This window comes from Pieris napi, chromosome 20, assembly GCF_905475465.1.
Source record: "Pieris napi chromosome 20, ilPieNapi1.2, whole genome shotgun sequence".
Lineage (NCBI taxonomy): Eukaryota > Metazoa > Arthropoda > Insecta > Lepidoptera > Pieridae > Pieris > Pieris napi.
Genome location: NC_062253.1, coordinates 1,204,088 through 1,276,176, shown reverse-complemented (window position 1 = coordinate 1,276,176; position 72,089 = coordinate 1,204,088). Strand labels below are relative to the sequence as shown.

At 33.8% G+C, this 72,089-nt stretch overlaps 5 protein-coding genes across 6 annotated transcripts; 2 read left to right on the top strand and 3 right to left on the bottom strand.

Moving 5' to 3' along the window:
* Positions 1–13,067: 13,067 nt before the first annotated feature.
* Positions 13,068–30,206, bottom strand: LOC125059671 (caspase-1-like). Of its 2 annotated transcripts, none has more exons than XM_047664196.1 (5): positions 29,396–30,206; positions 17,751–17,929; positions 16,935–17,086; positions 14,558–14,881; positions 13,068–13,581 (listed from the first exon to the last, which is right to left on the bottom strand). In XM_047664196.1, the coding sequence occupies exons 1-5, from the start codon at positions 30,162–30,164 to the stop codon at positions 13,401–13,403; spliced, it is 1,605 nt and encodes a 534-aa protein (XP_047520152.1). In that variant the 5' UTR covers positions 30,165–30,206; the 3' UTR covers positions 13,068–13,400. The 2 variants fall into 2 exon arrangements, with proteins under 2 accessions (XP_047520152.1, XP_047520151.1); XM_047664195.1 differs by lacking the exon at positions 29,396–30,206 and adding an exon at positions 19,147–20,195.
* A 991-nt stretch (positions 30,207–31,197) lies between these two features.
* On the bottom strand, positions 31,198–38,882 carry LOC125059727 (caspase-1-like). The gene is made up of 5 exons (XM_047664270.1): positions 38,353–38,882; positions 34,608–34,786; positions 33,800–33,957; positions 32,686–33,030; positions 31,198–31,897 (listed from the first exon to the last, which is right to left on the bottom strand). Exons 1-5 carry the CDS (start codon positions 38,750–38,752, stop codon positions 31,717–31,719), a joined length of 1,263 nt encoding a protein of 420 aa, XP_047520226.1. The 5' UTR covers positions 38,753–38,882; the 3' UTR covers positions 31,198–31,716.
* Positions 38,883–39,968: 1,086 nt separating this feature from the next.
* Positions 39,969–50,862, top strand: LOC125059729 (ethanolaminephosphotransferase 1-like). Its single transcript, XM_047664271.1, has 9 exons — positions 39,969–40,278; positions 40,690–40,758; positions 42,725–42,947; positions 43,799–43,952; positions 45,218–45,326; positions 45,994–46,151; positions 47,285–47,459; positions 48,594–48,770; positions 49,307–50,862. Exons 1-9 carry the CDS (start codon positions 40,222–40,224, stop codon positions 49,367–49,369), a joined length of 1,185 nt encoding a protein of 394 aa, XP_047520227.1. The 5' UTR covers positions 39,969–40,221; the 3' UTR covers positions 49,370–50,862.
* A 2,165-nt stretch (positions 50,863–53,027) lies between these two features.
* On the bottom strand, positions 53,028–53,788 carry LOC125059636 (coiled-coil-helix-coiled-coil-helix domain-containing protein 7). The gene is made up of 3 exons (XM_047664144.1): positions 53,606–53,788; positions 53,439–53,537; positions 53,028–53,336 (listed from the first exon to the last, which is right to left on the bottom strand). The coding sequence occupies exons 1-3, from the start codon at positions 53,654–53,656 to the stop codon at positions 53,223–53,225; spliced, it is 264 nt and encodes an 87-aa protein (XP_047520100.1). The 5' UTR covers positions 53,657–53,788; the 3' UTR covers positions 53,028–53,222.
* A 366-nt stretch (positions 53,789–54,154) lies between these two features.
* Positions 54,155–71,841, top strand: LOC125059635 (partitioning defective protein 6). Its single transcript, XM_047664142.1, has 7 exons — positions 54,155–54,371; positions 54,923–55,148; positions 64,893–65,020; positions 66,221–66,318; positions 67,394–67,562; positions 68,269–68,399; positions 68,707–71,841. Exons 1-7 carry the CDS (start codon positions 54,312–54,314, stop codon positions 68,819–68,821), a joined length of 927 nt encoding a protein of 308 aa, XP_047520098.1. The 5' UTR covers positions 54,155–54,311; the 3' UTR covers positions 68,822–71,841.
* Positions 71,842–72,089: the final 248 nt, after the last annotated feature.

The window sequence follows — 72,089 nt, the reverse complement described above, 5'->3', positions numbered from 1 at the left end:
CATCAAAATCGGTCCTGTCGTTTGAGAGAAGTTCAGTGACATACACACTCACAGAAGAATTATATATATAAAGATGTATATTAACATCTGTTCAAACATATACATTTTTTTAGAAACAAAACTGACGTTTTATTTAATTTTAATATTGAGAGTTGGTTAGTTTGTGGAAAAAGGCGCGAATTTTAGCTTGTCATTTGACTTTGTACAAGAAGAATTTTTCTGATTATAATTAGGAATTCATTAAAATTGTTGTGAAAAACTTTTATGAAATAAGAAACTAAATGTTGTTTATATCATTATTTTAGCAACACATTGGAATTTCATTAGTCATATATTTTTAAATAATTATTATTTATTTATTTAAGCAGACAATCAAGTGCATAATTAAAGCTGGTTACTCCATATTTTTCTGTACTTTCTGTTTTTTTTAGATCTAAATACTTGTTAATTTTATGTTTTGAGAGCAATGTTGGCCTAGTGGCTTTAGCGTGCGACTCTCATGCCTGAGGTCGTAGGTTCGATCCCCGACTGTGCACCAATGGAATTTCTTTCTATGTGCGCATTTAACATTTGCTCGAACGGTGAAGGAAACCATCGTGAGGAAACCGACATGTCTCAGACACAAAAAGTCGACGGCGTGTGTCAGACACTAGAGGCTGCTGGCTAATCACCTATTAGATTTAAAAATGACCATGAAACAGATTTAGAAATCTGAATCCAAGACCTAAAGAGGTTGTAGGCATTGATTGATTATTTTTTTTAAAACTTGTTATTTTAGCCACAGATGAAAACACTATTTATTTTTTAAGAGTAAGAATTATAACTGTTTCAATTGTTCGTTAAACTGTTCAAACTCAAACCGCTATCGACTGACGTTTATTTGACATAAGAAATTCAGTCCATAAATAAACCATACGTCAAACAATCAAGTCATAATCCAAATATGAAATATGATCGAATGGTTATGCGCCGACGTGGTAGCCCAAAATAAATTCCATTCAAAGGTAAGCCGTATAAATAGCTTTGGCCAATTGTAATAAGGAATGTAGAGAATTAATATCAGAAGCTCAAAGCACACATTGAAGTATCAATTTATTGCGTGTAATAATTGTAGTATATAGAGACTGATTAAAGATTTAAGTTGGTGCCTAGACAAGTCAAGGTCTTATGCTGTTCAAAACCGCCTGGCATTGTACATATTTACTCTGAGACGTTTACTTGAAAACATATAAAATTTTTAAGTATACAGGATAAAGTTTATTTTACCTCATCAACTGTACGTTTTCTAATTGATCTGTCATATACTTCTGCTTATTGTAATCGCCTGTCAATTTTTTTTTAAGATGTACAATAAATAAACTTTATCCTATTAAATTTTCAAATTTACAGAAACAAGTTTTGAGACTCAATTTACTTAACAGTCCAAAAAATAAAGGGGCTGATGACGTGCAGGGCTGACGCCTGCCAGGTCATGGTTGCTCTTAGCATGTCTTACAGGGAGACCGTTACTCCCAGGGTTCACTAGCTCTTGGACTACCAGAGCATTTTACCAAGAGGAATAAAAAAGCCTACGCTAACAGATAAAAAATAAAAGAGCATCGTATTTCCATAGATATATTTAATATCTCTGAGAAATATTGAAAGATTTTTTTTACATTTTCAATACAAAGGAGTCAGTCCGTTCAACGCGAACTACTGAAGTATTTCCGAACCAATTCTTCTTAGGGTCTTTCAAGAAAAGAGCGTACCAATTCTTAAAAGATCACGCACTCGCGAGCCCTCTGTCATTGTGTGTCCGTGGGCGGCGGTACTGAACATCAGGTGAGCCTCCGGTTTACCCCTGCCTTGCGAACTGTAACTCACTTTTCGAACTCTTACAGCGGCGGTCGCGCTCATATCAGTCGTAAAGCAGTCATTTGGCATTCTGAGAAGCAATAAACTACAATCCCTCCTTATCAGAATGCCAAATCGTAAAATTTTGCTTTACGACTGATTCGAGCGCGCCGCTACGAAAACCGCTGTGAGAGTTCGAAAAGTGAGTTACAGAATCGCAAGGCTGTTCTATAAAAAAATATATCTTATTTAAATCTATTACTTAATGTTTAATTTAACGTATAATACAATATTTTTGTCATTTGCTAACGGAAGCGACAAGACACTTGCTTCAACATTGGTATAACAAAATGAAATTTGAGATATTTCATTTGAACGGTGACATTTCAATTATGAATGAATTACGAGAGACATAACTTGTTGTATCATATTGCATTGAACGGATAACACAGATAACGATTTACGACAAAAGTCTCTTTTTAGAGCAAGAAATCATCAAGCAGAATCCTATCTTGGCTTGCAATGGAAAGACGTTGAATAAATACAGTACTAAACCAAAAAAAAAGACATATAATATTAGGGGCGGTGGTGACGTGATTGGTAAAGCAGTTGACGTTTGTGTCCCGCGCTGCGCAAACTTTCCCCCACTCCCTTGTTAAATGTTCAAGATGTTTGCCGGTATCTGTACAAATGTTGACAATCGTAACAAAACAACACAGTCGGCAATGCAATGCACCTTCTGACAAGATAAGTCTCCATGGGCGGCTTCATAACTTAACATCAGGTTCCTCCTAGTTTGCCGTCTGGTACATAAAACAAAACTAAACTTAATTTTTAGAACGTATGCGCTATAACTAACACAACATAAGAAATGTAAACTAAACGATCATTTCATGGACTACTAAAAGCTTTCAATAATTATAATAATAAATCTTTTTGGTACGTAAGGAAGCGAACCCTAGTATAAATGTTAAAAAAAGTGCGTGCGTACAAAGTACACATGTCAGAAGTGAAACTTCTTTGACAAACTGTTTTTTTAGACTTGTTCATATTTATACAAATCTAAAACTATAGATTTCCAGGACCTAGAAATTTCAATTTTAATTTTAAAAATAGAATTTCTATAAGGTAATTCGGTCTCAATCGCTCTCTCTCTTTTCTTCGACAAAAACGCTGCACATCTTCGTGACGTTAATATTATTATTATTGCGTTTCGTAAAAAACATCAAAAAATAAATTCTGTATGTACGATAGTATCGTAATTTACGATAGTGTTACCAAAGGTGTGATAAAGATCAATAAAAAATACAAAATCGCAGACAATAGAGCAAAGTTATGTACTACAGTTTTATAGAAGACATCAATAGTCCGCGACGTCATGCTTAAAAATATCTTCTTTTTGCATTTTAAAGTCCGTACAGAAGAAAGCTTTAGATAGAAAATCATGCTACGAGCGAATGTGCGTGAAGATAGCTCTCGTTATACATTTGAGAAGACTAAAATGAATTCACATACTGTACGTGTATTGTAAACACATAATCAATGTTTGAATGGAATTCTCGTGAATCATGACCTGAATCTCTGAAAATAAGACAATTACTCACCTCATCCTGAATTATCCTGACTCAGAAACCGCAATTACTAATGACTATGTAGCAAATAAAGGAAAAGTTCGGAAGCTGTGTAATACATATATATAAAACGAGGTCTCAGATTTCTGAATCTGTTTCATGATCAAAGTCAAAGTCAAATCATTTATTTCAATTAGACCATCTAAAATGGCACTTTTGAACGTCAAAAAAAATATATATAAAGAAGATTCTAGTTGCCCCTTCCAAAAGGTAGTTTCGTGTGGAGAAGAATGGGCAAGAAATTCCACACTTACTCTTTTAAAATAGGTTTACAATATTTTGTTACATTTGTTAAATAATTATATGTGAAGACAATGTACTCTTAGAATAAACTACTATACTAAAAAAGTTAGTATACATGTTCCTCACATATTTACAAATATCGAAACCGTAGAATATTAACATTAAAGAGTCATAAAAATATTAAAAAAAACACAACAAAACAGTGTGTGAGATACAAAAAAAAAAATTACATTTGTAGCATTATAAATTAAAAAAAAAATAACAAAAATATGTTAAAGCAAAAAATCAGCAACCAATTTGATTTTGTCCAGGCTCTATGATTGTCCTATGGAGCAGGACCAGCATGTTTCCAAGCATTCTTATCTTGAATATAATCATCTAATTTGTAATATGCTTGTTTACAAAGTGTACTTTTAATAAAACATTTAAATTTTCGTTCATTTAGTTTTAAAATGTCACAAGGTATTTTATTGTAACATTTCACACAGTACAATCATTTTTCAATCTAATAGGCAAGTATGTGAACAGACTCCTGTGCCATTCAGACTTTTTGGGTCTACGATATGTCGATTTCCTCACGATGTTTTCCTTCACCGTTCGAGCGAATGTTAAATGCGCAGATAGAAAGATAGTCCGTTGGTGCACAGCCAGGGATCGAACCTACGACCTCAGGGATGAGAGTCGCACGCTGAAGCCACTAGGCCAACACTGCTCAGTCTTCTATAGAACTGTAGGTAATACACCAATTCCTTTTCCGCAGTGTACGCGATTGTCTTTCTTACACTATTGTAATTTTATATAGAACTAGCTGGCCTGGCGATCATCGTACCGCCTAACAGTCGATTCTTTATTTTTTTTAATACTTATTCTGCTATTCGGGACACAAAGTTGATAATACAACAAATACATTATGTCAAAAAATAAAAATGTACCTTCCCGGAACCCCTCCACTAACTAACACTTGAACTTTATGATATGGTATCAAAGTTCAAATTGCCTTTAAATATTATTACGAATATTTTGTATGGGAATATAGAAAAGTTTTGTTTTTAGACTTTTTCACTCAATTTTTTTTAATTTTTCTCTCCGTAAGAACCATCCTCGTACTTCAAGGAGTAATATAAAAAAAGAATCAAACAAATCGGTCAAGCCGTTTTCATGTTATGTCGTGACAACGGAAAACGGGTTTCATTTTTATATATATAGATTAAAACTTTTGGGAAAAAATCATTCCTTCATCAGGGATATCGTAAGGTTCTAATGGTGAAATATTTTTTTAAATCGGTCAATTCAAACAATTCAATGCAAACAATCAAATCTTTCCTCCTTAATATTACTGGAAAGGACAAAGAATAAGGAGAAGAGGGCGCCCTAAAAAAGATGGATAGAAGAAATAGAAGCGTTAGCAGGAAGCGAATGGAGAAAGAAAGCCATGGATATTTGGAAAAATCTGGAGGCCTTTACCTATGAACGGGTTCCCAGCAATGGGGAAGGAAGCTTGGATATTAGGATAATAAGAAAAACAAATATATCTTTATATATATAATTCTTCTGTGAGTGTGTATGTCACTGAACTTCTCTCAAACGACTGGGCCGATTTTGATGAAATTTTTTGTGTGTGCTCAAGGGGATCTGGGAATGGTTTAGATTCACAAATCAGCCCGGCAGATGGCGCTGCAGTCGGTACTTTCATACTTTGTTTAATATCCTAATCGCTTGAAATATCATGCAGGACAACGTCTGTGGGGTTCACTAGTATAATATAAAATTTAAACTGTATATTCTAAATATGTAAAGATTGTAAATAAAAAACAATAAACTTTAAATTCCAAATAGACCCCTATAAGGTTAATGCCAAACATTGGAAATAAATGGGCTTAGTTATTATTATTCAAATAGATATTTGGCCATAAAAATAGAACTAATTGGTGAAAAGAATCTATTTGGTGATAGGGTTTGCCAATGTCATTTGTACTAAGGTGAGTGTGAGTCAGAAGAATTATTTGAGTTGATCCCTCCTGCCTTATTTCAACACCGTACGAGCTGTATCAATTCAAAATTCCGTCAGCATCACCTTGATAGAAGTCCACAGTCTGCTTCACAAGACACTTTCTTTTGCGAACTAGCCAACTGCGGAAAACGATGTGAGATGCGACCTCCAAAGTAATAGTGTACTCCTCCCTCACATGCGGCAACGCACCCACTAAATTGGGTGTCCATGGTCTGCGATGACTGCCCTTTTTGGGCATCCCACAAGCTCTATAAAAAATCATTTAGGTTTATTGTACAAAATTTGTTACAAGAGAACATTTGTAAAAAAAAAAAGGGTTCGTGTACTTATGTACACGCGTAAGAAGTTATACTTCTTTGGCATTATTAAAAATAGTTTGGCTTTGTTCCACCTCCAGTTTTTGATGTTTCACAGCGATAAGATGACACCTCTTTTTTTGTATTCAATTTAGTGCACTTACACTGATTCATCAATTGTTTTTTGTCTCTTGTCCTTATATTTGCTAGATTAAATCAGAAAAATTACATGTTTTGATTAAACAATGTGGTCATTTTTTTAATCAAAACATTACTCGATAATAATAATACATACGGATAGTTAACCTCAATTGTATTGAAGCACTTAGGAAGGTTGATGAGCACAGTTTTTTCACAAATATTAATTAGTATTGGTTTAAATATTCAATTTAAATCACTTCTGATTATAATTCAAAAAGCATTGCTAAAATCCTTTGAAAAAATAATTAAAACTCCTTTATTTGTTTTAAATGTAAATGACAAATGTCATTATGGTCATTCAAAATTCTTGGCATACGAACTTCACGCATATTCTATTTCTTTTTAATTGTAGATTGTCTTATTCCTATCTCGCTCGCGCACGCTATAATCACACTCCTAATTTTGTGTCACAGGTGCGCGCGCATTGTAAAATTTCACTCTCATAAATTTTTCATAACGCGCCTAAAGAAGTATAACTTCAAAAAAACAGAGACACAAGTATTTTATAAATTCATTTAATTATATTCAAGTGACATCTTACAATTAAAATCGAAGACATATGATAACAACTTGTATAATAAAATAAATTTAAAATTCGCGCTCTCACATCCCACAGCAAGAGTCCCTTAATTTATTTGTTTATAAAAACTTGCCAACGCTCAGCACACTGATACATCGTTACCAAGATGACAAGCTTATAGGCAAGCATATATGGGGGGGCCTCATAGCCTAGCGGTCTTATTAAGTGGCAGCTAGGTGAGGGGTACCGGGTTCGATTCCCGGTTCGAGGGCAAGTTTTAATTTAATTTAAATTTGTTTTCGGCCTTTGGGAGGGTTGTGCGGTACCGGGCGAGTGCTTAAACCGTACATGGAGGACACGGTCGAATTTCTAAAGACAAGCACGAATGATAAAAATCTCATACTTGACGTTGGCTAATGCACAAATCGTGCCAGAGCCATTAAAAAAAAGGCATACATGGGGCCGTTCAAGTATTACAAAAGCACTATGGGGGTGATTATGTCAACAGTAATTATTTAGTTTTTTACACATAAGTATTACCCACACATTGTCTATGCTTCTAAACGAAATGCATTTTCGAGGATTCCTGCAATAAAACAATACGTTTATGTATAGGTATGTTGACTAAAGCTGGCGGCTTCAACACATTTACACTTTGTGCTTGTGTAGTGTCTGTGAATAAGCGCGAGACGTGATGTCAAACTGAAATACAATCATAAATACATCATGAATAGACTGTCCGTCGTGTATGAGTGGATTAAAATGTATAGCATGGCAAAAAAATCATATTTTGAAACATACTGTATGTGAAATTGCATTAGTGTGAGTACTGCGAACCTGCCAGCTTTCGATAACCGACCTATACTAGTTTTGAGAGTTTTACTTGCTGTAGCTCTTGAGGGGGGGGGGATTAATTGCAGTAAATACTTGAATGTCTATACACGAAAAGATAAAAAAAATATAAAACTAAACTCGATTTCAAAGTGTGAGTTGTTGGATATGGATATAGTTTAGTTTTTATTCTTAATTCCGAATTCCGCGACACTTTCCCATTCACGTAACTTTTACTAAAACACTTTAACTAAAATTAAATAATATAATGATTAACAACTCATTTGGCAGTAACTAAGTGGACACTTAAAATACTATAAAAAGTTAAATTCACTATTAATACAGTTTTAACCAAGCCTATTCATAAAAACTAAATCAATCTAATTGAACAATGTTCAGTCTGTTTTGTCTAATGCAAACTGTGATAATTCTGCGATGAAAAGTGTCTGATATCAGACTAGTTAAAGAATTGTGAAATTAGCCTTAATTTGTAATAAATAAGAGAGTTAAGATATAATACTAAATTATCTTTAATTTCTATATACTGCGCCACATACTTTTCTTAGCGGCCGGCGCGGGCGGCTTAACTTGGTACTACCGTCGCCATTTTGGTGCGTACAATAAATAATTTTTTACCAACATCTAATATAAATCCAGAATTCCAGAATTAGGCTGAAAATGGTAAAGAACAAAAAATACTGGTATTATTGTATACATATATAATACCAGTATTTTTTGTTCATTACCATTTTCAGCCTAAATTAGGAATTATTTTTCACTTTTTAGTTTAATGTGCTTTAAAAGCGTGTTTTTTAGTTTTTTTAAACTATTATTTATTATTTCTTGCGTTATTAATTACAATAGCAAAGTTTTAATTATCGAACGGTTCTGATTGCTAGTTCAAAATATATTATATTAACAGTACAGGTAACATAATCTATCTAGAAACAAATCTAAGTTTGTGGCACATTAAAAGCCTAGTATTTTCTAGATACTAGTATATATTGTTTTATTAAGACATTTCAATAAATTATTTAGTTAGCCTACATGACTTCAAATTATTCCCCTTATAATGGTTAATTTTTATTTACTGGCAATACAAATATCCATGACAGCGACGCTCTTTCCGGCCAAGAAAAGTATGTGGCTCTGTAACGTATTATTGGTAAATTAGACAAATCACTGCTCCATCTTAAAACTGACAATATCATTTACATCATACATGTAATACTTATTACCAGTTTTAATTTTTTTAATGGGTCCAAAGCCATGCGCCTTCATAATATTACTTGGTGTACAATACAAGTCATACAGAACGATAGAAAAAAAAATGGAGCTGTTTGAAAGATTAACAATTACATTTATAGACTGGCACTTGGCAATCCAAAAGCCACAAATAATTGTGATTCACATTAAAGTAGGACAATGATTTCATTAAAATAATCGTGCACTTATTTTTAGCATCTATTTTTATTGTACGATCTTGAAATAGTGTTTTGTAAACTGCAACATTTTTGAGTCCTATGGTACTTATAGAGGTCATGAAACATAAGAAAACGAGCATGCTAATTAAAAGGAAACTTTTCAATACTTGTGTACTACCTACCTGTACTAACATTGATCTCAGACTTGGGCGCTCACTAAAACGCATTACGCAAAATACTAAGCTACTGATATGTCAAAATAGGAATGATGTACACTAGATGGTCACGAAACGTTTTACTATACTGGGGTACAGTAATGTAGATACTTGGGTACAGAAAAACGTTACGGCGCGTTACATGGGAGGAGGGGGTCAATAATCTCCAAAAATTGCGTGACGTAATACTTGAACGCTCCCGTAGCAGACACACACACACACAATAAATAAACTTAAGTGGAAAAGAGCAGGCCACACAGCAAGAGGAACAGAAAACTAGAGCAACAAAGTATTAAACTGGTGCCCAAAGTACAATAAATGGAAAAGCGGACGACAATTTAAAAGGGGTGGTAAGAAAACGGCAGCTACTACATGGCAGAGAGTGGCACAATGCCGACAAAAATGGCGAAGTTTGGAGGAGGCCTTTGCCAAAAAAGGACACAGATGGGAAGGAGATTAGAGAAATATAAATGTATTAAATGTAAAGTATCTAAAATAAAAGGCTTTTATTATTATTAACTATGGGTAAGAATCAGAAGCGATCTGACAGCGTGACAGCGCTGAGATGTCAAAAATGTATCCGATTTTCACATACGGGCGAAGACTTGCTTTTGAACATTACCCTATGATCCAAATTCGAGACTAAATTTATATTGAATAGGCTCCAAAACTTTTGAATTTTCAATTGAAGAATTTGAAAATTCTCACCATTGGAACCGTACGTTATCTCTGATAGAATATTTAAAAAAAAGTCCTGCATGAACTTCCGATAGTGCTATGGCGAAACTCTTGACAATAGAGTAAACTCAAACTCAAACTCAAAATATCTTTATTCAAGTGGGTAACCAAGTACACTTTTGAATCGTCAAGTTAAATTAATCGTAAATTTACATTTACTACCAGTTCGCAAGTCAAGGGCGTAGAGCGGGTAAGAAGAACTGGCAAGAAACTTTCCGCCACTCTTTTAATCGCCAAGTATTGTCATACAAATTGTTTGAACTGGAGCGATTCAATCTCAAGGATTAGGATTATTTAAGTAGTCCTCAAATTTATAAAAAGCTTTGTTGATTAATTTTCGTTTAACGAGGGCTTTGAATTTATTTAGTGATAATTCTCTAATTTCGCTTGGGAGTTTGTTGTAAAATCGAATACAATTTCCATATAAGGAGTGGTTTATCTTTTGGAGCCTGGTTGGTCGTACACTCAAATTAGTTCTATATCTCGTATTATACTGGTGAAAGTCACCATTTGTTTTAAAATCGTTTATATTTTTTTGGACATACAACAAGGCTTCAAGAATATATTGACCAGATAGTGTCATAATATTTAATTCCTTAAACTTATTCCGTACCGACTCCCTCGGAGAAACACAACAAATACCCCGAACAGCCCGCTTCTGCAGCACAAATATGGATTGAACCTCTGCAGCAGCACCCCACAGTAAAATACCGTACGACATAACGCTATGAAAGTAGCTATGATACACCATTTTAGCCGTGTCCTCATCAGTAAACTGTCGGATTTTCTTTACTGCATATGCTGCAGAGCTCAGCCTATTCGAAAGAGTCTCTATGTGTGGGCCCCATTGGAGTTTACTATCTATTGTTATGCCTAGAAAAACAGTTTTTTCAACAAAGTTTAGTTCACTGTCCTTAATTTTCAGGTTACCAATATCTCGCTTTACGCTAGTAGTTGTAAATCTAATACATTTTGTTTTATTCTCATTAAGCAGTAAGTTATTTACATTAAACCAGTTAACTATACGAGAGATAGAATTGTTTACATCGTCCAATAATACGTTATTCCTATTCACTTTAAATAGAAGTGAAGTGTCATCAGCAAACAATACCATCTCACGAACTTCGTTGACAAAGAATGGGAGGTCATTTATGTAAATCAGAAATAAGAAAGGCCCGAGAATCGATCCTTGGGGGATGCCCATTGATACCTGCTAACCCGGAGAGGTGACTCCATTGACATGAACTCTTTGGATCCTTCCCTTTAAATATGAATTCATCAGGCTGGAAGCTTTGCCATCAACGCCATAGTGTTGAAGCTTTCCAACGAGTATATCAGGATGAACACAGTCAAAGGCCTTTGACAGGTCACAAAAGACGCCGACTCCATCATGTGATTCTTCCCAGGCGTTAAATATGTCCGAAATCAACTTCACACCGGCATCGAGTAAAGGGATGTACTACTGTTTTATAGAAGACAAGATCTACAAAAAAGTCCGCTATATTATGTCTACTTTAGCATTATATTTTCATTTAAAAGCCTATTTACCGAGAAAAGCTTTATGCTATAGAACATCGTGCTATGGCTGAATTAATGTGGTAATTAAGTAAATCTAAGAATCTTTTTGAGCCAGTCTGTTATAATTTTTTGGACTCAGATTTCTGTATATTCTTTTCTTGATCACTTTCTCTTCTTCTATTAGCGGGGAAGTTTATATAAGGTAAACGATTATTATAACTATAACTAAGCGATTACTTTCATTTCAATCTTCTTTTTTAATAGCATGCTGTGTTAGTTATTACTTATTATGAGAAATAATTTTAGTTATAACTCCTGCTAGCTGACCAATAAACACATATGAACGTACCTATTACCGAACAAGTTAAATCAATAATTACAAAATAGTTTCTGATATTAATCACAAATATACCAATAACGCTATTACTACAACTTTTTAGGTCCCTCAGATTTTTGCCCTGCGATTCTGCAACTCACTTTTCGAACTCGCACAGCGGTTTTCGCATCGGCGGTCGCTCTCAAATCAGTCGTCAAGCAGTCATTTTATGATTTGGCATTCTAATAAACAATAAACTACAAGCTCCCACCTTTTCAGAATGCCGCCGACCGCCGATGCGAAAACCGCTGTGTGAGTTCGAAAAGTGAGTTACAGAATCGCAGGGCTGTATCTATTGCCATTTGCCCGAGCATTTCTAAAGCACGTAGGTGAACCTTCTGCGACACACAACTTTTGGTTTACATACATAGAAATGTATGTGTAAACAGTTCAGCAAATACTCGACGAAACGATGGCAAATTTCCTGATCCGTAAAATAATTATGAGATCAAATTACTTAGAGTACTTTTGGCATTCCTACAGTCGGATAGTTAATTTAGTTCAAGGATTAATTTTCTATTTAAACTAATTTACACAATCGTTGCCCGGAGTGAATTACCGTCTCGCTTTGCATAGTACACCAAGCTTCTTATAGGATAACTAGTGGACCCTACTGACGTTGTCCTGCATGATATTTCAAGCTATTAGGATATTAATTATTAAAGTATGAAAGTACCGACTGCAGCGCCACCTGCCGGGCTGATTTGTGAATCTAAACCATTCCCAGATCCCCTTGAACACACACAAAAAATTTCATCAAAATCGGTCCAGTCGTTTGAGAGAAGTTCAGTGACATACACACTCACAGAAGAATTATATATATAAAGACTAGCCGTTTCGCGCCCGCTTTGCTGGACGAATTAAAATAAATTTTATGTTTCATTATTTTATTTTTTTTCATATTTTTATTATTCTTCTTTTTAACTTCCCGCTAAGAAAATTGAAATATTTCGAAAATCGAGTTTTTAACAGATGTTGACGTTTAGGTTCTAGGAAGCCTCCCCGAATGTTTCCGCGGTGAATTCCGTATGGATAAATTTTCATAAAAGTAAAACAGCAATAAAAAAATGAAGGAACGTTGGAGTTTAATAAATAAATAGCCATAAACCATCTAGGAAAAATTTCGCATCGAATGGTGGTAGTTTCATGTCCATACGATCAGTGGTTTAGGCGTGAAAGAGCCTCAAACGAACACCATTTTCTTTTTATATATATAGAAGATAGAAGATTTAGCCTTCCCACCCAAATGATCGCAAAACTGAACGTCATTCGATATGTCAACACTCAACGCAAGAGTATCTTCGAAGAGAGCATTTTTAGCGGAATACGCACAAACTTCTGTCTTCTTGGATATCTTGGGGTTACCCAAGACAGTTAATTGGACTAGATTTAGTCGAACTCAGTCCGAGAGTCCACGTACCAGAGTTTTCACTTCAGGCACAAGTTTGTTCCGGTATTGATCGAATTACAATTACCTAAATTTCTCAACGTAACATACACAGTTGTGAGTCAGCAAGCCTCTCAAATGCTGATAAAATATCATCAATCATTACTTGACTACGATTAATTTTGAAAATGAATACTCTTGTAGAATAAGCTTTGTTTGCTGTTCAAGCTTAAGTAATTCACAATGGCCTTCGTAATTTTTTCTTTATCGCTCGTATCGGAACAGCTTTCCAACGATTCTGACGCTGTGATGAAGTACTCCGTAATGGCATCACCAGGATTTTGTTTCAAATGCAACCTGTAAAGAGTTTCACGGTAAAAGTTGACCAGAGCTGTCATATTTCTTGCAGCGTATTAACATGGATATTAAGTAGAGGGGATTCTTTTTCAGGAACAATGCGTGTTGTACTTTTGTCAAATCAGCGTTTGCGAACATAACTTCAATATCGAGTTTTTTAAACCCAACGTTCATCAGCGCTGATGTTGTAAGAATTATATAAAAATTGCATGGACGATGGACGATGGATGATGAACGATGGACGATGGACCATGGACGATAGACGATGGACGATGGACTATAGTCGATGGGCTATAGTCGATGGGCTATAGTCGATGGGCTATAGTCGATGGACGATGGCCGATGGACGATGGACGATGGCCTATAGTCGATAGACGATGGACGATGGCCGATGGACGATGGACGATGGATGATAGACGATGGACCATGGACGATGGACTATAGTCGATGGGCGATGGACGATGGTCGATGGACGATGGATGATGGACGATGGACGATGGATGATGGACTATAGTCGATGGACAATAGTCAATGGACGATGGACGATGGACGGTGGATGATAGACGATGGACCATGGACGATGGACTATAGTCGATGGGCGATGGACGATGGTCTATGGACGATGGACTATAGTCGATGGACTATAGTCGATGGACTATCGTCAATGGACGATGGACGATGGATAATGGACTATAGTCGATGGACTATAGTCAATGGACGATGGACGATGAACTATAGTCGATGGAAGATGGACAATGGACGATGGATTATAGTCGATGGAAGATGGACAATGGTCGATGGATGATGGTCGATACACGATGGAACGATGGACGAAGGACGATGGACGATGGTCGATGGACGATGGATGACGAAATATAAACCACTAAGGGTACTCGAGAGGCGCGCTCTCCCAACCAACCATATTTATAAAATATCATGAAGTAATAATGATTAGTATTTCTGTATAAAAACTTACCGCAAACACGTCCTTATGTATGCGAAATAGTCCTTCAAGCATGAGCATTTTTCCAATCCTATATCAGGAGTAGTCGGTATCCCAGAAATCGGTGCTTCACCATACTTCCGAAAATATAACTTCCGAATAAGCGTCGACGTGTCTACAGGCACTTGTGTGTTCGTCTCCATTTTTAATGTTTCTGTGTTATATTCTTCAAAGCAAAAATCGACTGCCACTTCTTGCTTCACCTCAGTGACTATACTGGCCAAGTCGTGGGTTGGCGCTAATTCATTTATCTTTTTACACAATGTCTGAATTAGCCAAGAACCGTCGAATATGTCTCTGTAAATAGGTTTGTATTTTATGTTTTTGGAACACCTAGACACAACAGTGATTTATGCGGTATTTCTATTATTTTATAGGGGGCAAACGGGCAAGAGGGTAAGTTGATGGTAAGCCATACCGCCGCCCATGGACACTCTCAAAGCCAGAGGGCTCGCGTTGTCCTTTAGATTATTATGTTGCACCACGTATTATATGAAATGTGCCAATTATCAGCTACTAACACCTTCTCCTTTTTTTTTTACAATTCACACCAATTGACCTAGTCCCATGCTAAGCTGGTGAAGCTTATTATTAATATAATATAAACACTAACTAGCTTTGGCTCATTCAGGGGAAACAAAACTTATTTAATAAGATACAGGAGCAAGGAGACAGAAATAAACTGATAGGCTGATAAAAGCAACGCCGAGGGCTTACGGATGTGAACAGCTTCTAAAGCTGCTACGCTCTTTCTTAAAGGTTTTGAAATACCTTTTTGGCAGCTGGTTCCATAATTAAGAGGTGAAGCAGAAAGTGCATTAAAAAAGCTTATGCTTTTCACAGCCAGGCGTCGAGGAATTTAATCCGAGAAAACTAATCATGTTATATAACAATTTTTCTTCTTCGTTTCTCGTGGTTTTTTTTGACGAATTTTATTCACACGCATTTATGGAGAATATAAAGAAAAGGTAAAAAAATCGACCTAAAAGCATTGATATACAAAAAACCCAAGATGCACACTCAACGTCTAAAAAACGTCCTCAAAAAATGAGCGCAACATTCTAAATTGTGCGCTCATTTCAAATAGTCTCGCGTCTAATAAGTGGAGTCGATGTTATTTACTTGTGTTTTTTTTATAAATAAATTTATGTACTTTTGAACTTTTTTGTGTGTAGTTTTTGACAAATATATTTACGCTATATAAAGTGTAGGTCAGGAGGTAGCCAATTTAAATTTTTTTTTAATTTAAAGAAAAAACTTTTTAACCGGATTAAAGTTATGTATTATTATAAATTTACAACTATTTAACATCCAACACCTTTTGTCTTCAGTCACCGTGACCACGCACGCTGTAAAGCACCCGAAAAGTCGGATAAATTTAAAATTATGTTAAATAGTTGTAAATAAAAAAGTAATGTTCGACTCCACTCAATACCTTGTCCTACCTTTAAGTACGTATACACTGCGTTGTAATAACAACTTTAAGCAATTCGCGTAAGGTTGATGTTGCAATAATATATGCTTGTAACATATACTGTTATAGAAAGGGACAGAAATAGTGTTTCGGGACACTTTCGAGCGTTACTTTTATTCGAGACTGTGCATCTTGGGTTTTTTGTATATCAATGCCTAAAAGGAAGATTTTCAACAAGTCTAATCACTGACTGCCCCGAAGGCCCTAGGGGGGGACGAGAAGTTATATCTAAGCGGTCTCAAATATTATATTAGCGCGTGTTAGGATGATTGCAGTGATTGTTGGTGTATACATGTTGTACGATCCAAGGCTGTACATTTTTTTTTTCGATTACCAAAATTGTAAGAGTATAGCCAGACGTAGGTACACTCTTCGACAGTTATATTGCATTATTTCGCATATATTCTATTGTTGTACGCGACTCATTAATTATAGACTAAAAATAAAATCTTCTATTATTTAAAGCACCCCGATTACCCAGAAACAGTAGATTTTTGTCCTTCGAGCCAGCCTATATCTAATATATAAAATTCTCGTGTCACAATGTTCGTTCCCATACTCCTACGGAATGGCTCGACCGATTCTTAAAAAAATGTTATGCATATTCAGTAAGTCTGAGAATCGGCACTATCTATCTTTCAAACCCCTAAGTGATAAGGGGTGTCCATTTTTTTTTATGATACAGCATACAAAAATACATACAACCCTTAATTTTCACCCCTCTATCATCAACTCCTATTTTTTATTATAGTAGATACTTATTTTTATTGAACTAATAAAATGTTTCCTAGAAATAATATACATGGCAAAACAAAGTTTGCCGGGTTAGCTGGTATAAATATATATATAGTTTTATAACAGAGATATAAGAATTACCTGTGCGAAGGTTTTCCCTCGTAAGAACTGTGGAGAACATAAATGTCTGTTTCACTTGGTAATAGATATGGTTCAAAAGAGGTCGAGTCTTTTTTAATAGTACTTGGTGTGCCAACGTTAACACCCTCTACAGACTGTTCACCACGGCAGGCCTGAAACAATTTTTGTATAAAATTTAATATTGTCCTTTATTATTTATTACACAAAATAAGCTTTACAGATTACTCCGATGCGGTCCATCAAATGCAAAACATTACATATGAATAAAACAACAAATTAAACAGTAAAATTAAACAAAAGACTAAGTAAACTAACATAATTATCATATATTTTAGAAAAGATAGCTTGTAACAGAGACTGTAGATATAGCATTATATTAGGGGGCGTCCATAAATTACGTGAGGTGTTTTTTTTAATTTTCTGTACCTCCCTCCCCCCCCTGGTGAGATGTCGTGAGATTTTATTCAACCCCCTCCCCCATCCACCAATCTCACGTGAGATTTTTCAAAAAGCTATCTTTTTGAGCTCGGAGAACTCAAAATAACACAGAATTCGTACTATTGAGCTCGAAGAGCTCAAAAAGAAAATAAGTTAAATGTTGAGCGTTTAGGTATGGAGTTAGCGGGAAGTTGGAAAGATAGCCTTTAGGGTCAACCATTTTCCTAATTTTTTTTTTCAATCAGAAAAAAAATTACGTGAGATTTGACTCGAGCCCCCCCCCCCCCCCCCCCCCCCTTAAACACCTCACGTAAACTTTAATAAATGTACATACTCAAAATTTTCAAAATCGGTTAAAACCTCGTCAAATTGCCTTACCTGAATAATTAGAAGCTTTGGTTTTGTCACCAAGGAAGGCCTATCCTGCGTTTTAAATGCATTTAATAGATGGTATTCGTGGTAAAGGCCGTCCTTGGCGTGTAAGTAGCCACCCTTTCTCCCATGAGTAAGAACTACAATTGCCACACAACCATATTCCGAGAAATTACGATGGTCAACTGAAAATTTATATTACTAATTTAGCACGCAATTTAGATCCGAAATATAGTTCGAACAAAGACAAAAATGTATCGCTTACACGCGTTTAAGACTGTGAAACTTTCTTTATTTCACATAATATATACAAAAAGTTAAATATTAAATAAAAAAAAACAATAAAAACTAATGCAGTGCTGTGTAATTGTGTAAAAGTGAGGGTGAGTGTGTGAGGTGTGCCCAAGAAGCAGGTAATTTAGCGGTATGCATATTCTTAAGCATATTCCGCGATAGCCTAAGTCGAGGCTTAAATAGTAGTCGTTGGTGCGACGACCGTCAAAAAAAGACGAGTCTGGTAGGCAGGAACTTTGTATGCACTGCACTTCCATGTTCAAAAGTCGTAAAAGTCAAGATTTGAAATTTAAACTAAGACAGGTTTTTCGACGCGAGGCGCAGGTTGATTACCATCTAGCCTGTTGATAAGATCCATTGCCAAAATCTTTTGGTGACTGGTCGGCGTGCTCCTATTTCACCATGCTTCCTGCTGATAGAGGACAATTCTTTGTTTTTAATTTATGTTATTATTATTACTTACTTAAGATGTCATGTGGAACATGGTGTAATGGTTGCAGCTACTTACAAACATTGAGTAAAACAAAAAACTTGGCGCTTAAAAAGAGTGCTTCTACGCCCTTGATTTGAGAACTGGCAGTAAATGTAAAATTAGAAGCATTTAATTTGTCTCTTTATTGACGTTAACAGGAGTACATTGTGTTACCTAAATGAATAATGATTTTGAATTTTGTTAAAAAATTAGATATCGAATGGGTGTTAGTTTTGTTATTTAGATTCAATATCGATATTTAATTAAATGTCTAGAGATTCAATTAACTCTCTGATTTAACTTTATTACTGCGACATATACATAACGGCTTATTTAAGAATGATTTGGACACTGTTGTTGTACTACATATATTATTATTTTTAAACTATTTAACCTTGTTATAAAACTCCTCCTGCGCCTGACAAACGCCGTGAACTTTTTGGGTCTAAGGCAAGCCGGTTTCCCCAGGAATTTTTCTTTCACTGTTTGAGTGAAAAGAAAATACATTGGTGCACCGCCGGGGATCTACGACCTCAGGGATGAGAGTCGCACGCTGAAGCCACTAGGCCAACACTGCTCTTTGCACTGCCCAATAGTAAAGTAGTAAATATAGCAAAGCAATTAAATTAGGCTTACACGTTCCCAGCAGCGTAGACACTTCCGACACCGTTTTTTCTTCATGTAATTCAATCTCAAATCCGAATTTCTTAAACGTGTTTGTTAAAGCGCTAACATCTTTTTCTGTACCCCAACGAGGCTCTTTGTACCCAATTATGTCATATTGGTTGATAATTATCAATAATTTCTCTAATTCGTATGTTTTTGCATATTTGCTTAATGGTCTAGTGTTCGTTGTATCTTCCTTAATATTTATTCTTTTTGGTTGTGAAAATTTCCTTGACGGTAATATCTCATTTTTTGTTTGTTGTTCTTTTTGATTTACAGCTCTTGGCAACACATTTGTTGATTCTGTTACTTTGGATTCCGATATTTTTGGGCTGTTAACTGTCTTGGAGCTGTTTGGCGACTGAGGATTTGCCTCTGGCGTCACTGTGATCACATCACTTGGCTTTTGGTTTTCTAAAGGTAAATTTGTAGGCAACACAGTTTTTGGTTCCGTTACTTTGGATTCAGATATTTTTGGGCTGTTAACTGTCTTGGAGCTGTTTGGCGACTGAGGATTTGCCTCTGGCGTCACTGTGATCACATCACTTGGCTTTTGGTTTTCTAAAGGTAAATTTGTAGGCAACACAGTTTTTGGTTCCGTTACTTTGGATTCGGATATTTTTGGGCTGTTAACCGTCTTGGAGCTGTTTGGCGACTGAGGATTTGCCTCTGACGTCACCTTGGTAACATCACTTGGCTTTTGGTTTGGTTTCTGTTTTGCTGATGGCGTTACGTTGGCTTCATATTCTGGTAGGTTATAAACGGTTCTGTTCGGTCTTTTTCCAGCAGAAAAAGTAAGACGAGTAGACATTGTCTGTTCACAATTTGATCACAAATAATGTTCTTGATAAATTATATGACTTGTATAATACAGTGACAGCTGATAAGTGGTTATAAATGCTTCGTATAGTGGTTTATCAGTTACTGATAATGGCAACCGGAGACTAGAAGTGGCCAATTAAAATGCATACAAAAGTAGAGTCCTAATTCTACACGCCTGGGAAACCAAATATGACGTTTCACTTGAATGTGATTGGGCAAATCCAACGATTGCGTGTCAGTGATTGGAGTAGACGTGCTGCTGACAATAAACAAACGTAATATTATATTATTGTGTATTATTTGAAGCTTGAAAAAGTAACGCCTTATCAAAAAACTTCCGCAACAACTCATTGCAATATAATTTCAATATTTTTTGTCAGAGGCTGCCATTTGGTTAAACGCGCTTAATATGCTCTCCCCGATACATCATATTATGTATATGTCTATTAGGTAATTCTATTGAGGCATAGGGTTGTCGAGTACAATTTTTTGTTGTTCTGCATATTCCAGCGTGAACATGGGCTCAAAGACATCTCTCATCTTAGATATTCTAATGGTTCCTAGACTGAGTAAAGTGTACTATTTTTAGTTGTAAATATATATGATGAATGAAACCTGTGAATAATGCATATACTGACATACAAGAAGTTGCCTTGGTACGAGTATGTATTTGTGTGTTGTTCCCACGAGAATGTAAGTGCGTGCTCCTATTTCATCATGCCTCCTGCTGATAAAGGACAAATCTTCGTTTTTAATTTATTTTATTATGATTAATAATCTATTGATTACTTAAGATGTCATGTGGAACATGGTGTAATGGTTGCAGCTCCTTACAAACATTGATTAAATCAAAAACTTGGCGTGCTTCTACGCTCTTGTTTTGGGAACTAGCAGTAAATGTAAAATTATAAACATTTGTAGTTTTATTATTGACGTAGTTATATAACCCCGTCTGTCACCACTATAAGATGATTATATTTTATATAAACAAAAACCATTGCAACATAATAGTACAAAGATCCTTTATATTTCAATAGCTGAAGTGCTGTTACATGATTAACGAACCACTCTTACATGATTTACGATCCACTCTTAGTTCTTACTAAGTATCGTTTCCTTGTAGAGCGTGAGAACAATGTGTCAGCACAACGGTCACGTAGGCCTTTAAGAATAGGATATAAATATAATAGAACACTTGTAATATTTAGTATTAAACGGACCTCAAATCGGACCGGTTGTATTCATTTTAACTTTAAGTTTTTAAAAACCCTTTTTCGCGGACACACTACTTGACTGGCGCTGAGGACAGGATAGTCGCTCTAGCTGCACGTATTTCTCAATTATCGGTTCGAGCATCAAATTCTGCTTACCTAAAAAGGGGAAACTACGTCGCGATTGCTAAAAACGGCTATTCAAAAGAACAAATAAATTTGTCAAGAACGCAAATCCAAAAGCGTTAAGGGTGTTTTGTGCGAGTGTTGAGGCAGCGATGTACTGGTAAGTCACCTTTTCACCTTTCAAATCCAGCCCTCTCCACTTTTCTTTTGTTATTTTGAGATCGACATCTCTCATCTTAACGATAGTTTTAAGTAAATTGTAATAAGTAAATTAAAGAAACATAGAAGTAAGTAGGTTAGTGCATGAAATTCTGCAACCCTAAAGTAAGTGTACCTAATTATAAGTTTAGATTCACATCAAATTCTGTGAACCATAATTATTGGGTAATTGTGTAATTGTTTAGAAAAAAAAAAAAACTTAAAATGACGGAAATTAAGATACTGCCACGTGAATTCTCATGTGTTATTCCGCTCTTTAATGGAGACGGAAAATTACTTAACACCTTTATCGACAAATGTGAATATGTTATTACCGTTTACAATAGCGTTAACAACCCGGAGCAGGAATTATACCTGTATCATTTATTAACTAGCAAGTTAGTAGGCAAGGCTGCAGTGTTAGTTAGTGAGAGACGGGACATTAAAACATGGTTAGAATTAAAAGCATTATTGATTCAACATTTTGGCGATCCTCGCTCGGAGGAATGCATTGCTATTGAATTGGAAACTATGAGATTACAAAACAATGAAGACTACATCGATTTCTGTAATCGAATTCAACACGTTAAAAGTTCGTTAATTGCGAAAGTAAACTTACTTACAGACCAACATTTAAAAGCGAGTAAAATCACAATCTACTCAAACCTTGCGAAGAATGTATTCTTATACAATCTTCCCGAGGACTTAATTAGAATCGTACGATTAAAAGGATGTGATAGCCTTGAAGCTGCCCTCTCCATCGTATTAGAAGAGGTCAACTTCAAATACCAGTACCAAGCCCATAGCACTATGTTAAGGTCTAATATACAAAAACCATCCATATTGATGTCATCCCCAGAGCAATTAAATAACCAACATCTACGAAATAATTCATTTGTGAATCCATCTCAATTTAAACCACAGATACAACAAGCCCCACAAAGTAATTTTAAGTTTGGCATTCCCCAAAATACGGCATTAAAATCTAACTTTCAGCCCACTGGTTATAGACCACCATTTCAACCCTCAGGATACAAGCCAAATTTTCAACCTATAGGATATAAACCCAACTTTCAGCCCACAGGTTGGCATAGGCCACAATTTCAACCGACTGGATATAGGCCTAATTTCCAACAGAATCAATTCAAATATGGAATCCCCAACCAAAACTTTCAGCGATTTCAAAATCCACCAAATCAATTTAAATTTGGCATTCAACCAACACAACAACCGTATAGACTAAATAGTGCGTTAAAAACTGATGTTTCTATGAGGACAGCTCCTCCTCAAAGACCCACTAATATGAACCAACTATTTTATAATCAACTGCAGGACGATTATGTAAACTTCCCCGAATCAGAATACTACCCTGAAAACTACGACGATACCGTGAACCATGAATATTACCCCGAGGTCGAATATGTACCCACAGAGGAAACCCCTGATACTTCACAGGAAACTGAAACCGAAAATTTTCATACAGAAGCCTCGTCCATAAACCCGACATAGTTCAAATTAATACGGAAAAGGTAAATAAATTACCACATATTTATATCCCCGAAATTGACGCAAAATTTATGATAGATACTGGCTCTACTAGATCATTTATGAGCCCTGATATGGCAAACTTTTATTTTTCTGATTTTAAGTACGAAGAACCGTTCGAGGTGATAAGCACTCACTCACGAAGTAAACATAATGAAGTCATACACATTCCCTTACTGAAAACGTTTCAGAGTCCGCTCAAACATAAATTTTATTTATATTCTATAGATAAAAATTATGACGGCTTAATTGGTTCCGACTTACTGACAGAATTACAGGCAAGTGTAGACATGAAAAATCAATTGTTAATAACACCTAACACAGTAATACCTATTATTTATAGCCCCTCTCGTCAAATCGTACTTGAACCACGTTCAGAAACCCGTGTTAAAATTCCAACTAATTTACAAAACGGTGAAGCCCTAATTGAATATACAGAATTCGGTGACGGCATCCGCATGCCTTCAGCTCTTGTGAAAGTCATAGATCATCAAGCTTCAACAGTTATTCAAAATCTAACTGACCAAACTGTCACAATTACATTTCAAAAACCATTTAATGTCCAGCCCTTTCAACAAAACGATATCATGTGTTACTCCAACACAGTTACAGACGACATTCAGGTTGACGAAATCCTAAAAGAAAATCTTAATAAAGTCCGCCTTGATCATATGAATGATGAAGAGCGAAAAGCCATATCACATTTATGTTACGAGTTTCGAGACATATTTTATACTGAAAAATTACCGTTGTCATTTACAAACCAAGTTAAACACGAGATACGTACGACAAATGAAGATCCGATATATGTAAAACCCTATAGATTACCCCCGATTTTAAACGATGAAATTAATCGACAAGTAGAAAAATTACTGCAGGATAACATAATACAGGAATCACACTCTCCCTGGAGTGCACCAGTCCACCTGGTTCCCAAGAAGTTAGATGCCTCTGGTGAGAGAAAGTATCGCATGGTAATCGACTATCGCCGCCTAAACGAGATCACTATCGATGACAAATTCCCCCTGCCAAACATAACAGATTTATTAGACAAACTAGGAAAAGCTATATATTTCAGTACAATTGATTTAGCTTCAGGTTACCATCAAATAGAAGTTTTAGAAAGAGACAGAAAGAAAACCGCGTTCAGTACACAGAACGGCCATTACGAATTTACGCGTATGCCGTTTGGTTTAAAAACTGCGCCTGCAACTTTTCAGCGAGCAATGAACAACGTTCTCAGAGGTCTCCACAACATTCATTGTATGGTGTATCTTGATGACGTCATCATATTTTCAGCCAGCTTACAGGAACACATACATAAATTAAGAACAGTTTTTCAGCGACTTAGAGACTCAAACTTAAAAGTACAATTAGACAAAACCGAATTTTTATGTAAGGAAGTTCTCTACCTTGGCCACAAGATTACAGAAAATGGCTTGCAACCAAATGATGATAAAATTCAAGCAGTCCTGAAATATCCTTTACCAAAAACCACAACTGAAATCAAGAGTTTTCTTGGCCTTATCGGTTATTATCGCCGATTCATAAAAGACTTCGCTAAAATCACAAAGCCGCTGACAAATTGCTTAAAAAAACGTAATAAAATTGTAATAGATCAACAATATATTGACGCCTTTCAAAAGTGTAAGGAACTATTAACAAATGCACCTCTTCTACAATACCCAGATACAGAAAAAACCTTTATCCTAACGACCGATGCTTCACAAATAGCCTTAGGTGCTGTACTTTCTCAAGGCATAGTAGGCAACGACTTACCCGTTGCTTACGCGAGCAGAACCCTCACTGAAACTGAATCTAAATATAGCACGATTGAACGTGAGCTTCTAGCCATTGTGTGGGCTATCAAACATTTCCGCCCCTATCTTTATGGGAAGAAGTTCATTATTTACACAGATCACCGCCCTTTAGCGTGGCTGCATTCTCTTAAGGAACCCAGTAGTAAACTCACCCGTTGGCGGTTAAATCTCCTGGATTACGACTTCGAAGTAGTCTACAAAAAAGGGAAACAAAACTGTAATGCTGATGCTTTATCTCGTATTAAAATTAACGCATTATCCGATAAAGAATCCATGAAAGTAAACTGTGATAATAAGGAGATACAAAAACGATTGCGTCGCGATTCACAAGACTCAAGAACAATTTCAATTACTGACTCTGAACATACAATCACTATTTCAGACATAGATTCGCAAAAATCCAATGAATCTTTCGAAAAAGTTACAAACCCGATTCCATCTCTTTCGAGTAAATCTGAAACTATACATTCAGCACAAGACCTTGAGTCACACGGTATTCCTATTTTAAACGAAGCAATTGATTCGAAGCCTAACCAAATATTAGTTTTCCAATGGTATAAAAACAGCATTCAAGTTCGTGACGTGTCCCGTGAAAAACAAAGAATCTTAGAAGTTTTTCTACCCATAGATAATGAAAATTTAATCAAACAATTCCTGAAAGAATACATAAAACCCAAAAAGAAATATTTTATATATTTCGAAAATACGGAACATCGCAAACAATTCAGCAACATGGTAATTAGGCTTTTTAAAGGTGGATCAATTCAATTTTATGAGTGTACGGAAAGAATCGTTTTTATTGACGATGAAAATGAACAGAAAGCCGTTATTCTGAAATTTCATCTCGGAAAAACCTGTCACAGAGGTATTCAAGAAACTTTTACACACATCAGGCGACACTTCTTTTGGAATAACATGAAAGAAACTATATCAGCAGTAATTAATTCTTGTGAAGCCTGTAAACAAATGAAATATGACCGAAAGCCTTTGAAACCATATTTACAGTTAACTCAAACGCAAGATGCCCCATTCCAGGAATTATTTATAGATATATTTAGTATTGAAGGAAAAACATACCTCACCTTAGTTGACGCTTTTAGCAAACTAGGACAGGCGATTGAAATTCCTAGTAAAGGCACACCTGACGTTATCCGCGCACTAATAAAATACTTTTCATTTTACGGTATACCTAAGAAAATAAGCTGCGACCCTGGTACTGAATTCAACAACGATCTATTGAAAGAAATGATGTCACTCTATAAAATCGAAATACATATCGGCACGCCTAGGAACCCTAATTCAATGGGAATAGTTGAACGTTTTCATTCCACCTTAATCGAAATTTACAGACTGGCAAAATACGAACAACAATGTACCGACGCCGCATCTATTATGATCTACTCTATCATGGCATATAATAATGCGATTCATACTGTAACAACTTTAACACCGTTTGAAGTAGTGTTTGGCCATGTAGATTCTGAAAACCCATTCAATATAGACTTCGAGAAACAATACTTGCAAAAATTAATTAAAGACCACGCCAAAAGAATAAAAGTTTTATACAAATACATATCTGATAAAATGTTAACGTTTAAGGAAAACTCTAGAGAAAAACGCGGTGGCGAATCCGACGTCCCGTTACCAGAAGGGAAAACCATTTTCACAAAATTAATAAACACTCGCAGAAGTAAGGACAAACCTTGTTTTGAAAAGGCCATAGTTACAGGAAAACCTGAAAGAAACACCATCCCTATTACAATTAGAGGTAAACACAAAAAGGTACCAATTAAAAACATAAAACGACCTTCAAAGGTGGTGCTTAGTGATCATGATGACACTCACGAGCCGCAGTTTGGGCCTTCAACTTCAAAAGGTTGAAAACAATTCAGGGATCCGTAAGACAGGGAACAGCCTTCATCCAACAGGATAACTGGCTTATTTTTAAGGTATTAGATTTGAATGGCCTACTAATGGAATTAGAATATAACAATAGGAAATTTAGTAATTTAGTAAGATAGTAAGTGATGATAAGTCTTAGTTTAAAGAATTTTTAGGAATTAGGGAACAAGTAGAGTATTTGCAAAGAATAACTACTAAAAAAAAAAAAAAAAAAAAAAATAGGCAAATAATCCCTTCACACCGAGTACGAAGAGGAATATTGAACCCTCTAGGCTCTATTATTAAAATTATAACTGGAAACTTAGATCAGGAAGATGCTCAACGATATGAACAGTTAATAAATCAATTAGGTACTTAGTCAACAAAATTTTCACAAACAAGCGTTTAATAGTTGTTTCCAAAATGTTAGATGGACTCATTAATTCATCAGAAATATTACACAATAACTCAAAATTATGGACGAAAGACTAAAACGTGTAAAAACAAAAAAATGTTAAAAGATATAAGTACTAAAGAAAATAATGCAGTATACTCTACATATGTTATAAGTTTATATAATCTTTTTGTAAGTAATTTTAGAACGCTTTATATAAAAAATAAGCGAATTAGAAATTGCTTTGGCTTTCACCAAAACCAATGTTTTACACATTTATTACAGATTTTAATTTATATATCACAGTCAGAAAATCTTATGTATCCACCCACTTGGGATAATTTAGTTAAATTAGAAGATACGATTAATGTTAAATCATACATGATAGACAGGAAAATAACTTTTGTATTAGAGGTAGCTTTAATAACCAATTCAACTTATAGTTATAATAAAATGTATCCCTTACCTATCTTTCATGACCCTAAAAACCTAACCTTAATAATCATTCCTAAATATCCCTATATCCTGGTGAAAGGTGTAACATACTTACCGCTTATACAGCCTTGCAAACAAGTCTCTGAGGAAAATTATCTCTGCACACAAGAAAACAGGGGCACCGTATCCTGAAACGACATGCATTGAGGAGCTGATGACCTTCAAGGAAAACCCATCCAACTGTGACCAGAATACAGTAATTATAGAAGAGAAAATATGTCATCAGAACGTATCCCATCCATTAAGCTGCTGGAGTTACAGTCAACAGTGAACTCTAAGGAAAATCAGAATCCAGTAAACTTACAAGGAATGGAGCTCAGTGACCTGCAACACATGTCTTACGTGCTGTAACAACTTAACAGAGATAGTGATAGTGAAATGGACAATTCAGTGAAAGTGAAAAGCATTAGTTTAGGCACTCTTTTATTGTATTTTGCTAATTGTTGTGTTTTTTTATAAAAAATAATATTATTAATATGTTGCAGTGGCGAAATAGTCAGAATTTGCAAGTGCAATCCCCTGATAATTTCGCTCTTAAGGAGGGAGGAGTTATATAACCCCGTCTGTCACCACTATAAGATGATTATATTTTATATAAACAAAAACCATTGCAACATAATAGTACAAAGATCCTTTATATTTCAATAGCTGAAGTGCTGTTACATGATTAACGAACCACTCTTACATGATTTACGATCCACTCTTAGTTCTTACTAAGTATCGTTTCCTTGTAGAGCGTGAGAACAATGTGTCAGCACAACGGTCACGTAGGCCTTTAAGAATAGGATATAAATATAATAGAACACTTGTAATATTTAGTATTAAACGGACCTCAAATCGGACCGGTTGTATTCATTTTAACTTTAAGTTTTTAAAAACCCTTTTTCGCGGACACACTACTTGACTACGTTCATAGCGTACATTGTGTTACCTAAATTAATAAATGATTTTGAATTTTGTCAAAAAATTTAATATGAAATGGGTGTTAGTTTTGTTATTTCCGTTTCTTTGTGTTCAAATTTCTAATAACACGATACAATATAAAAAAATACTAAGGTACCCCTAACTTTTGCCCAATCTAGTTTTATTCAATCATGGCGAGTATTCCTAGAGATTTTATGAAATATTGTATATTTTACGAGCTATTTGAAAAAAAAAACATTTTGCGTTTACTTCATTTTTGTTCCGCGCAACACTGTCATATCGTACGTGTCATATCGACCGGGTGCAGTGGATGGAATCATGAAAGTTGTAGTATGTTTGTTTAATTTCAGTTTTCATTTTTGATGAATTCATGTACTTAATTGGCTCATGTTTTCTGTTTCGTATATTTTGTTTATCAATGTAATACCGATATGTGGAGCTGTAAGATTACTTATATATAGATTACTTATTTATTACACAGTTAACATATATATAATATTGTATATATAAACAGTGCAAAGCGAAGTGTCATTGTATACATAACGACTTATTAAAGAAATTAATGGGCACTGTACTTATATATTATTATTTTTTTTAACTATTCAACCTTGTTATAAAACTCCTGTGCTTGACAGACGCCGTCGACTTTTTGGGTCTAAGGCAAGCCGGTTTCCTTACGATGTTCTCTTTCACCGTTTGAACGTTAAATGCGCACATAGAAAGTCCATTGGTGCACAGCCGGGGATCGAACCTACGATCTCACGGATGAGAGTCAATTAGTAAAGCAATTAAATCAGACTTACACGTTCCCAGCAACGTAGACACTTCCGACACCGTTTTTTCTTCATGTAATTCAATCTCAAATCCGAATTTCGTAAACGTGTTTGTTAAAGCGCTAACATCTTTTTCTGTACCCCAACGAGGTTCCTTGTACCCAATTATCTCATATTGGTTGATAATTATCAATAATTTCTTCTCGAATTTCTCTAATTCGTATGTTTTTGCATATTTGTTCAATGGTCTAGTGTTCGTTCTATCTTCCTTAATATCTATTATTTTTGGTAGTGAAAATTTCCTTGTTGGTAATGTCTCATTTTTTGTTGGTTGTTCTTTTTGATTTACAGCTTTTGGCAACACATTTGTTAATTCTGTTACTTTGGAGTCAGATATTTTTGAGCTGTTAACTGTGTTGGAGCTGTTTGGCGACTGAGGATTTGCCTCTGGCGTTACCTCGATCACATCACTTGGCGCTTGGTTTTCTAAAGGTAAGTTTGTTGGCAACACAGTTTTTGGTTCCGTTACTTCGGATTCGGAAATTTTTGGGCTGTTAACTGTTTTGGAGCTGTTTGGCACATCACTTGGCTTTTTGTTCGAATTTAATACTATGGTCACTCTTTGATTTGGTTTCTGTTTTGCTGATGGCGTTACGTTCGCTCCGTATTCTGGTAGGTTATAAACGGTTCCGTCAGTAGTTGAACGATCGTAGTCTTCTAAATCTTTCTTTAATTGACACATATTACATTCACACATTTTTCTTCCAGCAGCAAAAGTAATATTTGTAGGAGTAGACATTGTCTGTTCACAATTTGATCACAAATCATGATCTAGATAAATTATATGATTGGTATAATACAGTGACAGCTGATAAGTGGTTATAAATGCTGCGTTAAGTTGTTTATCAGTTACTGATAATGGCAACTGGAGACTAGTAGTGGCCAATTAAAATGCTTCCAAAAGTAGAATGCCTAACTCTACACGCCTGGGAAACCAAATATGACGTTTCACTTGATTGTGATTGGGCTAAAAGAACGACTGCGTGTCAGTGATTGGAGTAGCCACGTTGCTGACAATAAACCAACGTGATCTACCATTCTGTAAAATTTTAAGCTTGAAAAAGTAACGCCTGATCAAAAATCTTGCGCAACAACTCATTTCAATGTAATTTCAATATTTTTTGTCATATTTTTTTGTATTTTATTACGAGTATTATCCCACATGCATAAAATATTAATATATGTCGTCTGAATGTAGGCTTATAGACAAAACAAAATACGGAATTTCCAAGCTCTCACGATCACACCGAAATTGTAAACATGTTTACATTTCAACAAAGACCACAATTTGAAACATAAAACCACTGTCACAACAAACCAACGTTTGCCAAAAAAAGACTCTAAAAGTAATCAGCTGTTGTCATGGACCGCCATCTTGTTTTACATTATTAATCAACAAGCTGGCTTTCGGTCAGACAGATAGTTAAACCTATAAAATATCGATCTTTAATGAACTGTCTATAGATTAAATTAATACTCTGATTTAACTACATACAATACACATACATACAATAAGTTGCCTTTGTATCATACTTGTTAAAAAAAAGAGTTGACAAAAATGTGTTATTGTAGAAAAGTATTGTATTTTGTAAAATAGTAAAAATATAATAATAATAAAAATTTATTTAATGAATATGGTACAAAAATGTGTATGGTGGTACAATCGTAAGTTCGCATATTCTGCCACACACAATGGCGCGCAAATTTGTCTTTAAAGGAATCTTACATTTTACGTTATTAGTCATATGAATTGGTTAGTTCCTATATTATTTGTTTCGAACATATCATACCATACGTTATTAAATTTATTTCAAATTTAATATAAATAAATCCTTGAATACTGATCTATCTCTCTTATCGACATATTAAAACTTTACAAAAATCCAATGTGTTTCTGAAATAATGATAGAAACAACATGTAGTTTGTTGTTTCATAAAAGTTCTTCAAAACAATTTTAATCTAATTCCTAATTAAAATCCAAAATGATCTAACAAAAATTCTTCCTGAAAAATTTAAATGACAAGCCAAAACCCGCGCCTTTTTCCACAGACTAACAAACTCAAAACTACAAATTAAATAATAGACCGGTAAACAAATAACAGATAATTAACAATCTAAAGAATCTAATCTAAGTAATAAAATTATTACTTTACATACATTATTAAGAAATTTATCTAAATAGACAAAATTGTGACGTTTCTGTCTTTGAATCCGATACAATTATTGTTTCGCCGGATCGAGTCGCAGCGTCTGGCCACGGAGGATAAGGTTTTAAGTAAAATGTTATAAATCATTTTTTAAAATACATATATTTGTAAAAATCAAATTGCTTAGCATGATTACGTAAGTAGTTAACAATTGCATTAGTCATTTTCTCTTTAGAACCACTCATCTCGGAACTGTCAATGGTTTCTGACGCTTCGATGAAGTACTGCGCTATTGCATCTTCTGGATTGTGTTCTAAGTATAACCTGAAAGTTCATAAACGTAGATGTTAACTATGAAATGACGTCATAAAACGTTAAGGACAACTTTAAAAACCTTCTTTTTTTATATATCTAAATAATAGGTGGGCTATTAAATTCGTAGGCTGACACATAGATGGCGCTACTAGTATTAAATTATATGATTTTTCTTAGTTAATTGTAACGTTCAAAAGACACGTGTATAAATTTGACAACTTTCGTACAATTAGTTTGTGGGATAAAGATTCATTACTAACAAAAACACACACAAAATAACAATAATCAAAGAAAAAAGTTAAAGATATTTATAATGAGAGATATAAAAAAAATCCCTTTTCCTATTCTGTTCTTTTCATGCGTGTGTGCTGTGGTTGTTATTGGCCCTGGCTCAGCATTATGCTGAGGAGCAGAATGTTCCACAGCGCTGGTCATTCTGCCAGAGACCACAGCAGCTAGTTTGATTTCTTTATCATGATCAGCTACAAATGATCATGATAGAGAAATTTGTATATTTCTGTGTGATATTATTTAAATGATCTTATAAATTGACGAATATTTGAATGATCCTAATCCTGGGGATTGATTTGCTCCAGTTCAAACAATTTGTATGACTCAAAACTTAGCGATTAAAAAGATTGGCGGAGAGTTTCTTCCCAGTACTTCTTGCCCTACGCCCTTGACTTGCGAACTGGTACTTAATGTAAATTTACAAATAATTTAACTTCGTTTTTGACGTTCATTAGTGTACTTGTTTATCTAAATGAATAAAGTTATTTTGAGTTTGAGTTTATTACCGTAAACATTCCGTTATATACGCGAAGTAGTCCAAAAAGCAGACACAAGGCCCAAATTCCAGTAAAGGCGTGATCGAATCACTTCTTTCTACACGTGAGTCGGTATACGATACAGATTCACCAAACTTCCGAAAATACAACTTCCGAATTAGAGTCGACGTATCCACAGGCACCTGTGTGTTCGTCTCCACTTCTAATGTTTCTGTGTTATATTCTTCGAAGCACAAATCGATTGCCACTTCTTGCTTCACCTCAGTGACTATACTGGTCAAGTCGTGGGTTGGCGCTAATTCATTTATCTTTTTACACAATGTCTGAATTAGCCATGTACCGTTGAATTCGTCTCTGTAAATTTAAGCGTAATTTAATAAATGCTAAACAATTTTGGACAATTTTTTTTTAGAATGTGGGGGGGGGCCTAATTGATGTTAAGTGATACCGCTGCCCATGCCAGTCCCGAGTGCATTGCAGACCTTGTAAAAATTGGTACGCTCTTTTCTTGGAGGAAGTCGAATTGGTTCGTAAATACTTCAACGGGTAGTTGGTCCGCAACTGACTTAAAAAACGCTCAGTTGTGGAACGACGGAAGTCGAGGTGATACTGGTGGAATTTCGTATTCTGCCTCAACGTCCCATAGTGAAACTCAGCTGCAGGTATTAATACGACCAACTCTGAACATTTCGTGGTCAATGCGGTAGAAGATGAGAGAAAAAAATATTGAATAAAATGCCTCTAAATAAATGTACCCCTCAAAAGACCTGCCAGGTATCTTGATTCCCCCTAAATTATGGGGGAAATCCCTAAGTTTGCATCACTGCGTAAGATTAAAAAACGAGACAGAACTATCTGACGCAAAAATAATAAAGGTACTCGTAAGAATCATATGTATAATACACAGATAATAATAGTGTTGAACAAACAATCAAACGGAACTTGTTTTGTTTAAAATGTTCCTGTTTTTTGTAAATAAGTAACAGAGGGGCAATCGAGCAGGAGGCTCACCTGATGTTAAGTGATACGCCACTCTAAATGCCAGAGGGCTCGCAAGTGCAGCAACGCACGGTTTTTAAGTATTGGTACGCTTATTTCAATTGGTATATAAAAAGTACTTTACCTATGTGAAGGTTTGCCCATGTATGAACTGTGGAGAACGTACATATCCGACTCAGCTGGTAAGGTATATGGTTCGATATGGCATTCATCTTTCTTTATCGAGAGTGTTGTTGGAGTACCAACATTGACTCCCTTGACGGACTGCTTACCACGACAAGCCTGGAACGTTAAAATAACTTTTATTATAATAATTATGAGTCTTCGGTTGAAACTTACAGACAAAATAAAACGGTGTACTACATTCAAAAAGTTGACGTGGAAATGATTCCGGTCGTGGCCCGCCATTGTGATGAGAGATGGGTCAAAAATACCCTAACTGGGAATGGCCTAGTGGGAAGAAAAGAGATGAGAGACAACTGGAAAATTTTGGAGGAGGTTCACTCCGTGGTAGGTCGTGTTCTAATGATAAATATGGAGTTAATGTAATCTAATGAGGATAAAAAAGGCCATTTCTATTGTTTTATACAGTCAAAACCGTTTATGACGACATTTAGAGTTTAGAACAACATACCGATAATATTGACCGTACTTAATTAGTACGTAGGTACTCGTACGTAATAACAACGTCATCGGCTGTTACGACTATCGGTTTTTATGAGTAGTCCCTTCGATGTCGTTGTAACAGATTTTGACTGTAGTTACCGCATTGGAAATCTGTAACTCTGCTTTGTTAAATAAATAGATATTTCCTTGTGTATGTAAATAATAAATCCTTGTGAATGTAAATAATAAATCCTTGTGAATGTAATTAATAAATCCTTGTGAATGTAATTAATAAATCCTTGTGAATGTAATTAATATATCCTCACCTGGATAAATAGAAGTTTAGGTTTTGTGATCAAAGACGGATTGTTATACGTTTTGAATGCGTCTATTACGTCAAACTCCTTGTAAAATTGATCTTTCGCTCGTATTAAGCCCTCCGTAGTCCCATGGGTCAGCACAACCACCGCAACGCACCCATAGTCGGAGAAATTTCTGTATTTGACTGCAAAAGTTTACATGTATCATGAGAAGTGTTTAGGCAAGACACAATTTCACGAAATGACGAACGAAAGACAGTTATATCTCTGTAATGGAGACGCGACGCAAAAGCAGTGCTGGCCTAGTGGCTTCAGTGTGCGACTCTCATCCCTGAGGTCGTAGGTTCGACTCCCAGCTGTGCACCAATGGACTTTCTGTCTATTTGCGCATTTAAAATTCTCTTTATATTGATCAAAAACATCGTAAGGAAACCGGCTTGCCTTAGACCCAAAAAGACGTCAAGGTCAAATGGTCGTATTGGTCGTAGCGCCACTGATGTATTTTTAATGGCGACCACAACAAACAACATCACACATATTAAAATGAGGACAATTAGATACTCATGCAAATATGTTATAAAAAGGATATACACGTGTGAAAATTACATGAGAACTTATGAAGGCGCAACCAGATCCATGCAACTTCATCACAATGGAGTAGCCCGCAAAATCATAATAAATATAATAATAAAAGAGTGGCGGAGAGTTTATTGCCAGTTCTTCTCTTCCGTTCTACGCCCTTGATTTGAGAACTGGTAGTAAATGTTAAATTAGAAGCATTTAATGTGTATTTCTTTTTTGACGTACATAAGTGTACGTGTACCTATATGAATAAATGATTTTATAAATAGGCACTTCCTAGAAAGTCATACCCCCATGGCCACATGTATAACATCAAGTAGGATTGTGGTAACGTATGTCCAGTTATGAATTTAAAAAAAAGGGGGAATTTCCTTATAAGAGGATAAATATGTAGAAAAGAAATATTACGTCCAAACATATTTACTATGAGCAGATTATGGATTTATGTGACTTTTATTCGACTTTCTTCTCGGGGATTTTATATAGGTATGAAGTCTCATTTCCGTTGGCATATCGAAGATAATTTTTAAGGATATTCTTGTTAGTCACACAATTATCTGTATTAAATTGATAAGTTATCTATGAAAACAGGATACAAAGAGAGTCATCCACCTTGTCCTACTCTTCAGAACACTTCATTATAGATCGACAGTAATTATCTTGATCGTAATAAAACTCTGTATATATTTTTTGTGAATAAATGAATTGTAAGAAAAAAAACATATATTATACACAATAAAAAGGATATTTAGGTAATAAGAAAGTGCAATAGACCGCAATAGGATTCCCTGTGTCGTGGACCCGCCCTGCGATTCTGTAACTCACTTTTCTGATAAACAATTAACTACAAGCTCCCACCTTTTCAGAATGCCAAATCATAAAATGACTGCTTCACGACTGATTTGAGAGCGACCGCTGTGTGAGTTCGAAAAGTGAGTTACAGAATCGCAAGGCTGGTCGGGACTCTAACATGTTGTTAATATGTCAAAAGGAAGACCATCTATCAATCAACAATCATATTTTCTTTCATTTTCTTGGCTGGCACCTGAAATTGGTACTACCAAGCCAATTTAGTAGCCATAAAAAAACATAAAAACCTTCATCAGAATTTATGAAAAATATAAAAATTGGTCAAGCCGTCTTCGTGTTTTGGGCTAATATTTAAATATAGACTTTTTTAAAAGCGTTACGCTAGTTTTAAGGGTCTCTTAACCGACATATAAAGTTTAAATCTTTACAAATAAAGGATAATATCTGTAAGAGGCCAGTTATTCACGTACGTAATCTTATAAATGTCTTAAGTAGAAAGATCACACTTCGCACATAAGTACCTACTTCGGATTTTATAATCCATGATTGTTAAAAATACATGAGATTTATGTCCCATAAATCAAAGTTAACCCGATATCACATAACTAAGTCATCGTACGTAGTTATGAGATTATCGCACATGTACGATAATTATGGTACGGTTGTGAACACTTAAACTAACCCCAAAAAATTAATAAATTTTAAAATTAGTCACTCAAAAAAGTTAAATAAACCCTGCTCGTCTAATCATGACTTTTGTATTTCTAATTCTTTTGTATTGCATCGCAGTTTTAAATAAATAAAAGAGTACAACGAATTGGGACGACACGAAATTTTTTTTTTTTCCTTTATGGCTCTGACACGGTTTGTGCATTAGCCAGCGTCAAGTACATAAGATTTTTATAATTTGAGCAAATTCAAACAAAAACCGCGCCCGCCGAATTCAAAGGTTTCCCGCCAATCCACGCACGAAAATGTTATAAAGACTTAAAATACGGAAAGCACGGAAAGAGATTTTCACTTAAAAACATCACTTTCTTTTCGTTTCTTGGCTAAACCTAACAATAATTTGTTATTGGTATTAATTTTAACTTATTATTATAAAATAAGGCATTATTGTTATAAAATTAAATAATATATTCGAAACACCGGGCGTCCATGACGAAACGGTCACTTTACTGATATTTGTTTATAACAGCTGTCGCGCCCGAAATGCCCACGCCGCGGCCGGCCCAACGCACCCAAAGTCAACTCGTACTCAACGTATATGTCCGTTTTTACTTAATATTTATTTTTAAAACAGTGTAAATGTTTTTTATACGTTGAACAATTTCAGTATAAAACAAAATTTTTCGAAATTTAAAATAGGTAGCACAAGATAAATCAGAATAATGTCTTGAATTATGTAAAAACTATTTTGGCAAAAATGCACATCTCCTTGTTATCCATATATCAATGGTCTTAGTTACTTACATAAAGTTTTAGATATATTCGATGTCTTGTTATTTTATGTATGTTTAAAATAAATAAAAAAAAATCCAAACGCGTTGAATAAAATAAACTATCATATAACATTATAGAACACAACACAACACATGTACTTTTTTACTGTAAAATTTTTTAAAACAATATGACAAATGACATAAAAAGATGACACATTCAATGATCACAATTTCAAAATTACAGTAGATCATACAAACAAAAAACTAAGCTACTTGCTTCCCTATCTCTCCGCTTTACGATTACACTATTAAAAAAACGTCATATCGCTCGCTGGATCGTGGATTAAATCATGATGATATCACATTATCATTCAATCCCAAAATACAAAATATGAAAAATTAAACCACGGAATGAACTGGTCAGAAACTCACCGCCTAGTATTTTATTTTACAAGACTCTTAATCAAAACCTTGTTCCACATCACAATGAATGATCATCATTAAAACAAATCGATCCCAGCTATGGGTATGGCGAAATAGGAAAAAACCTTTAATGTAACGAGAACAACAAAACAAGATAAACAACCAATAATCAATATATAAGAATTTAAGGCAACCATCAGAAACAGCACCCAGTTCTCAAGAAGCCAGCCTCTCTCGTCATATTATAGGGGAAAGGACAACCCGAAATATATAGCAGTGCTATTTAGTCTAAATATTCGAGTTAACTATTTATATGCTGCTGCCAGCTGTCATAATACCAAGTTTCCATTTTTAAAAACAATCAACGTCATTTTTTATTGTCTTTGTATTTTTAGACAAAGTTAAAACATAAATCACTTTTAAACATTGTCGGCTGTATTAGAAAATACTCCTATTACGTTTACCGTAACTTATACAAAAATAAATTTACTTACAGTTTCTTAATACACCCAGAACGAAACTTTTCGTTTTATCTTTATACGGTTCAATTTCAAAGCCAAATTGTGAAAATGTATTTATCAAAGCAGTGACATCCTTCTCCGTGCCCAATCTAGGCTCATAGCCAATTATATTTTCTTGATTGAATATTATTAACAAATTCTTCTCGAATTTCTCTAATTCGTATGTTTTCGCAAATTTATTTAGCGGTTTAGAGTTAAACCAAATGGTATTAGGATAAAGAATATTGTCTGGATGTATTTCTGGTGTCTCTGGTAGGGCTTGCAGTTCCGCTTCGGCTTCGTAAGTTGGAGGGTTAAAAACCGTTCCATCTGTTGTTATCACCGAATCATTTTCATTAGAATCACTTTGATAATTTATTTCCCATGAATTCATGGTTACGTTTATTTCTTACGAACTATCATCGAATACTGCTTTAATAAACTATCTTATCTTGTAGATATGTATGCAATATACAATGAAATGACAACCGATAAGAATTGGGCGGGGTATAAAATATACAAATTAAACTATCAAACTGATAAATGTATGAGTAAGCAAATTTACCTTATTTGGACATTGCCAGTTGATTTTTTTCGACAATGTGTTACTAATAAATTTATCAACCGTGTTTGCTACTGTTGTGCTGTCAGAGGTAATTTCTAAAGGTCACGAGTCACCAGAAACGGCGAACAAATTACAAATTCAATCATAATTATTTTGTTCTTGCATGGATTTGAAGAGTTGGAATTAAAAATAATGTGGCCTTAGACGAAAATAATGGCCATACAATCTAAAATGGTGTGGGAATAAATGTCACGTGACTAGGTACGATTTCGACTTGTCATCAGTTACATCAATATAAAAATATTTTCATTATTCTTTATCTTCCTATATATTACATTGCTGCTTTGTAGACTATAGTAAGGCTTTTGATTCTCTGGAACATGAGGCAATATGGCGAGCATCTAAAAACCAAGGGGTTCAAAATAAGTAGGTACATTTATTAAGTTTCCTAGTACATTAGTAAGTTTTCTATACTAAAAAACTTTCTCACAGAATAAATATATCGATAATAAAAAATCACACAAAAACAAAAGATGTAACTATTACGATTATAAAACTAAAATGGAAGTGGGCTGGGCATACCATCAGAGAACAGTCAAAATGGAGCAAGTTATTAATGTATTGGTACCCAGGTCACATGAAGAGGAAAAGGGGTAGACTATTCCTAAGGTGGGTTGATGAAATAAGAGCCGTGGCAGGTGGCACATGGACCCGAACTGCCCAGGTCAGAAATGTATGGTGGCATTTGGAGGAGGCCTTTGCCAACAAAAGGCAAATAGACAAGGTTTAAGTATAAGTAAACATATGTATATTCTAGCTTAAGTAAAATTGTATCTTGTCTGAATAAAGGCTTATATTATTATTATTATTATATTACATCGCTAGAAAGAAAAATAAAGAATATTTAAGATAATAGGGTACGACTACGATCGTGTTGTTTGACAATTAACAGAACCGTCTACATGATAGTCAGTAATCAATCTGACATAAAAATTGATATAGCTGTATATTTAAGTACAAAATTATCTGTGGACAAATTATAGTAGACTATAATTACACTGCAATAGGCATTAGGCAAGCCCCGCAAGCGGCAAGTCTATTTTATTCACAGAATTTAATTTGTTTTTTATTTACGGTCAATTACCTATTTATGTAATTTTTAACATTTCTATCGATTCCGCTTGTATCTAATATCTTACAATCAGTTTATAATCATGTGCTACAAAAGTTTATGTTCTATTTTAACGTAGTTTGGTCCTTTTAATTTTGGTGAACTTATAAAATTAAAATCAAACAAGATGTTTAATTACAAGTATTTATCTCGGGAACATCTCGAAGGATTTGATAATTACAAGGTAATGTATATTATCCTAAGTCATGTTTAAGAGTTTTACCAAGGTTTCAAAGCTAACCTATAAATAAACCGATCGATTTGCGCATCATGATATATGACTCTTTTTATTTTTATAGTTGTCACAGAATATTTCAAGGAAATCCGGATCATAATTAATATATCCATACAAAGCAATTTAATATGTAGATTTTAACTTTGGAATTCGAATTGAATAAAACCTTATTTTGAAACAATTCTACTCCCACTTATTTAAACTGTTCATATTTTTTTATTAATTTCAACTCATACCTCATTTTATTGACACTTAGTCAACACTTAGCAGCATTAACTCGAGGTATCTACCAATTTAAAAATATAAAATAATTTCTTTTACAATCTGAAAAACTTTCAGTAAAATTATTTTCTATTACAGTACATGTCAAAAGACACCAGTCCTCTCAGTGTTTATGTTATGCACCCATTTTGGAATAAAGTTGTAGAGGTAAGTCAATTTAAATATTAAACCACCATTATTATAATCTAGGCTATAGTTCAGGGCTGTCCCCTTATACAAATTTTCTTGCGTACTCTGCCTAGAATTGGTAACCCAATGGCCCCAAGCATATCCCTCTATGTAAACAATGGATGATTAGTCCACAAACTTTGTTGCCTTATGTGCCATAACATGGTATATTCAGCTTTTAAAGTTGCTTCATAGTAACTTACATTTAGTTCATTCAATTGAACTGTAATAGAGAGTTCTATAGTGAAACATATAAAATTTAAAAGGAAGAATTTGCTAATGTGGCACGCACATTCTCCTAACCCTGCGCCTTTAAGTGGATGTCTTAGAAATACAGTACATTTTTTAAATATAAATCCTATTATAATCTGTTAGCTTAAACCAGTGCATAACATGCATTACATAAGATGTTATGAAAAATCATAACTATTTAATTATCAAGAGATATTTTATTAAACTTTAACTTAACTTAATGTAATTAAAATCATAAAATGGATGCAATCTGTTTATAACTTGAACTAAACAAGCCTTTTTTCAGGACATAGGTATATTTCAAATTCATACTATGTGTACATAAAAACTTGTAATATTTTTTCTAAATACTACAAGATAAGCTGCGGCAAGGTCAACATGGCTACACCACCAGTTTTTTATGTGTAATTTTAACATAAATCAGTATCTTAATAATTTATCAAATTATTTAAAACACTATTGGAACAATTTATAAAAGAAAATATTGTTACCTCTATATAGTGACATTGAAGATGATAGAATATTGTTATTATATTTAAAAAAATTGTTATATTATATATTTGAATTAATCAAATACAATTAATTTAGATATTTTAGCAAGTTTTACATTTAGCTTAGTGAAATTACATGGAGTTTAAAATGCATAATACATTTAGTCCAGTTACTTTACTAGATGTTGTTTTGTAATATATGAAAAACAAATATAGTGACAACAGATAATTCATAAACATATTAAACCACTAATTCTCTATGGTACATTTGATAAACCAGATAGTGATACATTTTTGCAAAGATAAGATTATTTTTTTGATAAATTTTTATAATGTTATAAAACATTGGTTGTATATTGTATTCATGTATGTTGTATTCAAGGCTGGGTTTGATTTGTGGCTAATAAAGCGAACTTACATGTAAAGGTTTTCATAAGACCAAGAAGTTCTAGTTTGTAAGAACTGATAAATTAATATATTGTCACTTTTACTATATTTATTTTGTTTATTCGAATGTTCTATTTTCTTGTACTCAACTGCTTTTTGCTATATGTTAATATATTTTACTTCTTCATACTTACCAGAACTAAGTGTATCACGCACTTAATGAGGTTTAAGTTTCTAACTAGTCAGGCCATAAATACTGTTACATAAAACTTTTATTTTTTTCAACTTTAAAAAAATAAATAAAAAAGTAAATATATTTTGAATTTGGAACACGTTTTTAAACGTTATAAAAACTTCTTACGATTTCGCGCCATTTTATAGATTTTCGTGTTCATTATCAAATTACAATATATAATGGGATTAAAAGAAAATTAGATTGCAGTGATTGGCTTGCATAAAGTGGGCTTGGAGCCGTCTGTCATATTCCAGACACTTCAAAAGCAAAACTAAAATTTGTGATGTTACATTTTCTTGTATATTTTAAGCAAACATGTTGTTTTAGGCATAAATAAATAAATAGTAGAGGTAAACATGCCATGCAAACATAATTACTTTAGCCATAGATTATTTTTATTATGGGGTAAATGCAAGAGTGGTCAGGGGAGGGCCACATATTCAAAGTTAATAGAACTTTAGCTACACTATACATATAAATGTTTTCCTTTCTCCTGTCAAAGCTCCAGAGAATAGGGAAAAACCCTAAGGCCCACCCTTGGTTAAACAGATACTTTTATAAAAAATTTGTTCATTTACAGCTAGTACCAAGATGGGTTGCACCAAATGTTTTAACATTTTCGGGATTTCTCTTCACTGTACTCGATTTCATACTATTGTCATACTATGATTATGACTACACGGCAGCCAGTGCAGTGGTGAAAAATGAAACTGTGGTTGAACCACTGAATGGTAGGACCGAAGTAATACCCCAAACGCTGTGGTACTTTCTCTCAGTGTTCCTGTTTTTGGCATATACCCTGGGTATGTTTTTTGAATTAAAATTTCAATTAATTAACTAAAATTAGGAAATACATTTTAAGATAGGTGATGATAGTAGAATAATTAATGTTATATTTTAACATTTTGACTGTGGTATGCCATGGGATATTGTTATTTTGGTAAATTAAATATTGTAATTGTAAAATATTATAATTGGCCTGAAATATTCAGGTACATACAGTCTTACTGGTCGTACTTGAATTCGTGTGTGCGGTGATGTTGCTTATTTAGACTATGTGTTTGCGTGTTGTTCCCACGAGAATGTAAGTGCGTGCTCCTATTTCACCATGCCTCCTGCTGATAGAGGACAAGTCTTTGGTTTTTTTTAAATGTATGTTATTATTATTAATTACTTGATATGTCATGTGGAGAGCATGGTGTTATGGTTGCAGCTCCTTACAAACGATGTGTAAAAAAAATGGCGATTAAAAAGAGTGGCGGAGAGGCTTGGCGATTAAGAAGATTTTTTTTTTACTTAAATAATTGCGGCAGTATGCCCATGCAGTTTGTTCTACGCCTTTAGTGCAAATAGATACATAATACATTTATACCCTGGAACGCGCTAAAGATATATACAACTTCTTGAGGCCGGCCAGTCCATGGTTAGACTAGTCGAGGATCCTCCCTTTAGGTAAGAAGAACAGTACATCAATAAACGAATCCACGCACGGCACAAGTATACTGTTAAAAGTTCCTAGGTTCCTGCAGAAATCTAAACACAAGTCAATAATAATTTAATTAATTAAATAAAGAAATAAGAAATCATTTAATATTATTGATAAATTATTAATTTAATTGTGAAAATTTTAATTTACCACCCATTAATTTTTCAGATGGTATTGATGGTAAACAAGCCCGTAGAACACAAACATCAGGCCCGCTTGGTGAACTCTTTGACCATGGACTGGATTCATACTCAGTTTTCTTTATACCTGCTTGTCTTTATTCCATATTTGGTCGACTGGATTTCTCCATTCCACCTATAAGGTATCTAATCTCTTTCAAAATATTAGTTTTGTTGTTGGTGTTTAAACATCCCCAGATCAGAAATTTATCGTTAGATTTAAAAAAAGTATCGGTTAATAGGTTATTAGATTAGATATTAAAAACCACAGATGATTTAGTATATTATATTAATAGATTATAGACACAATATTATATTAATAGATTTGAGCAGTGTTGGCCTAGTGGCTTCAGTGTACTACTCTCAGCCTTGAGGTCGAAGGGTCGAACCCGGCTGTGTGTGGATGTGCGCATTTAACATTCGGACGGTGAAGGAAAACATCATGAGGAAACCGGCTTGCCTTTGACCCAAATAGTTAATGTGTCAGGCACAGGATGATCACCTACTTGTCTATTAGATTGAAAAATGATCATGAAACAGATTCAGAAATCTGAGGCTCACACCTAAAAAGGTTGTAGCGCCACTGATGTTTTTTTTTTTTAATTCTAATCGAGTACCCCTCAAAACGCTTGTATAGGCAAGATAGCTTCGTACCAGTCCCTATGACATACCATGATTTACCACGTAGACAAACGTCAAGTTTCTCACGTGTTAATTATCATTCCCATACACAAATACATAGGTATACATACATATATATATCATGATTTGAGAACTGGCAGTAAATAAGAAATTAGAAGCATTAATAATTAATATGTATTTCTTTTTGACGTTCATAAGTGTACATTGTGTTACCTAAATGAATAAATGATTTCGAATTTTATATTATTCTAGCTGACCGGGCAAACGTCGTTTTGCCATGTATATCATTTATAGTAAAAAAATAGGGGTTGATCGTAGAGGGGTGAAAGTTAGGGGTTGTATGTATTTTTTAATGCTGTATCATAAAAAAATAAAAACAGAAAAAAATATCTAAAAAGGGGGATGAAATTAACATTTAGGGGGATGAAAAATAGATGTTGTCCGATTCTCAGACATACCCAATATGCACACAAAATTTCATGAGAATCGGTCGAGCCGTTTCGGAGGAGTTTAACCACAAACACCGCGACACGGGAATTTTATATATTAGATTTCGATCAAAAACTCCAAGACCAGTATTAGGATTACATTTATATCTAATATTAACTAATCTCAGATAATAATTTAACACGTTTGCTACGTTATCGACTATACGACTAATCTGTGACGTATGGAAATCAATATTTTTTTTTTTTTTTTAAGTTTTTTTTTGCCATGATTTATACAGATTAATACTGTCAAATACTCAAATAGGATTTTTTTTCAGAATGTATTATGTGATGTGGAACCTTCTTTTGAATTTCTACATAAGCCATTGGGAGAAATACAATACTGGAGTATTGTTCCTGCCCTGGGGATACGATTTTAGTATGTGGGTAAGACTTAATTTTGATAAACGTTTTTTGATGGATTTTGCATATGATATGATTTTGATGTTTATTATTTACTTAAAAATAGATTCACTACAATTTTTATGTTATGTTTTATGTTTATATGTGCACGCCATTGTTTGGCATAATATTGTTTTATACTATGAACCTATTCCTTATTATATTTAGATATATAACCTGTAATTATGTAATTAATGTTATATTAACCATTTGTGCGAGTGTGGTAGCTTTCCATGGATATAGATATCATATATATAAATCGCGTCGAGGGCTATATAACAAAAAAATACACATATTCGAGATGTCAAAGTTCGAAAATGTGTTCTTGTCAGAAGTGTCAAAAGATTTGTGTTGTATTTATAAATAAAAAAGGTGTGTTCTAGTGGCTTCAGTGTGCGACTCTAAACCTGAGGTCATAGGTTCAAACCCCGGTGCACAAATGGACTTTCTATATGCGCATCTAACACTTGTTCGTATAGTGAAGGAAGACATCGTAAGGAAACCGGAATTTCTCAAATCCAAAAATCGACGACTTAAGTCAGCCAGAAATGACCCATAAGGGTTGTAGAGCCCCTGGATTATTATGGGATGGAATAATAGGAGTTGGAGAAACCCGGGTAGCTAGTATATAACTTGATTTTCATATTTCCAGGCATCGACATTTTTCTTTATGTGGACTGGGGTGAAGGGAACAGGGTACTATAAAAAGTACATTTTTGGCAGCTATACCTTAGCCAATGCCTTCGAGTGGGTCATATATGGAACGGGTGTCTTCACCAATCTACCTGTTGCCTTGTATAATATATATTTGTAAGTACACGAAAGTTTTGTGGGGGGTAGGAAAATATTTTTGCTATGCTACCCTCTTTTTTATAAAAACCTCTTATTTATGACTTATATTGTTAAGTTGTTTAATATACATTTTTAACTCTAAACTAATTAAACTATTAAAAAAATAAACAACAGCACGTAACTGTCAGCGGGGTTCGTGCATGTCAAAATCATATTGACAATTGACATCGCTTTTAGCTGAATTTTACGTATCAAGGCACAGATCTCACTTTTAATCTAATCAACCACAAATCATCACCCAACTCGGTCCAATGTCTCCTCATCACAATGCCCAATGACCCCACTTCAGGCATATGCTCTGCTCTGATTGGTCGTGCTTCATTCAGTATTGAAATAATTAAATAACGAATTAAAATAATATTTCTTAAAAGTAATAAACGGAATATCTACGATTAACAAATGTAAAATTGTAATTGACTTTCAGAACATTTCCTTATAAACCGAGCATTCCCTGACATATATAAAAAAGGGTGCGTGTACTTATGTACGCGTGTAAGAAGTTATACTTCTTTGGCTTTCTTTATTTTTTTTTAAATATTAAATAATTAATAATAAATATTTAACGTTAATAATTTAATAATATTTAATATATTATTCAATTATTAATTAGTATTAATAATAATAATTATTTATTATTCTATTATATTATTCATTCAATTTAATAACTTGGTATATTTCATAACCTTTTAACTAAGTAACAAAAGGTCTGTGTGAAAAAGCATTGCTAAATTTCTTTGAAAAAATAATTAAACAAGTATATTTGTTTAAAAGGTAAATGTCATTATGGTCATTCAAAATTCTTGGCATAGCTGCTAACTTCACGCATATTCTATTTCTTTTTACTTGTAGATTATCTTATTCCCATCTCGCTCGCGCACGCTATAATCACACTGACAACTTTGTGTCTCAGGTGCGCGCGCATCGTAAAATTTCACTCTCATCAATTTTTCATAACGCGCCTAAAGAAGTATAACTTCAAAAAATTCTAGCAAAACAGCGGATCGGGTATAAGAAAGATACAAAACAATGCCTTTTTTAAAACAGCCCATTTCTTGGTTTAAGCGTTTACCATTTTTTTCTCACCTTTTCAGGTCATACAAATTACGAACCGGCAAAATGCGTAATCCCCTAGAAGCGATACGACCCGTTTGGTCAATTTTAAGTGTATTTCTGGTGTCGTCGGTGTGGGTCCATAAATCCCATTTGGTGGAGATTGAGCCAAGAGGAGTGTTCCTACTGATAGGCACTTTGTTTAGTAACGTTGCTGTGAGTATTTCCACTTAAATCTAGTTTTAAGTCTAATTAAAATATTAATATTTTTATTATAAAATTAAATTATTAAACGGGTAAAAGGTTCATCTGATGTTAAGTGATGTAGACACTTACATTGCTAGAGAGTTTGCAAGTGTGTTGCCGGCCGTTTAAGAATTGGAACGCGCTTTTCTTGAAGGACCCTAAGTCGATTTGGTTCCGAAATACTTTGCAAAAACTTTTGTTTGTTTATTATAATTCTCCTACTTGGATTTCACGGCTGCGCATGCGCATTGTAACGTTTTGCAAATGGCAAAATATGTCTGGTTGTCTTCCTATGGTTTCACTCTAAATACATAACTGTTTCTATGAGACTGACTAATTTTATTTTATTAATAAAACTTTCGTCTCTTTCTGTCAAGTAATGTTTACGCTGTGATGAAAAGAGACTGCCCTTAAAGCCTATATTTTCATGACTTCCATTAATTATATTATTATATTATTCCATTAGACATTGACATGACTATTCCTTGTTCTTTTAAGACTATTTATTTAATAGGCTTTGTCATAATCATTATATGACACAGAGCAAAGCAAAACAAAACATGACAGCACAAAATTAATAAATCCGGACAACGACAAACATACCAGTAGCTATAATAAAGAAGGAAGATACTGGGATTAGGACATTTACAGTTGTTTTAAATTATAGCTAGATATAAGATAGGGAGCGTTCAAAGTATTACGTAACGAATTTTGGGAGAGGGGGGGTGCTTTTGTAAAACGTTACGATGCGGAGCGGGGATTGAATTACGCGTTATTTTTAATACATATTATTTTCGACTTTCCAGTACTTTACACTACAAAATGGTAACTTTTAGATATAAAGAGTCACTAGGTGGTCACGAAACGTTTTACTCTACTTGGGTACAGAAAAACGTTACGGCGCGTTACATGGGGGGGGGGGGTGTCAATAATCTCCAAAAGTTGCGTGACGTAATTCTTGAACACTCCCTTATGTATTTTTGCACTTCTTGCTTGCCTTATCTAATTTATTATTCGTTTTACACAGTGGTTGCCTGGAAGAGATCGCTCGAAAGCGATATGGCCGCCAGTTGCCTTATCATTTAATTTTGTCAATCGTTTCAGTGCCGGCTTATAGTTAGTCAAATGAGTAACCAGAGGTGCGATGCGATCAACTGGCTCCTTTGGCCGTTAACCGGAAGTGTCATAGCATCTATTGTATTCCCGGGATACGACCTGGCTATATTCTACGCTCTGACGCTTCTAGTAATCGTTGCTCATGTGCATTATGGCGCTTGTGTGGTGAGTATTTTAACCTGACTAAAAATTGTCAACAACCTTTTTAGAGCTCAGATTTCTGTTTCATGATCATTTTTCAATTGGGCAAGTTTGTGATCGGTATGAATCATGTCGACTTTTTGGGTCTAAGGCAAGTCGGTTTCCTCACGATGTTTTCCTTCACCGTTCAAGCTATTTTTAAATGAGCACATAAAAAATCCATTGGTGCACAGCCGGAAATCGAACCTACGACCTCAGGGATAAGAGTCACACGCTGAAAATGCTAACACTGTCACACTTCAAAAAAAAGATGTAATAAATTAGTTCTAACAAAATTAAAATAAAAATTACTGCAGAATCAAGAATCGTATAATAATAATAATAAAAAAATAAATTATTTGTTAGCAAACATTTTCTTTTGTGAACTGTGGAATCAACTGGGAGATACGATCTCCAATTAAAAATAGGTACAGCTCCCTTCACCCACTATGGGTGCCCATGGGCTGCATTGAGACTGCCCTTGGAATGAAAAAAATAATAATTACAATATTGAATTACAGGTACGACAAATGTGTGATCACTTCAGAATAAGGTGTTTCCACATAAAACAACGTGCTGATTGACTTTTAGATGACAATGTGTGCTGATAACATAACATAACGTTAATAGCATTTATTCAAAATTCGAATTCAAAGACATTTATCGTTTACATCTGACAGCTGACACGTGTCAAATGTATTTGACAATCATGTCTTGTTTGATATGCGCCAATCAAATATTTTTATTATAAATAATATTATGTCCTGTTGGACTAAAACTAAATCATATCAGTCAGAAACGGATTTATTTTAATATATATGATTGATTATTTTAGTTTCGCTGTAGTTTTTACTGTTTTTTTTTTTAGTTTGGAATCCTTAAGTCTGAGTCTCACAATTTATAATATTCCCTGTGAAGAAATATTTAAATATTCGTATTGAATAAAGTAAACGAATACGCACTCTATACTATTGTAGTTATCGACATCGTTATGGTTCCAATTATGCCCACCGAGCGCTGCTCAAGTTTTTCATACAAAAATATAGTGTAATTAATTCGTTACTTTAACTGCTCACATTCACGTATTTAAGAATAATTATGTATTTTTTGTGCATATATGTGATGAAAAGAGATAGATTAAAAACAGTGCAATTAAGTTTAAGTTGGCAACACTTACATTGATTCTGTCTGATGTGGATCTGTGCAGATTTCACTTTGGCGCGTTTATGTTATGTTATCACAGTTTTTACATTTTATAGCACACATTGTCATATAGTTGGAATTAAATTAATTTTAAGTATATTTTTTTATCTATATATGGGTTCTTTTGACCAAAATAGAAAATGCACCTGCATTTTGAAAGAGATTTTTTCATTACAATTTAGTCCTTTGTATAGAATTCAGTTTTCTTTTCAAAGTACTAACTCATTGATAGATATGTTGCTAACCATCTATTGTACCATTTTCTTGAGAAAAATCTAATATATATAAGTATAAGGATATTTGACCAGGTTTTCGCAGGAATGGATGTTTTTCCTTATTAAATATTTTTTCTTTACTCCCGCCGATGTACTACTACTAAATACTGCTTTTTAAATAGTTTGATATATTTAGTTGATGTACTTTAGAACTTAGAGTAAAGCTACGATTTCCTAGAAAAGCGGTGCCGTTAACTAACGGTCGTCATTTTACGGTTGTTAATAACGGCCGTCTTTACGGTGGCCAAGCTGTGGTTTCCTAGAAAGTAGTGCGACCGTATTCAACCGTAGTCACTCAGTACTCACTCGAGCTTTAGGTCGTGCACTGTTAAAAAATGGACGATTGGGACATTATTAGTATTTTTGGATGATGAGGAGTCATCAGAAGACGAAAAAAAAGCGTTTGGAGGAGAGTTGCTTCACAAATTTTGCTTCTTTTGAGCTTGTCTGTACTCTTTAGATTTGATATTGTACAAAGCTTCATGATTTTTAACAAAATCAATTAATTGTTCATCATTTTCGCTCGTCCCAGTCATTGTATAAATTAAATATGCGCACCGCTACACGCGAAAAACGTTGAACTACTGTTTATCACCGCTATGACGGCGGTCATGCAAATGACAGCACCGCTATTTGACGTTACTGTGACACTCAACGTTCTCTAGAAAACCTACTCCGATGTTATTTATAGTCGACGTATGGGTGACGTCACCCAACGTTACATTACGGACCCGATTTTCTAGGAAACCGTACCTTTAGTATGACTTGTATGTCAAAAACTTATAGGATTTTGACATACGGAAGTCAAGCATAAAATAATTCCCGCGTATCTTACCATTAGACATTAAAATAATCAATTGTTATTATTTTAAGATTTTATTTATATTATCAAATATTTTTTCCGATTTAATTTAGTTATTGGTGTATTATTTACATTTTATAGTTTTTAAACTTAAAACGAAATCAGACTTACTGTTCTGTCTCTTTTCAATACCTTATAACCATAATTAGAAAGAGACGACAATATTTTTGAAAGGACAGTTTGACTCATTTTGTTTTTATGTTTTAATCTGTATACAAAGTTGGTTTTCTTTATGAATGTAAACCTTGCAACCCGTTAATTCAGCTAAACGCTATTATAGTTTACTTATAAACGTGATTTAAAGTAATTGATCAAAAGGTCAGTGATCAGTTGCCTTTTTTAGCATTAAAAGATTTCGAATTAGCAGTCATGTCAATTAAAAATGTTTTGAAGCAAACAAAAATATGTAACAAAAATCTTGTTTACTCTACGAAATACCTGTCTAAAAAATCTACGTCTCGTAGTAATAACGATTGGTATCTAAGTATAGAAACCGGGCTGTTTATTGTAAAAATAACTTGATGTTTGCCTAACTCATGTCAACATATGGCTTTATGCTTTTCATAGGAGGTTACGGGGTTATTGTTACATATTATTCATATATTTTTAACAATATTCAGAACGATGGTTGTATGAAGATGTTGTATTTAGCTTTTAATCTTTACCTAGCTTAGTAAAGTTGCCTTATAGTACACACATAAGTCATATCTCGCAGCTGCCTTTACATTTCGATTGTAGGATTTACTTCACTGCAGAATTCTTAATAAGTTAATTAAGCAACCAGATTGTATAATTGAATACTCACACAACCATTCTAGTGATAACTGTTTATTTAAAAAAAACGTGTGTGTACTAATGTACACGCGTTAGAAGTTATACTTCTTTGGCGTAACAAGATAAAAATCTTTAAAAAATGTTATCTATGTTTGTAGAAAAAACGACACTAACGATAGAATAAACTAAAATGTTGTCTATAGATTACTTCAGGGTGTCGGTTATTTATGACGGTGTGCGCGCGCATTGTAAAAATTTACTCCCATCATTTTTCCCTAACGCGCCTAAAGAAGTATAACTTCAAAAAATTATTTCAATGCGTATCAAAATTATAATTAATTTTTACCATGAGATTGTATTTTAAATATATTGTAGGTTTACTCAACTGGCTACCCTGGCCTCTAGACAAGCATACTTTGCAACAAGCTCACATTTGGGCATGTGACCGTTTCCCTACAAATAGGCATTAATAGATCACGCCAGTCTCGGAAGTGTTTTTGTCCATTACCATCCAATAGATGTATAGAATTAGTAACAAATTTAAAATTTATATATGCCCATGCATTTCTGTGCAAAGCAATGAAACAGCTAAATAAAAATTTAACAGTATTTGATATTTGTATGCTTTAACTTTTATCTGTATTATATTTATTGGTATTTTTAGCTGTGGCAGTTCACAATATTAATTGTTAATGGAGCAATACCTCACAGAATAAGTTGACTCAACAGCAATTACCAAAAAGAAGTCATATAATTATTCTTGTACAATTCATATATAAATGATAAATTTAATTTGGCATTAACTCTGGTTACTATTTATTTATGGTTGGTCATAGGTTCTTTTGTAACATAACTTATGTTACACTATGCATATTTGTATATAACTAATATATCATGTACTTTGTCAACAAGTTCTTCCTGACATGCCTTCATAGTTTAAAATGTAGGTAGAAAAGGAAATTTTGAAAATACTCTTATTTTGAATACTTGCAACATAGAATATTTTTATCACTAAGCAAAGTAACTCTGTTCTGTAGACAAAAGCTGTTTAAAAATATCCTTAATGGCTTGTTTTGGCCAACACAGCTTCAACGCAACCTTTATTTTTGTGAACAAATAAAAACATAATAATATAACAATATTTTATTTACCTTTTAATAAATCTTTTTTTTTGATAGCTTAAAAATAAACTATCATTAGAAAATCTGACTTTTAAGTCTTAAAATAGGCTCAAGGCATCAAATAACCTCTGTAATATGTAAAACAATATTTGTTTGAAAAGTTAATTTAACTAATTAGTTTAATAAATAATTTTAATTTATATTATGAAGTAAAATAAACGTTTTTCAAGTACTCCTGTTTGACATGATCTCTCTCTGTGAGGTCAGGAAGGTAAGGAGTTAGGCCCTTTGCTCTGCGATCTTTGGATACTTTACCCTAAAATAAATTAATAATTTAAAGAACGAAAAATTCTATGGGTTAATTTATAATACAGTTTGAACTAAATAACACTATTCATAGAAACTAAAATAAACTTACCCAAAACTTCTTACATGTATTGTAGTTATCAAAATATAATTCACACTTCTCTGCATCAAATCCATTTTTATCCAAACACCTGTAGGAAGCTTCTTGTTCCTGAAATTTAAATGTTATGCAATTAAAAAAAAGGCCTGCTTTAAATTGGCTTTAATTTAGATTATTACCTTTAGACAAGGGTTATTGCGCTCAGCATCAGGATTTTTTAAAGAGGGCATAATTCTTATTTTTGTTGTATATTTTATAAGCAGAAATTATTGATTAATAATTGATTTGGGGTAATCAGAGCAAATCCATGCTATTTACAGTATTGTTTTTGTAATTTTTGCCAGTATTTTGACATTGACAAATTTTAGTTTATAATTTATATGTTTAAAACTGACAGTAACCCTGGAATGTCACATGATGATAATATGTATTAATATTATAGTAGACTGTTAAGTGTTAATGCCTAAGTTATTAGTTAACGCACTTTTTTTATAAAAAACAATGATGATCAAAACTTAGATTGAATATGAAGTTATTTTAACTGTACTTGAAAAACAGAGTTCAGACTCCTTAATAACAAAATACTATGCTGCGTACATTGAAACGACGCTAGTTTTCGTTGTAAGTTTTTCTTAGTGTATTTTAACCAATCAAAAAAGCTATTGCTTAGGCAAACGTTGTTATTATTGGTAGATTATTACTAATGCTCTAAATATTCTGTAATAAGAAGTCTACTTTTAATTTAGAATATTTTTCGACGCGAGTGTTGGTGTTAAAATCTCGTTTCATAGTTTTTTTTAAACTTTACAATGTTTATTCTTGTATTAAGTGCTTAAATATTTTGATGGAACTTTATTGTAAGTGTAAGTGTTAAATGCTTTCGAAATGTCGAAGAATAAGATCGCCGCTCGTATTGACAGTCAAAGTGTGGAAGTAAAGACTAAGGTATTCAAATTTCTAATTTCTTTTACCATAAAACGGCGTTAAGAGTGGGTGAAATTGTTTGTTTAAGATAAAGCATTATATGGTGTCTGTTTACCAACTTTAGGTGGACATGCTTGATGAAATAATTGCCCTTGATGAAACAATGATTCTTGATTATCTCTACTGTTAACGAACACATACGTTCATACTTTAAGGCTTAATTTTTGTTAGTTAAACATTGACTTTAGATCTCCGAGATAAGTTTATACTCAACTATTTTTCTAGCATTCACAGTACTTGGGAGAAATACATCTATATTTTTTCTAAATCATAATAAAGTAAGGATAGAAGAGAATAAAAGTCTATGTGCCACTGTGAATGCCTTTTCTTTCACAGTCTTAATTTTCTCTTACATAAATAAATAAAATTAATTTTAATCTCCTGTGTCATAAATTTTATTTTATTTTCATAAAGATTATTATTACAATTTTAGTAAATAGTAATAATTCTATATAGGCTTTAGGTTTATCCTGTATAGAACTATATTTTCAATATAAATTCTATTGTTACAGTTTGATGCAGAATTCAGACGTTTCTCCTTAAACAAATCAGAAAAACTGAAATATGAGGATTTTAAAGCATTAATAGAGAAATTACATGGACTTCATGATGTGACCTTTTTAATAAGTTATACCGATCCTCGGGATGGTGACCTTCTACCAATCAATAATGATGATAATTTGGCTCGGGCGTTACTTACAGCAAGGCCATTGTTAAGGGTTATAATTCAAAGGAAAGGTATGTATTTTACTTATAGACAGAATAGTATATTATTCAAGCTGCCAGCTTGACAGGAGGCTAACTACCTTAGGGTAGTACCTTGCTTAAAACAGTAACAAAAAATACAGGAAGCCACTTACCCCTAGGATGGTTGGATGGTACTTTCAACTTCTGTTAAATATGTATATTGATTTTCAATCATTACGGACACTAAAAAGTATTATATCAGAACTTAAGTAGTACACAATTGAGAACCTTAATTGATTTAATGATTGCTTCTTGTAACCTGCATACAAACGTCTTAGCCTACTTATTTATTGAATTATCATTATTTGCCTTTGAAGTTAAGTAGAGTTGTAATATATATAATACTGGTATCTTAATTAAATTCTAATTCTAGGACACATTTTTTTATTTAGATATTTTTAATTTATTATTTACATTTGGAAAACTTTGTACATAGATAATTGTAAATCAAGTCATTGGTTAACTAATTTGGTAGTTTTGTTATTCTGTCATACTCTTAAATGTTGCATGTAAGAATTGTTACCTTCAAATATATTTATTAAATAAAATCCTTTAATAAGGATATAATCAAAATGACATTTCAAAACTAAAACTACTATTCAAATTTTTCGATAATTTCCTGGCTTAACACAGCTTCAGGAACAATAACAGTAATTTAAAGGTAGCTTGTTAGTGTAAGAAAGTCTGGCTGAGATAAGGAACAACTATGTGCGACTTATAACTCCCATTTGTCAAAATCCAATACATAGATGACATACAAGAGTGACATTTAGCGCCTCTTATAAATTATTGTCAAAACATTAAATCTATAAGCAACTTTGCCTTATAAGTGAAAGTTTGTAAATAACATATCTTTAAAAATCCATAATATTTAAAAGATTTATTGAATAATTAAATAAATTTAGAATTACAATCCTATGTTTGATGACCTTAGCTAGTTTTATTCCATTCAATTTTCGAGTCATTCTATTCCGTCATGGTTCGCTAATCCCAAACCTACTAATTGTGAGAGTACTTATACAATATATCCCAACTAACTGTACATAAACAGTTGTAGGTAAAATGGTTCATATTTGTATATTGTTTTTATCCTTAACCACCGATTTCTCTGAAATATATTAGATTTGACCACTTAAATTGAAAAGTCTTAGTATTTCTATCTAAAAACACTTATCATCTTTGTATTTTTTTTGAAGTGAAACTTCTTTATCGGGGTTGGAAAAAAATTTAGTGTAACATTTTTCGGTTACGCGTCACATTTGACCGTTACGCGCGTCTTTTTCTTGTCCGTACCACGGTTGATTCGAAGAGATTCTAAACCATTAATAACAAATTTGTTAGAATCTATCTAGTATCACATACTAAAAATACTATTACAATTTATGAAATTCTGTAATAATCTTAGTGGTAATAAGGTAAAATGAAATAATTGTATTATTTGTATTCAAGTCTGTGATATTAAAAGCCTTTTGTTAAACTTTATCTAATTTAACTTTATTTAACCAATTTCTGTAAAGTCAGTTGCATATAGATAATTTTTCGAAAAATAAGGTCATAAAGAAGTTTCACTTCGAACGTGTGTACACTAGTACACGCACATTTTTTTTTATTTAAAAGTACGGAAAACGCCTAAAAACCTCTAAAGAGATTAAACTAGGTGCCTTAAGGGCTACACAGAACAAATTTCTAATTCCTTATAAACTAAAGAGTAAAAAAAATACAAAATACGAAACATTACAACAATGAGGGATAAAAATACCATATATACATACGTAATATTACACTTATCATAAATTTATGGAGCTAAGCAATCACATTCTTAGCTCCATAAATTTGTAGGCTTAGGCTTATTAGGCTGGCCAAAATATTTCGTTAGCCTAGAAATTTTCTGATCACAGTTCACAATTACACGTATTTTATATGCAAGGTCTAAATCATTCCTTCCTTTATATTCCATTTAAACAAATAATTTTTAGGGTCTGTATCAAAAGGCCTTTAAATAATTAAAAAAGGCACAAATTGAGGTCCACCTTCCGTGTAATATTTTGTTGGCAGCTGATAGCTGGCACGACCCTTCCGACCTTTTTAGTTATATTCTACATTGTCTTTGTATATATATAAAAAGTAAAAGTAGCAATTTGAGCAGGGTTGGCCTAATGGCTACAGCGTGCGACTATGAGACGACTCTGAGGTCGTAGGTTCCGGCTGTGAACCAATGGAGTTTCATTCTATGTGCGCATTTAACGTTCGCTCGAACTGTGAAGGAAAGCATCGTGAGGAAACAGGCTTGCCTTACACCCAAAATGTCGACATGAGTCAGGCACAGGAGGCTTATCTTGTGTATTTAAATGAAAAATGATCATGAAACAAATACATAAATCTGAGGCACAGATCTAAAAAGGTTGTGTCGCTGATTTTTGTTTTATTATTTGACAAGTTACATTAGAAAAAAACAAGATTAATTTGTCGAGAGCTATGTATCCTAACTTTACTTAAATTGCATATATATATTTTAGTTAATAAGTAAAAGCGTAAATAAAATGTAAGCAATCATCGCACACTTGAAGCCAAAATGAGCCCTTTAGTTTTTACCACACTCATAAATTGTAATTTAACATTCTCGGGCCAATAACATAAGTGTCACTTAGATTTACGAACTCTTCAATAAGGCAAGTTAAGGCCGATTTACATTATCTTAGTGTTTAGGAGAGTGCTTTAGGATAGTACTTTAGTAGAAACATGTAAACGCTACTTGCTTTAGTAAACGCTACGCTAAAGAACTTGCCTTTCAATTTGTACTAAAGCACTCTCCTAAACACTAAGATAATGTAAATCGGCCCTTAGATTTGTTAATCCAGCGTCGCAACCCCACTACCCCTAATGTTATAAGCTATAAGCTCATGTTTTAAACAATTATAGCTAGTTGTTATCCAGCTTCAAAAAAAGTGTTTAATTTAACATATCTGCAACAACCGTCACCGAACTTAACTTATTTAATTTTTGCCTAAAGATTTAATAAATTATTCTAACAGATTTTTATATAACTTCTGTAAATGTTTGCTGTCTTATTAATGCATAATTTTCCTCCATCGATTCTCTCTAATCTCATTTGCCGCATTCATTAATGAAATGACGTATAGCGTGTTCATCATTGATCAGTTATGGCGACGAATTAACATAGAATGCGACACACCTATGGGCTTATGGTATCGTTATCTACATGTCAAACAGGTTCTACAGATTAACTAGTCATATTTTTTTAATTATAAAATTATCGTAATTCAATAAAAGACAATAATAAAAAAGGACACATTCCTTTTTTATTATTGTCCCTTTAAATGTTTACATGTGTTTTAATTGCTTTGTTCCATTAGTTTTGTTTAAATAACTAAATGTCATGTATTTCTGCACTTCTTGCGCATACCCATAACTTAATTTTTTTCTCTAATTGATTACCTAAGAGATCGCTCAAAAGCGATAAGGCCGCCAGTTGTCCTCTTTTTTATTGAATTATTTTAATAGTATAGTACAACCCGTATTGCCCCGTAAATTTCCCTATTATTAATTCTGTTGAGGCTTAGAAGTCGCTTTGTCACTAGCAGGTTTGCTGCTAGCAGTGCGCCATTTTGGAGTTTTGTGAATGTTTGGCGAATCCAGCATTTGCACTTGCGAGAAGGGCAAGGGAAGGGCCGTTTTGGGCCAGCCGGATCCTCTTGCAAGCTCGGTGGCAGCATCATTGCCGAGCGATCCACTAGAGTAACCCTGTTTGTCAGGGTTATTGCCTCCAGTGCATGGGGACATTTCTGTATTAGTTCGTTTTTCGTCTTGTTTCCTAACGCCATCAGCACAGACGCATTGTTAGATACGAATTTAATACTGAAATTATTATTTCCTAACCTACGGCTCTGGCTGCTTCGGTTAGCGACACATTCACATTGAAAAGTTGCAATAGCAATCACGACTTCAAAATTGAGATTTTGTAGTACGTAAATGTTTTTGATATTAGCGCTACAGACAATAGACATTGTAAAACATTGTAATAGGGGTGTCGTCAATTCTGGGAATCTATAAGAAAATTTGACTATCAAAATAGTCTTTGGTGATAAATATTACGCTTTTAACCTGGAAGGTTGGAAGATATAAACCATCAATCATATAAGCCACCCAGGATCTGATGTCTGGAGTCACTCATTTCCAGGTGTTTAATGTATTTTAACAGATTTATTAAATGTACTACCGTAAACACTTGTTTATGCAAATATATTCCAGCCACCGGCGGGCGCATAGATTATGATTACTGTTATGTTAGTAATTATAACATCATACATGATTTTAGTAATCAGTATTGTGCTTTCAACTTTCGTTCTATGAATATCGACTATCTTTGGTTATAAAGTGCGAACAAAAAGACAGCGCCAATTCACGCTTTATTATCACACTCTCTTATTGAAGAAAATTCAATTAAGGGGTTAGAATGACAGACGAAAGATACGTGCGTTTTATTGTGATTGGATAAACGGAACATATAGTGTCAAGTGTCATCGTGTTGACAAATGACAATCAAAGTGAACGCGCCATTTGTTTTTCATTCTCACTATTGTGTCGTGCGTCTCTTAGCTTTAAAATATAATAAACACTCTTTAAATACATAATTTATAGGAAAATAAATTTATAGAAAAGCTATATTTTTAATGGTCTGAATTAAATGCTTTTTTTTTTATATTTATGTATTAAAGAACACCACGTAAAATATATGACAATTACGGTGAATATAATAAATTTCTAAAAAATAAAATATTTTAGTTTTTAGTACATACTAATACTCTAGTTTTTGCGAAAAGAAGACGTCCGTCTTACCGTCGTACCGTCTTACGTACCGCGTGTTGTGTGATAAATATCGAAATTCATTTATATGGAAAATCGATTTGCGATTTAATACTTTAATATCTTTCTAAAGATACTATTAAAATAATTGTTACGAATATTATGGTTTGACTAGGCTACTATCCTTAATAGGGCTTGAACATTCATTAAGTACCTAATACATATAAGGTCAAAGGCATTTATGTACCATATATCCTTACGGCCTTATACACGTACCATAAGCCTAACATAGTTAAAGAATGTTTTGTTACGTGTAAAGTGTCACGAGAGGAAGAAGGACAAAACATTACAAAGGCTTATAGTGTATCAGGGAAGGTTCTAGATCTAAACAGATTTTTCATTTTTGCCGTTCAGTCAATTTCCGAGCGGCTTGATCTCTTCGCGTTGCGTAGAGATGTGGGATCTCTCTGCATCTTCTACTGTATTTACCATGGAGAATGCTCAGATGTTTGTTTTATTAATACCAGCAGCTGAGTTTTAAATAAAATAAAATATATATGTTTATTATGAAACATAAGATACATGTATCACCACGTCATTATATTTGAATTTGTAGGCATCCCTACTCATCGGCAAAGAAGACAGAGGGTGTAGGCCGAAAGAAAAAGCCGGCGTAAAAAACTCTCGATACTCTTTTAAAATAGCAAATCATCAAACAAATTTACTATCGTACGTCGAGGCAGAATACGAAATTCCACCCGTATCACCTCGACATCCGTGTTTCAGCTTTTCTTAAGGCAGTTTTTGCCACCACCATTATCTAGAATTAGCTACCTGAAGTATTTCCAAACCTATTCGACTTAAAATCCTTCAAGAAAACAGCGTACCTTCTTCTTCTTACAAGGTCTTTTCTTTTTCTGCACTCGCGAGCCCTCTGGCATTGAGAATGTCCATATTACTTAACATCAGGTGATGCCGTTAACCCCCTGTTACACTTAAAAAAGAAACTTAATTATCCCAGAACCGTCCTTCTGGTAGGGGAGCCCAAGAGGGGATTTCGGGATTTACTAAAGCGCGGCAGATTAATATATAGGGGGATACCTTGTACCCGGTTAAGTACCTCCACAAAATATGAGGCCCATATATAAGGCCGCGCGTGAAGGAGACAGGATCAGATTAGTAAAAAAAATTGACCATCAGAAATTCCCGAGCGCGTCAGATTAAGGTACCCTACCTTAATTACATCCTAAAAAGTGTATATTCCACTAATCTGACAATTTGAGAGTGACGGAAAAAAAGGGGAGGGCAACAAAGTTGTAAAAAAAAAACGTCATCTCGACATTCTCGAGCGTAGCTAATTTTTTTTTTATTTTGAAGGAAATAATTCAAGAATAATGAAAAATATATAATCTGACGATTTCCGCAAGCCGAAATAACAAAAATTCGTGGATAAAGTTAAATGCGTGCAGCTGCTTGATGCCTACATTTCCTTAAACCGATCGGAATCTACTAAACGGCGTTCTAAATATTTCCCTCAAAATTACATTTCCTGTGAATTTGAACCGATTCGGACCGATAGATTTTGAGAAATTTTGAAAAATCTTAAAAAAATAAGAAATATTTTTTTTTAAAGTGGTTTCTTTATCGATCAACTTCAAAAACTAATCCGCCTTTGAGCTTGAAAAACCACGTCGATCGCCACCACGCCGGTCAAAAGCGGTTGATTCGTTCGAGAGATATCGTGAACGAAAGAAACCCGAAAAAGTGTTTTTACGGGATTACTCCGAAATTTGTGGTTCGATCAATTAAAATTGCAAAATTACTTATGAGGATGATAAAACTGCGTCGAATGCCGCCAACCGCGTGAAAATTGCTTGATCCATTCAAAAGTTATTGCGGTTTGAAAATTCCAAAAATAGTGTTCTATGAAACTTCTATCAGACTTTCAAGCTGGGAGAGCTCAAATGCATAGAAATGTTATTTCTTTGAACTCAGCGAGCTCAAAATATCAATTTTAAGCGCCCAGGAATGGAATTAGCGGGAAGTTGCAGGGATGGCCCTTTAGGTGAACCGTTTTTCTAAAAAAAAATTGTCAGATCAGGCGAATCCCTCTAGATAATCGTCAGATTATGAGACAGTACGTTTAGAACATAAAGATTAACCACATATATCTAAATCTGACGCGCTTGAGTATTTCAAAATTGCGATTTTTTTTTGCAAATTATGAAAATGGCCGTGGGTTTGCGTCCCATCGAAATCGTCAGATTAGTGAATGAGAGCTTTTTTTTGGTGCACTTAACACTCCCTTAGAAAATCTGACGCGCTCGATAATTTTTATTTTTTTTTCATTTTCATCCCTTAAATACAACCACCCGCATCATGCAAACGATCAGATTAACATACGTACATTATTAAAAATACGTAGGGCATTGATGCTATCAATATCTGACGCGCTCGAGGATGTCCACGCAACAGTTTTTTTTTACATATTTAACAATCTATAGCCGCTTCCCCCACCGATGAAAAGGTATATATCATATAACATTTTTTTCTTCTTATTATCTAAGCTTTGCATCCCAATAGGTCTCTACGACGCTCGAGTAAATCCCCATTTAGCATCGTGGGCTCCCCTACCATTCAGAACTAAGTTATAGAGAGCTTTAATTATTTTTCCTAGAAATTTACTTTAATTAATCCAGGAAAGTGTGATCATCGTCGCGTGCGCATCACGGTTGACGTCACACAGATTTTGCGTCATGGATGTAGAGGTTTTGATAGTTGCGTAATCAAGGTTAAATTATAATAATTAAATCATATTTCTATTAAGTGAAAGTAGTTTTTTGTTTATTTTTATGAAATACCCGAATTGCAGTCAGAATGATGGATTCGACAAGTAAAATAACTACTACGTCAAAATTAGTTAATAATAAATTATGTATTAATTTCCAACACAATACATTAGTATTAAGTATTTACAATATTATTAACGTACGTAGTAATAACAATGAAAATTTGATAAATAGTAAATTTAAAAAAAGGTCAAAATCATTTATTTATGTAGGTAACACAATGTACACTTATGAACGTCAAAAAAAATATATGAAATGCTTCTAATTTTACATTTAATGCCAGTTCTCAAATCAAGGGCGTAGAACGGAATAGAAGAACTGGCAATAAACTCTCCGCCACTCTCTTCAATCGCCTAGTTTTTGTTTTACAAAATGTTTGTAAGGAGCTGCAACCATTACACCATGTTCCACATGACATTTTAGGTAATAATAATAAAGATTTTTCCTCTATCAGCAGGAGGCATGGTGAAATAGTCTGTCTGGCACTAGTCCCAGGCCCTTTTATCACTACATAATCGTTAACTTTATAGTAATCCTTTTTACACAGTTTTTCTTTAATACATTTCTTAAATTTATTAAAAGGCAGTGATAAAAGAGCCTCTGGGATTTTATTAAAGAAAAGTATCCGTTTTCCCAAAAAAGAATTACTAACTTTAGATAGTCTAGTACGGGGAAATTGCAGCCTGCGTTTGTTCCGAGTATTATTAGGATAAAAAGAAAAAAATATATAACATAACTAAACTGTTCGAAATTTCTAAAGATTGGACATAAATGGGCTTTATTATTATTATGATACTTAATATGCTGTGCATGCGTATTTTTATAAGGTTGTTTGTAATTGATTAATCAGAACGGACAATTTTCTTTGCAAATAAAACATTTATTAATATAATATATAAAATTCTCGTGTCGCGGTGTTTGTGGTTAAACTCCTCCGAAACGGCTCGACCGATTCTCATGAAATTTTGTGTGCATATTGGGTATATCTGAGAATCGGACAACATCTATTTTCCACCCCTAAATTTTTATTTTATTTTTAGATATTTTTTTCTGTTTTTTTTTTTTTGATACAGCATTAAAAAATACATACAACCCCTAACTTTCACCCCTCTACAATCAACCCCTATTTTTTTATTATAAATAATCATGGCAAAACGACGTTTGCCCGGTCAGCTAGTGTTAGTACAATATTTAGATATCGTGTTAACTGTGAGAGTTAACAAAGATAGTTATCTAGTTCAATGCCTAATTTGGAAGCTGTTAGTCATTGTCAATGGTCTCTGTATGGCATTAATACTTATTTGCTCCAAGAGCAGCGATTCTCAACTCGGGCTGTGTGTTTGAACCCCGATGACATATGCTCAACACTTGTATTAAAGTACACAATGGAAACAACGTACGGTGGCGTCATATATTTTACTTTTTATTTTAAATTTTTTGAAGTGAAACTTCTTTATCGGGGTTGGAAAAAAAATTTGTGTAACATTTTTTCGTTACGCGTCACATTTTTCCGTTACGCGCCATGTTGCTTTTTGAAGTGAAACTTCTTTATCGACGTATGGGAGAAATTTTGTAGCAAATCGTCACGTTTTTCGGTTACGCGCCATGTTGCTTTTTGAAGTCGAACTTCTTTATCGGCGTTAGAATGAATTTTTTATCGACGTATGAGAGAAATTTTGTAGCAAATCGTCACGTTTTTCGGTTACGCGCCATCTTTTTCTTGTCCCTACCACGGTTGATCCGAAGAGATTCGAAGCCATTAATAACAAAAATATATAATAACGATAACAATGATAGTAATAATTCTATTACAATTAATGAAATTCTGTAATAATCTTAGTAGTAATAAGGTAAAATAAAATAATTGTATTTGTATTCATGTCTATGATAATAAAAGCCTTTTGTTAAACTTTATTTAACCAATTTCGTTAAGTTGCATTTAGTAGATCATTTTTCGAAAAATAAGGTCATAAAGAAGTTTCACTTCTTACGTGTGTACACCTAGTACACGCACACATTTTTATTTTTCTCATGTAAATGACATGTATGCTTTTAATTCCAGGTGACAGTCTAGAAGAACTAAATGGCTATGGTACGATGCGACCTAGGAATATAATCTCGTCAATATTGAGTGGAACGCCAGCCAAGAACAAAGGTCTCGCTATATCCAACCCACATGATTTTAGAATGGTGAGCTCTAGTGCATGTAGGCTCGTAGAAATGATGTTTAATCCTGGATGGGAATCACAAATCCACACACACAAACATACTTATACTAACGTTACAGTAATGAACCAATAATGTCGAAAAATATATATATAGGGGCCGTCCATAAAGCACGTCACACGTTAATGGGGAGGGAGGGTATCACCGAAGTGTAACATCGTGTGACAAGGGGCATGGGGGGGTTAATACTTTTGTGACGTCACATATTAAAATTTTAAATACTAAAACGAAAAGTTTGGATGTGAATAAAAAATTTTAAAAATTTACGAACTTGATCTATATTTAATTGATTAAATGAAAATAGCTGTTTTCTCTCGATTATTTTTAAATACATACATAAATTTAAAAAATGTGTGACGTCACATCAGGAGGGGGGGTTATAAAAATGTGACAAACTGTGACAAGGACGGGGGGAGGGGTTCAAAAGTTGTAAAATTCGTGTGACGTACTTTATGGATGATAAGATACTTACTATCGCTACTGTGAACTCAGTCTGCGAACATATAAATATGTCGATAGTGTCGGAGACAGCATTCAGTAGGCGCAACGTCTTTGATAACGGCGATCTGTGCAACAGAATAGTTCTGGCCCTTCTTTATTTATTGTCATAACAAGTGAATGAAGTGTATTGATAATTTTTGTTAATATAATTTTAGTTAATACTCGCGGTAAGAACGCATTCGAGTAGTATGTATTCGTGGATGCGTTCTTCATGAATGCTTTCAGCTGTAGTGCGCTCTAACCCTGATCTCAGTATTTTTCTACTAAGGAGCAGTGTTGGCCTAGCTTTAGCGTGCGAATCTCATCTCTGAAGTTGTAGGTGCGATCCCTGGCTGTGCACCAATGGACTTTCTGTCTATGTGCGCATTTAACATTCGCTCGAAAGGTCTAAACATCGTGAGGAAACCGGCTTGCCTTACACCGAAAAAGTCGACGGTGTGTGTCACAGGAAGCTGATAACCTACTTTCCTATTAGATTTATAAATGATCATGAAAGAGGTACAGAAATCTGAGGCCCAAACCTAAAAAGGATGTAGCGACACATAATTAAAGCCTCAATCAAAAAGTTTCTGTCTGAAGAAAAGTCTGTAAACTAAATTGGGATTTCAATTTAGAAAATATTTTGCTAAGTAAAATAAATGAATGTATTTTTTGTAATTCCAGGTATCAGCAATTATTGATGTAGATATAGTACCAGAAACATGTAGAAGAGTAAAGCTGCTCAAACATGGATCAGACAGACCGCTTGGCTTTTTTATAAGGTAAGCTTTTATCTTGCATCTCTCTCTTCAGTCAGCAGCTCATGTCTGAGCGTCGTGTTATCACGATCGGTTTCTCCAAGTTCTCATCGCCTCTGCGTATTGTATTGTTGTTTGTTGACAACAAAAGAAGCTAAAATAATGTTTACACATTATATAAAAACAAAGTACACATGTCAGAAGTGAAACTTATTTTTAACTATGTATTGTACATAATTATACAAATCTAATACTTTAGATGTCAACTTAGAGGGAGGGAAAAAGGAAGATATGTTAGGAATTTAATGAATTTAATTGTCATTAAAATATTAAAAGTGTCGAAGATTAATACATTTAATTTATTTCTTCTATAATAAAAACACGTGGTATAACAATTCGTCATTTGAGATTTCAAGAAATTATTTTGCATAAAATATAAAATACAAATCTATACTAATATTATAAAGAGGAAAACTTTGTTTGTTTGTTTGTTTGATTGTAATGAATAGGCTCATAAACTACTGGACCGATTTTAAAAATTCTTTCACCATTCGAAAGCTACATTATCCACGAGTAATATAGGCTATATTTAATTTTGAACAAAAATAGGTTCCGTAAGATATTAGGGTTTTTCGGACACAAGGTGTAAAAAATCAACCAAAAAAGTTACTTATTTTGCGTACCCTGCCTAAACTATTAAAGATAGAACCATAAAATGTTCTAAGTAATTGTAGATCTTATAAATATCTACAAAAAAGTCCACGACACACTATACCTATCTATGTCGAGTGAGGCACAATAACCATGTTTCATAAAACGAAGCCATCTGGTGGTGAAACGGAGTTCGCCGAGTTTGCTAGTATTTTATAATTTTATTAATTTCTTTTTACGAAATTTTGATTTTAAATTGATTTTTTTAAACATTATATTAAATTATGTCTTTAACTCTATAAGTTTCTTTTTTGCATATTATCACATGAGCCCAGACACAAATAGTGTCTGCTAATCAAGATGCACATACATAAACACTTTTTTAAACTTACTAATATTTTTCATACTTTTTATGGGAAAACTGAAAAACTCTTTTTTGATGTTCCAGAGACGGAACCTCGGTCCGCGTGACGCCAAATGGCGTGGAACGGTCCCCGGGCATCTTCATCTCCAGACTGGTGCCTGGGGGACTGGCTGAGTCCACGGGTCTGCTGGGAGTCAACGATGAAGTGTTAGAGGTCAACGGAATTGACGTTTCTAATAAGACCTTGGATCAGGTGACTACATTTATGTTACTCAATAAAATTGTATCAATTTAGGTCTAGGACTTTAATTGTATTACACTTAGTACTACACATATAAGCCGAATAATCTAGAAATAAAAATTACAATTAATAAAAGATTGCCTTTCTCAGTACCGTATTTCAAACGAAAATTACCATGGGATATCTTAATCAAAATACCAGTGTTTTTAAAAATAATAATAAAATGTGTAATGATTAAAGAAGAATAGAAAAAAAATTAAATTTCAAGACCAATATGTGAAAATAAAGTTATGCTGTATTAAATAAAGTCCAAGCTGTCTCTTAAGTACTATTTTCTAGAAAGACTAGTTAGTACATTTCAACTGATTTACGTGTTTATAATTAATAAGATTTATTAGTAGTAGTAGTAGTAGGACTCCTTTCTCCGCAATTAGACTCGTAATTGGTCCGTTGTGCGTACATAAGATTTATTATTATTATATAAATATTTATTACACTACAAAAAACAGTTGTTAAGGGACTGGCTTCTGAACACACCTTACACAGAGTTGAAGATGCTACTGAAACCCACACACTCACTCATTCACTCACACGCGTTACGCGCCGCTGCTTAAAATTAGGAGAAGAATTTGTTCTCCAAATTAAAAAAAAAACAAAATTATAATTTAAAAACCGATAAATAATACACTTTTTATTTTATATTATTTATGTCTTTCAGGTGACAGACATGATGGTAGCGAATTCGTCGAATCTAATAATAACGGTTCGTCCAGCGAACCAACGGGCGGGTCTACCGGTCGTCGAAGCCAGTCGCAACTCACAACCTTCGAGCGAGCCTGATGAAGATAGGTAATATAGATTTCAAGAATATTAAACAAAATAACATTTTTTTTTAAATCCCGTTATCACACAATACACATTTCTGTGTCTATTTCATCAAAGGAAAAAAGGAATTTATATATCTGTATTTAAGCCTTTTACGAAACTAGGTATTTGTTATGTTTCATCGAAATCGGTTCAACAGTTTTTGAGATGCTTTCCTTGAGTGGAATAAATAATATTGATTTATTTTTAAATTAACTTCGATATCATAAGGTGCGCGGTGATCAGCCTTGTACCTGTCCAAATTAATGTTTTGTGTTTTCTAATCTTTCAGATTCGACCAAGAAGACCAAGACGAGATAGTAGACCTTACAGCTGTGACCCTGCAGGACCAAGAACACACTTACCAGCCTCTAGGAAAGGACGATGGCCAGATACTTCATCTCTAGTACATACTTCAAAGGTTTCATAATGAAAAGTGAGGGTAGTCCTGCATATACGCTAAAATGAGGGTAGTACTAAATGAGATGAAATTTATAAGGCATAGCAAAGCAATTATATGTAACTTACACAAAACGAAAGTGAACAAATAGTTAGGTAACTTAAGTGATTAGGAAAGCGCCTTATTGTTAACAGATATCGTCCAGGCAACCCTAAGGAAAAATTACTATGGGAAAAGTCTAAGTCACTTCAACTATAAACGAAAGTAAGCTTATGCATGAATCAGAATTACTGTTTTAAAATAATATATATATGGAATAAAAACATAGTTTTGGACGGATAGAATATGGTAAATGTTAAGGTAAAAAGCTTAGAACGAAATCATTAAAGCTAAAGATCAAGTCACATTATACCCTTAAATTGTATAATATAAAGATCAAAGGCAATTTCTGCCGCGAACCACCACCATGTGGAACCAGCTCACTAAAGTATTTCCGAAACAATTCGACTTTTCCAAGGTCCTTTACGAAAAGAGCGTAACAATTCTTAAAAGGCCGGCAGGGCGCTTGCGAGCCTTCTGGCATTGTGTTGCATGAGCGGCGGTATCGCTTAACATTAGGTGAGCCTCCTGCCTGTTTGCCTCCTGTAACAAAAAAGAGATCACCTTATGGTTAATAGTTTTTATTATAAGTAGACCAGTTCGGCACTTTTGCACCATGTTTTACAGTTCCTACTCAAGATTTATTGCATGAAGTAATTGTCATAAAAAATTGTGACTTTAGAAATTCTTTATTACTGTGCTATACCTTATGCCGTATTTTTTGTCGATTTTGATGTGTGACACGTTTTTAGCGTATTTGCACTTCTGCCGAACTTCTATCTGTGACTACATCAATGCCTTAAAAACAGTTAAATATTGGTTTGTGGATGTTTACAATAGTAATACAATGTAATTGTAATCGGTTCAATTACCTAACATTTGGAAATATATTAACTGCATTCAAATCCTAATTTTTTTGGTAACAGAACTTGTATTTGTTATATCATTGTGACCTTGGATTTAAATAAAAATGATAGGTAAATAGTGCTGAAACATTCATAGTGTATCATCATCGCATTTATCATTGGTTATAGCTTTGTTAGAAATAAAGAGTTCCTTTGATGGCCTTAACATATTGATAAAATTGGTCATAATTTGGGAGAATTTAAATAAGGTATTAGTATGTCCTTCATAGACAATAAATTTTATTGATGTCAAGCATTCCATTACTTTGTTAGTTTTCCAGCATTCCATCTGTTCTTACTCTGTGATTCAGAATCGGTACTTAGAGCCAATTATGACTTGTCAAATCAGATACATTTTTGACTTAAGGGTCATACTTAGCTCTAAGGACCGACTCGAAAGGACACTTAGAAACGTATTGTACTTAAGTATTGTATTATACAGACAATGATGCTTTAGACTAAGACTTCACTTCCTATGGAAGGTGCTAACGTTCATGTTTTCGAGTTTAAAATTATAAAAAAGTAAGAATTTATAGTATTCGTTAATTTATTAATCATGTTAGTTTTGCGAATTTGTTGATAACATTCCATTTAAGGTTAGTAGTGCCTTGAATCTCTTTACTGTTGCCAATCGATTTGCTCGAAATGTTTCGTCATTGTTGAAGACAGTGTATAGTTTGTGGCCTAATATTGTGCCTTGTGAGACTCCTTAGCAATAATTTATATGAAACATTTTTACAACTATATATCACATATTCTTAGTTGTTTATACAAATTTAGATGTAAGAGGATTTTAATCACGTTATCCAAATATTAGCGTGAACTGGAAGGGTTTACGAGAATTTGTCAATGATGCTTTTATATTTAGTTACTCTTGTCGTTTTACTTTAGTTTAGATCAAAGCATTTTAGTTTAGAGCTTATTTTAGTTATCACTATATACTCCTAAGAATTTAAGGGTAACGCCACATATCAGTAAGAATCGGAAAAGCAATTGTTCAAGTACTTACGTCAATTAAAGTGCCTGATTCTCGTACTTTAGCAGACACGAAAATGTCAAATTAGATCTTTACGATTTAGATGTTGACGCTTACATTTACGTGAATAAATAAAAGTTAAATAAGGAGAATCGATGAATACATTCCATAAACGTTTCGTTATAAAAACGCACAGTTTTCAGAAACATGTGCGAAGTTTTTGTATTCGTGATTTTGTAATTTTGTAGGTTTTTTTTTTCAAGTATTGTTTATAAGTATTAGATTCATTACTATCACTGCTGTGTTAAGGGGCTACAATTATTTTAATATTTACCGACATTATAATAATTTTGTAAGAGTAGTAAGATCGCGTTTATAAGACTTAAAAATTGTTTAACGCACGTTTAGCTTTTATTAGCTAAGAGAAGAGAAGATGCGATGTGGCAGTTAAAAAGGATTTCACTTTCAGCACCGCTAATCTATAACTTGATAGCTATATGCTAGAAGAAATCGACTTAAAGAAACCGAGGTTATCAATTCGTGATATTTTTTGCAATTTCGATGTAAAACTTTCTATATATCGTCGCTGGTATCACGACCTTGGCATACAAAAATTCAACATTGAAGTCCGTCTATTAAAAATTAAAGCTATTTTTGCTGGAAATAAATATACAAACAATAACAACTTATAAATATATAGTAAAGAAAAATATAAAAAGTGCTGATATAGGAATTGCGTTTTGGTGGGTCAAGGATCAAAGATGATGTTCGTGTATCTTAAAGAAAATCTTAAAATAGCTGTAGCCCTTAAATTATTCATTTATTGTCTTCTAAATATCCATGAAATCTGGAGAAAACATCACGCATTTATGCTAATTAAATCAGTATTTATTGTATTATCTGGATGTACTTAAAATTGAAATTTTACAGTGGTTTTTAATTGGCTCAATATATTGGTCAAAATATAAGGATGAATTATATTGTTTACTAGATATATTTACACCTTAATTTACTTGCGTTGTATGTAATTAAATATTCTTATTGAAACTGGTTTTTAATTTCAACTGTTACTTACTGTTGCTTAGTACTCGTGTGGAAAAAAGCGCAGCTAAACCAAATTTATAAATCTTACAAACGGCGGAAGTTTTAGTTAACAAACTATAAAATATGGGTGTTCAAGGAGAACCTGTACAGTTACTGACCAGTTAGCTGTCTCAAACAAGCCAACAGAAGTAAAAATAGACGAAGTTATTAGCGATTATACTGTAATAGAATTTGGTGTACCGCAAGGAGCG

Excerpts from the sequence above, each read along its gene's own strand:
- LOC125059729 (XM_047664271.1), top strand. The coding sequence starts at position 40,222 with ATGTTTAATTACAAGTATTTATCTCGGGAACATCTCGAAGGATTTGAT. Across the intron at positions 40,759-42,724 it reads TTTGGAATAAAGTTGTAGAG|CTAGTACCAAGATGGGTTGC; the intron begins GTAAGTCAATTT and ends GTTCATTTACAG. Across the intron at positions 47,460-48,593 it reads CTTTGTTTAGTAACGTTGCT|TGCCGGCTTATAGTTAGTCA; the intron begins GTGAGTATTTCC and ends CAATCGTTTCAG.
- LOC125059671 (XM_047664195.1), bottom strand. The coding sequence starts at position 19,987 with ATGTCTACTCGTCTTACTTTTTCTGCTGGAAAAAGACCGAACAGAACC. Across the intron at positions 17,087-17,750 it reads CAAAGCTTCTAATTATTCAG|GCCTGCCGTGGTGAACAGTC; the intron begins GTAAGGCAATTT and ends AAATTGTTTCAG. Across the intron at positions 13,582-14,557 it reads TACATAAGGACGTGTTTGCG|GTTGCATTTGAAACAAAATC; the intron begins GTAAGTTTTTAT and ends AACTCTTTACAG.
- LOC125059636 (XM_047664144.1), bottom strand. The coding sequence starts at position 53,656 with ATGCCCTCTTTAAAAAATCCTGATGCTGAGCGCAATAACCCTTGTCTA. Across the intron at positions 53,538-53,605 it reads GCAATAACCCTTGTCTAAAG|GAACAAGAAGCTTCCTACAG; the intron begins GTAATAATCTAA and ends TTTAAATTTCAG. Across the intron at positions 53,337-53,438 it reads ATACATGTAAGAAGTTTTGG|GGTAAAGTATCCAAAGATCG; the intron begins GTAAGTTTATTT and ends AATTTATTTTAG.
- LOC125059635 (XM_047664142.1), top strand. The coding sequence starts at position 54,312 with ATGTCGAAGAATAAGATCGCCGCTCGTATTGACAGTCAAAGTGTGGAA. Across the intron at positions 54,372-54,922 it reads GTGTGGAAGTAAAGACTAAG|TTTGATGCAGAATTCAGACG; the intron begins GTATTCAAATTT and ends CTATTGTTACAG. Across the intron at positions 67,563-68,268 it reads CTAATAAGACCTTGGATCAG|GTGACAGACATGATGGTAGC; the intron begins GTGACTACATTT and ends TATGTCTTTCAG.
- LOC125059727 (XM_047664270.1), bottom strand. The coding sequence starts at position 38,752 with ATGAATTCATGGGAAATAAATTATCAAAGTGATTCTAATGAAAATGAT. Across the intron at positions 33,958-34,607 it reads CTAAACTTCTATTTATCCAG|GCTTGTCGTGGTAAGCAGTC; the intron begins GTGAGGATATAT and ends TTAACGTTCCAG. Across the intron at positions 31,898-32,685 it reads TATATAACGGAATGTTTACG|GTTATACTTAGAACACAATC; the intron begins GTAATAAACTCA and ends ATGAACTTTCAG.